This window comes from Falco biarmicus, chromosome 1 (assembly GCF_023638135.1).
Source record: "Falco biarmicus isolate bFalBia1 chromosome 1, bFalBia1.pri, whole genome shotgun sequence".
NCBI lineage: Eukaryota > Metazoa > Chordata > Aves > Falconiformes > Falconidae > Falco > Falco biarmicus.
In genome coordinates this window covers 69433180-69494449 of record NC_079288.1, presented here as the reverse complement: position 1 = coordinate 69494449, position 61270 = coordinate 69433180, and the positions used below count along the sequence as shown (strand labels likewise).

Genomic DNA, 61270 nt, shown 5'->3' with positions numbered 1-61270 from the left:
AATTTAACTAAAAACAAAGAAAGAAGAGGAAAAGGACCTCAGAAAGTACTCACACTGCATAAGTAAACAAACTTTTTCTCTAGGTAAAAGTAATCAGGAGTGATGGACAGGAAGAATGTTTGGAAGTGAATGAGATGCTGCCTTTTTTTTTTTTTTTTTTTCCTTCCACTTGCAGGCACGGTGAATCTGTAGTCTTTAGCTGGTTTGTAAACATTTATCTTCATAAAATAAACCACAAATTCAATTACAGCTAGTAGACAACTTTACTGACATTTATAGAGAACGAACGGACTGAGATGGACCTGTATGGCTTGATAAGCTTCCCTGTGCTATCCATCCTTCTGTTTTTGCTATATGTGCTGATAAAGCAGAGGATCCTAATGTTGCCATTTCTTGTATTGTGGAGAAATTACCTCTAATTTTTAATTAATTGTGGAAACTTTACTAAGCTACTCAGCTTGCGTTGTATTTAGTACAAGTTTGGTGTTTGCTTTTTTGTTTGTTATGCATCATATAGTTGATGTAGGGCTTTGTTTTGTTTTTCGTTTTGAAAAGTAATACATGGAATACTGCTGACTTCTTGGACAAGACACTGAGAGGTCACTGTGGAAGAAGCGTCACAGGTCTTACATTAATCTTTCTGGTGTACTATTGCTGTCCTTACGGCAGGAACTTGATGATCTGTGTGCAATTCATGCTTGGTATTTGGGAGATGTAAAGTGGAAAGCCAGTTAGTGGAAGGAAAACAGTGTCCAGATACTATAGCAGTGGACACTTTCTAAGTTGATAGATGACAAACATTGGAGCTCTTTGGACTTGATGATCTTGAAGGTCTTTTTCTATCCTAAATGATTCTGTGATTCTATGAATATTAGTAACCAAAACATTCCACAAATTAAATTTCATTCTACAGCAAAATAATATTAGGTGCTTAAAACACCACTATAATTCTGCGTTACTGTTGTTTTTTCACCTTTTCAAGGAAAGCAAGCTGAAGAGGATGGAAATTACGGGAATACTTTATGTTCTTTGAGTTACCGTATCATAGGATATGAGTAACACTTCATGAGTTTTCAGTTAACCTGTTCAAGGTTTTCTTTCAGGTACAATAAATATTTGGGTTACTTTGTGTAGCAGTTTCTAACATTTGTAGAGGACTGGAGGCTTCTTCCATTTCCCCACAAATATGTGACTTACATTTAATCACAAATATGCTCACACGAGCAAAACTTGTTACAGCTCATTAGTACTTGATTAATGTTCCCAGCTTTCTTGAAGGGCAAGAAATGGACATCAGTTGTGTTAAGGTTTTTCCAGATTTCTGTTGACCCTTGGTCACAAGTCTAACAAATTGTTTAATACTCTTGGAATTCATATAGACAGCTTTAAAAGTTAGCTTGTGCCCTGGTTTTAATTATAACTGCTAAAATACCTCTTTCTAGGCCTTAGATTTTGTCCTTTCATATTGCTGTGGAAGTCTTTAGAGTCTAGCCAAACTATTTAGTTTGTTGTCTGTAACTGAGACCAAAACCTGGCTTTATACTTTGTTTTTATTTTTTAAATTCCCATCCCCCCACCCCCCACCCCGTGTGTGTACATACATTGTCACAAAATAGTACCTACTGACACTGCTGTTGCAGGAACAGCAGCTAACTTATAACTGTGAATGCTCTATGTCTTAGTAATTTGGATATTACATAAATAAGGTGTGCTAAACTCCTGTGACTCACGACCTGACAAAAGTACTGTTATGCCACCTAACATGAGCTCATCTGTTTAATTTTTAGGTCTTTTGCTGGTGTTGATGTAAAATGGCATCCCACAAATAAACAGTATTTGTGTTGGTTTCAGCAACTGACTTCAGATTTTTCTGTGGCTCATACTTCAGAAATTCTCATCTGAACTCACACCATGTCAGCTGGCAACCTTTATCATTTAGTAGCAGAGAACTTTATGTACAATCTTGTCATCCTTATTTCTAATAGTAAGGTAAATCAGTATTTAAAACTTGGTTGGAAAAAGGTATGTTTCAAATGGAGTGTGTAGATGTAAAACAGTATTGTAAATACAAATGTTTTCAATGAGAAGAGTCCATTTGAGCGGGAATGTCCCACTCATCTCAGCCCACACTTTTTGGCCCTTGAGGTCCTCGTAGCAAAGCTGTTGATGTATAGGCTGGATGAACAGACAGTGAAGCAGACTGAAAACTGGCTGAATGGCAGGGCCCAGAAGGCGGTGGTCAGCAGTGCTAAGTCTAGTTTGAGGCAAGTAACAAGTGCTGTACCCCAGGGGTCAATGCAGGGATCCAGTCCTGCTTTTTCATTTATGACCTGGATGAGGGGCTAGAATGCACTCTCAGCAAGTTATCTGATGACCGCAAACTGGAAGGAGTGGCTCATACACCAGAGGGTCATGCTGCTGTCCAGAGGGACCTCAACAAGCTGGAGAAATGGGCTGAGAGGAACTTCGCAAATTTTAACAAGGAGAAGTGCAAAGGCCTGTGCCTGGGGAGGAGCAACCCTATGTACCAACATATGCTGGGGCAGAAAAGGGACTGGGTTCCTGATGGACACCAAGTTGGAAGATGAGCCAGCAATGTGCCCATGCCACAACGATGGCAAATGGTATCCTGGGCTGCATTAGAGAAAGTATTGCCAGCAGGCTGAGGGAGATGATACTTCCCCTTGCTCAGCACTGGTGAGGCCACACATGAAGTACTGCGTCTTCTTCTGGGCTCTGCAATACCAGAGAGACACTGACACCTTGGAGAGAGTCCAGCAAAGGGCCACGAAGATGATGAAGGGGCTGGAGCTTCTCTCCTATGAGGAAACGCTGAGAGAGCTGGGACTGTTTAGCCTCCAGAAGAGAAGATGCCGGGGGTGGGGGTGGGGGGGTGGGTTCTTGCTAATGTATGTAAATATCTGAAAGGAGGCTGTAAAGAAGATAGAGCCAGACTTTTTCAGCAGAGCCCAGTGATGGAACCAGACAGTAATGGACACAAACGGAAACACCGAAGGCTCAGTTTGAAACGTCAGGAAACACTTTTTGGCTGTGAGGGTGACTGAGCACTGGCACAGGTTGCCCAAGGAGGTTGTGGAGTCTCCGTCCTTGGAGATACCCAAAAAGCCATCTGGACATGGCCTGGGCAACTGGCTGTAGGTGACCCTGTTTGAGAAGAGGGATTGGACTAGCTAAACTCCAGAGGTCCCTTCCAACTTCAGCTAGTCTGTGATTCTGTGCTTTCTAAAGGCATATGCTAAAGGCAGTTCTCTAAGTTACTCAAATGTAATGCTGGAAGAGAAGGGTGGTCTTAGTAGTATTTAAATGGGGTGATATTTTGAGTTGAGGGTCTGTTCATGACCTTAAATGCTTGTGTTTTTCTTACTTTTTAGAAGAGATTTTATTTATTTGACTTGTCATGAGCTGTTGCATTGATCTTTTTAAAGCAAAAGTGATAGTACCTAAGCAGAGCAGTAGAAAAGCTGCTAGCAATGACATGAAGACTACAGCCTAAATGTCCATAATACTTCCACAAATGTAGTCATTGAAGGAGCCATGATTTGAGCTACTAGTCCTGAGGTTCTTGGCTTAAAATAATATTTTAAATTGAATATATATTACAATTAGAATATTGTGATGTAGAGCCCCTTTCTAGAGAAGCAGCTCTTCATTACTTTCATACTGGTGGTGAAGGCTGGGATTGCCTTCACCAGTTTTCAGAATGTAGCCTGCTGCTTGTATTTATCAGATTCCGTACCATGAAATCTTCAATATTAATACCCAAATATTTTCCGATGTTAATTTTATGTAGGTTAAATGTGAATGTCTTGTCTTTACATTCAAGGGTGGTTTTCCAGGCCACTTATCAGCGTGCTCTGGAAAGACTGAAATGCTTTGTACCTGCAGCAAACAACTTGGTAATTACACAAGTATCATAAATACGTGTTTGAAAATGAGAGCTTTGTCTCATTCTGATTACAATATCTGAAGTTCTCAATCTACTCTTAAGACTTCAGTATTTTTTCATGTGCTGATTCACTGTATGAGGGATACTGTGTCCTGTCAACCTTGGGGTTCAGGGTGCCATTGCCCTGTGAGAAGGGTTTCCTCCACTAGTACCAGCATCGTCTTGGCTGCTTCCTCATGCTTCATTTACGAATTCATACAACATATGCTCAGCCACCTTTTTTCTTGAGTAGTCTGTTTACCCACTATCAACTGTGATAGTAACGTAAGTCTTAGCTGAACATTAGTTTTGCTACCTGAAGTTACTGATGAAGCTAAAGAAGTTTCAACATCCCTAGGGCAGGAGCAGTTGCAGTTACGTCTCTCTGTAACTTCTATGCAGGGAAAAAAAAGGAAGGCAGTGTCTGTATGATGTATACTTATACCCCATAACAGCAACTGGTTTTGTACTAGTGTAGGTGTTCTAGACTATTCTTGGTGACCAAACCAGCTAAACTATTGGCATTTTCAGTGTGAACAAGATATAGTAGATTGATAGTTGCCGAAAGGTAAAGAAAAGTGAGGGGGTAAAATCTTAGAGGGAGTCAGTGAGTAGGGGACTGTGTAGCTATTGTATAGAGAACACATGGCAAAATAGGATGGACGGAGAGGAGCCAAGTATGAAGAGTACTGCTTGGAAGCCACAGAAAATATAAAAGGGTTTAAGACCAATTTCTAATGAAGTGAGGAACTAATATGAAGGAGAAGCAGCTGAGTGTTTGGGTTTGAATGAACAGGTAATAAGAGTGTCTGGAGAGATCAGTAGGAAAGGAAAGGTGCAAGATCAGGCAGAAATCTCAAGGTAAGTTTGAGGCAGAACATCAACAATATTCTGACAGTAAATTAAATACTTTGTCACGTTAAAAAATCCTGTGATGAAGGAGCCGATATTTTTTCTGTGATGAGAACAGCAGATAACCTTTTTCTGTAACTTTATGGCATGAAGAGAGGCTTAGAAAACTTGCAGCTTCTCACAAGTAGTGTACTGTCTGCCACCACCGCAGCCTTCCTGTGATCAGTATAAAGATGAGAAAATTATTTGCCAATATATATTTTGAAAGTATGCTGAACCGTAGCAGAAGCAAATGACAAAACATTGCTGTGTATGAGACATCAATAGAACCGCTCAGGGTTTTTTGCTTTTTTGCTTTCCCCCCATGATCCACAAAATTGGCTTGCTTATGTAGTTGCATTTCTTAACTTGTTAGCAGCTAGTACAGCCGAAAGGCAACAGGCTTTGGAGAGGTCTGTCAACACAGTGTGTGAAGATTCACATACCATAAAGAGGGATCTGAAGTTTTATGTATTCCGGTTGTAAAGTTGCTTTGGCTGCAAGTAACTTCTGTGTATAATGAGCTTTACTGAAAGTTGGTTATGGGCTCTAAGGAGAGCACTGGTGGTGAGGAAATACTGTTCTGTTTTCTGCTCCTAGTGGCTATATAGCTGTTCCTATGAGGAATCGTGCTCTGATTACCCAGTCCTAGACAGACTCTAAAAACACAGTTGTGTTTTGTGTCACATACTGTTCTCTGAGAAGAGCAGCCTTAAATTCAATAGAAGCCAGGGCATTACGTGAATATTGAGATTGTGTGGGGATTAGGGGAGAAAAATTGCAGTAGAACAGGATGTAACATTTACAGACATTTGTGTAATCAAGTAATGAGTTGTATTGGGAAACATACCTTATTTTAGAGTTACTGTATTTTTAACACTTCTGGGAATGCTATGATTTTTGCAGATTTGAGTGTTTTGTCATTTACTACTTGTCTAGTCAGACTGTATGAACAATTCTGGACAGTTAAATGTGTAAAGCTTTTTCTTGTGTTTGAAAAACAGAAAACAAAATCAGACCCTTAAACTCATGAATAATTTGATGGCAAATTATCAGTTTCTTTAGAAGGTGATTTCATCCTTGGTTCCTGAGCTGACTCCTACCGAAGAAATTAAGCCAGTACCCGCTCTTAAAAAATTTTCTTAGTTATCAATTTAGATATCACTGATTACTGGTGCAAAAATAATAGAAATCTTCTAAGAACTAATTGAAAAGCAAGAACAGTAGATTCATTGCTTGTAATTTGATTACAGATGTTATTGACTGCAATTACTTGCAGATACTGTGGTGCCCTAAATCAAATCCGTGCAACACCTGCCTGAAACTGCCATATAATCTCTTCTGAGTTAGTTATGTTAGAGGTTTTGAGAAAATAAACTAGAAAAAGTCCCCAAAGAAGCCAGCAGGAGATCTGAATGTAGGTGACTTGGCTTAGAAAATACATAATTGATAATTGTGATGTTAGATATGTAGAACAATTATTTAACAGAAACTCAAGGTGCTAAAGAAAATATTTTTCCAAAGATCAAATAATATCTGTACTGGTCTCCTTACTTGCCTGTTAAATTTTTTTGCAGTACTTGATTTTCTTTTTCTTTAGTTCCAAATATGCAAAGCTAACAAATTATTAGCTTCTGTCAGCATCTCTTTGTTCTTTTCTAGCTTTCTCTTTAAAGGCAGTTTCAAAGATGTACTGTGCCGTTGGACTTGCTCCTCATCTGGTGGAATTGAAATGCGTTCCTTCTGTTCAGAGTTTTTAGTGAATTAATTGTGTCTTGGTAAGAGTTTTCCCAGAGTTGCTGCCCAGCCTCCTACGTTTTCTGGGAACACAGGCTTGTTCGCCTTTGTAATGACTTTCCCTTTCAAGGACTACATTGATGATACTGTGTATGTGAAAAGGGCCTTGGGCCCTGTTCAGAGAAAATTTTACCTTAATTTGTTATCTTTTGGCTTAGAAAAGGTTGCTGTATATCAAGCTAGTGTTATTTTAACACACAGTTTTGAGCTGCTCTTGATTTGCCTCTCAGTAAAATTTTGAAGTGGGTATAGGATCCTTTTTTATAGAGAATTAGAGTTTAGCAATAGCAGATTATTTTTTTTTTTTAATTACCCTGCCTGTGTCATCACATCTACAAACTACAGGCGGTGTCCCATCAGTAGCTAGATCTCCATGACTGACTTTTCTGCAAGGCTTGAGGTCTATTCAGTTTCTTTGAGAAAGAAGGGTTTCATTCTATGTCTTGCCAAGTTAAAAAGTAATTTTTTAAAATGTAATTGAATACTGCTTGGACTTGACCTATCTTTGCAAAACTGTGGGAATTCAGAGACACTTAATCTACAAATTTGGTTCAAAAAGCAGAAGACAGTAATACGTATAATTTCACTGTGAAGGGTGAGTCCCACAGGAAAACACAATAATAATAAATAATGTAATGATAATTTCAGTTACATTTATTTTAGACAAAGAGAAACAGAACGGCACATATCAGAGGCAAATTCTAAGGAAATCTAATATCTTGGTACCAATAATAATGAGAAAGTAACTCAGCAAAAGCATTATTATCAGTTAGAACTACTGAGTAGTTTACTCATTTGAGTATCCTAGAGCTGTTTTTCATAGAAATTATTCTTGGTTTTTTTAAAAAGTACCCTTTAAACAAAAGTCCATGGCTTCTGGCCTGAATTACCCTTTGGAATGACGGTGTTTTTTAAATGGGATGGATCCAGGCTTTAACCTCTCATGGTTAAGTCTAGTTCCATAACTTGGATTTCTGAAGTTAATGGCAGATAGAAAGTTGTATTGGGGGATGGGGGACGGGGGATGGGGACACAAAAAACCGCATCCCATGGTATTTAACAGTTATTAAAAGCTAGATACTTCATTTTAAGACAATCATTTTTGCATCTTACTGGATGACAAAAATTCTCTGGGAGTTCTGCATCTCAGCTGTTGAAGTTTGTTCTCCTGCTTTGCAAAACATTAGCAAATCCATCAAATGCTCTTTTCTTTTTAACAAAAAACTGGTCCTGTCTTAAATTGGTCTGACCTTTTGGATCGAGTTTTTCACTTGAATTTTGGAGACTGACAGCTGGAGAACTGTTCTCCAGTCCTGTCAAAGTAGTGTCATCCTCCATCTTGCTGGAATCTGTGCTTTTGGACATTGTATTTTCTGTAATTTTTAGTGGGAATGAACATGAACTGCATTGTGTGCTTTCATTGAAAAATCCTTGTGGGACTGAGAAGGAATATGCATCCTTGTCTCTCTGATCCAGTTGGAAATGATCTTCTGTGTTGAAGGCTGATTGTGTTTTCCCAGGAGAGTGAAGATGCAGCAAATCTGCTGTCAGATTGCAAGACTGGGTTTCTTCGGGCAAACTACAGTTGCTGGTATCCTATAATTCCCTGTATTTATCACAGCTTTTCTCGTTAAAACCTCTTTCCATTTTATCTGCACAAGCCTTAGTTGTGTTCACCTGTTTCCCCTGTGGTAGCGAGTCGTCCTTCTCTGTAATGACTGTAAAATGTTTTTCAGCTGTGTGTTCAGGCAGAGATTGGAGATGTGACTCATTGCTGGAATGCAGTAGTGATGTGTTTTTAACAATTTCACTCAAACCGGTATCATTAGGAGCAAAAGTAAAATGTTTGTCCTCAGATGTACTTGTGTTTCTTCTTAATGTAGTGCCCCCTTCACGGTGATTCCTTTCAGCCTCTTCAGGAGTGTTCTCTGTGGCTGTGTCATGCACGGGAAAATGTAACGAAAGTAACGTGTTACCAAAATCTGTACTTTGGGGAGAGAATCAGAGATAGGGCTTTGTACTGTTGACTCTGCATTAGTAAAATGATGAAACTTATCAGAAACTTCTTGACTTGAAGAACTAATTGTGACTGACATGCTTATGTGGTCACTACATGTATCAACGTAAGGTGATGCTGTTGCAAGCTTAATAGTGGTTTCGAAATACATGCTGTTCTCATCCCCATTTTTCCCAGTATGCTGAAGTTCAGCAGCAGTTTTTGGGGGCTCTGGCAGTGTTGAGAACTTCCCAGTTCCACTGTTCATATTGGCTTCCTCTAGTGAAGGTTGACAGAACAGCAGGTTGTTGCTAACTTCAGGGTGTTCCAGTTCAGAGTCTGCTAAAGAACTACAGTTGCTCATTGTGAATGGAGTCCCTTCATCTGAAGAGCTATCACTAAATATATCTGCTGAAGCATTTTTTTCATTTGTACGTTCCATTTTACAGTCGTACTTTGTAGGAGGAGAGTTGTTTGGTAGACACTTAAATTCTCCATATTTGTATCTCTCTTGCAGCTACAGGGTAAAATATAATTTCCCACATCGCTGGTTATATTTATGTTGCGGTTTAGACCCAGTTGTTCATCACAGCTTCGCCTTCCAGGCATATATTTTGTAGGGCTCATGGGTTCATTATGTTAAACGATACCTTCTTCTTTCAGAAGAATCTGGTGTAGCCTTTGTGATTTCAGACTGGAGCAGGCCAGAGTTGTTTATGTCACTGTTCCTACAATCTTGTGCAACTGTATGTGTTTGTATTGTGAAAAATGGAAAGCCAGTTTCCCCCATGAAGGATAAATCCAAATCTGAAGAGTCGGTGTGGTGCAACTGCTAGCATTCAATCTCCTGGATATGGGAGGGAACCTGCTCTTCTCTGAGTCTTCATTATTTGCATATTTTGAATCTTTCCATAATGAAATGTCATTAGTCATTAATTTTCTTGGTGTTACTTCATTGCTGTTCTTGTAATTTACCCTTACAGAAAATAGTCTGTTATCATCAACATCTATATTTTCATCACTGCTGGTACTAGTTTTGATGTCTGAAAACACTGGGTTATTTTATTCACATTGATCCCATTATTGCTTTGTTTCTGGTACTCTTCTTCAGTATTTTGTGCGTGTACACTGCTACCGATGACATTTTCATGCAAAGTAGAAGTTTCCCCAGGAAAAATACGTGTGTTTCTTGAAGAATTCTTATCACAAATGAACAAATCGTGCTGCGCATTTGTTGGTTTGCTTGCAGAGCATGCTCTGCACAATGTTTCACCTGAAAAAGCTTGATTAGAATAAGTGTGTTCTGAACCCCTGAATCGTTGCTCCTGCACATGAATTTTCACAGGCTCACAAGGTAGGGTCTAGCAAAAGCACCCAGACAAAAAGCACAAAGCTTTTGAGCACCGAGAGGCAGGCAGCCAGTGCAAGGTCTTGCTCTGTTCTTCCTTGTCTGGAAACAGTGTTGGTGTCCCGGGCTTTTCTAACCAACAATGTTGAAACCCTTTCTTTCACCTTTGTATTGTAGATGAGATATTTCTTTGCTGTATTAAAAATACACAAATATAACCCTTCAGCAGTTTTCTCAGCATTGTGTATCACTAAATTATTCATTTTATCCAGTGTCATGCAAGGAATGCTATTACCTTTTGAAATTCTGCCTTTAGGTGCCTACCAAGTGACTCCATTACCTGAAACAAAAGAAAATACAAACTAAATCTTTCTTAAAAGTATAGGATGCTTGGTTTGCAGGGTCAAGTTATTTCTGTAAAAACATACTCTGACCTATCTTTGATAATTTTAACTTTTTATTATAAAATATTTTTTTTTAATCCATCTACAGTCATTTTACATGGTACCAAGTATCTGTTAAACCATCATATATTTCCACCCCCCATTTAAAACATAGTACGTACGGGGTCTTAATAGCAGACTTTATGGGAAAAATGGTGTGGGTGAGGGAGGAGGTGACTGAAACTATCTCTGTTCTGGGTCGTACTAGAACCACCTGCTGATCTGCCTCATGGAAGATCCGTATTTCTAGCCAGCCATTCTCCAGCATGACCATGGTCACTGTGTGCAGCTGTGAGAGGAGATGTCACTAGGTTAACTGTCAGCTTGTCAACCACTACGATTTTCTTACAGGTACTGCTTTGAGTGCAGCAAAAAGGTTTGAAAACGGAGGACTGTACCTACCAAGCAATTGTTCCAAACTTCCACTAGCGTAGGCCATGGCTGGTTGTTGGCTTTTGCAATCCGTTTCAAGGTTGTATGTAGATCTTCGCCTTTGGATCTGCTTGCGTTCCCAGTTGAGTTTTGGTGCGATCCAGCATGTTGATTTTAATTCCATAATCAGTTTCTATGACTTATTAATAGACAAAGCAGGTGGCCTTTCTGATAGATCCTACATATTTTCATTTGGGGATAAAGTGTTCCAAGGGGAAAGCCTTATCCACTCAAAGTGGTATTCGTCCATTAGAGTTAAAACTTTTTGCCTTAATAAACCTTTAAGTCTGGTCTTAGTTTTCCTTCTGCATGGGAAGTCTTCGCTCTGCATATTTTGTCACTCGTACTTCAAGTGCTCTATTGTAAATGCTGGATTCATTTCCTAAGTGAACTGTATGCTACAGTAGCTGTACTTTTTTTAGAAGAAATATAAATCCTTTCCCTTGCAAATAAACTTCCATTTCATTTTGCTGTAACTAAATACTAGAAGCACTATTGTATCCTTCTCGGTTTCCTACATGTCCCAGAACTGCCACCCCACTATTTGGTCCTTTGCTTACTTTCGAAAATTAACTGAGATTTGCAATTTATTTGTGTATAATTTGGCATCACTTACTACTTTAATGTAAGGAAGGAGATGAAGACTCTTTTTTGGGAAACTTGACTTTCAAATGTTCTAATATACTACTTTCCAATGAAATAATTTGCATGTTAAATTGTTGTTCAGTTATTTTCAAACAGTGTCTTTTGAAACACACTTTTTAAACTGGATTTCTTTGATCATTCTTGCACGCATCTGGATTTTAGCAACGTATGGATGGAGTCCCTGTTTTACATACCCCTTGTGTTGTCCAAGTTACAGTTTAGCACTGATGTCTTCCCTGCTGGGATTACAGCCCTTTTGAGCAAAACATGGTTGCTGCAGTTTAAATGGAAACCTGGCAGATACAGCAGAGGTTTCTGTGTGCTGTTGGCAGATTCATTGTATGAAATACTCTATTCTTTCTTTGAGGAGTCAAAAAGGAAACTAAATGACTGTTTGAAAGCATTTAGTCTGCAGTTAAATATCCAGGCATTGTATGACAAATCCACTTCAAGTTGAAAGAAGTTCAAACTGATTACTATCTGTGGTAGAGGGGTTGTCAGAGCATTTCCACGGAGGTCCATGACCTATTTGGAAATAATCCAGAATGAATTTGACAAGCCTTACAATAGAATCCTAACTGCAGTATCAACAATATCATTCATTTTAGTATACAAGCACTTTTGTGGTTATGGAAACAGTACACCTGGTTAAGATTTCAATAATACTGTTCTAAGCTTTTGAATTTTAATGAGAATTTTAAATTGTGATGTATATAGAATTCTCCCGTTGTAAACTACCTCTGTGTGAGTGGGAAGCTGCAGGGCTCTTGCTGTGGAAGGGATGTGGGTAGAAAAGGATGTGTGTGTGTAAGTCAATTATGGATTGGTTTGGGACATACATAAATGGTAAATTTATAGTTTTACTTTGTGTATTTACAAGTGTGGTGGGCTTTCATATAAATGAAACACAAATATATAAACATAATTACTTTCACCATTTGCTTTTGTTTTTATAATTGTATACTAACATAATAATCGAAGGCCAATGTAATCATGCTGAATAGTTGATAATTAATATATTTAATGGTGATTAACACAAAACACTGAAATAGTTGTAATACTGCTTTACAACCTGTAGTTTGTTGAGATCCCTGAAGGCATCCGGATGAATTTTAGTTACCTTGTTTTGCAAGTCAATGTCCTTCAGCTGTGAACAGATTTGAAAATCATTCACATCAATCTGCCATATGTCATTGGATGACATATGGACAGTTTGTAAAGATTGCAGCAGGCCTAGTCCTAGGAAGAACAAAACTATTTTACATTTCAGGTTCTTGTTTTCCCAGTTGTGTCAAGTGGCTTTTTAACGTTCTTTGCAACAAAATTGCTGCCATTCCTGTCTATTGCAATGAGGGGCTGCAGGCTTTGAGTTACTGTGTCTTTCCTATTCAGTGGTTGCCCATTCTAAAAGTTGCATAGCATCAACAGCAAGCACGTTAATACATTCACAATTGATGCATGTTTTAAAACCTCACATCTCCATAACAGCAGTAACGATCCATTGTCCTGTCAAAATTAATTAAAAAAAAAAATAAAATCACAAAACTGTGATCTCTGTGCTTTGAGCACGCTTCTCTGGAGAACTGGGGCTAGGGAAGGAGGTGTATGAAAAGGGTGGAATATACTCAGTTTATAAAATCCAGATGTGTTAATTGTACGTAAAAGATGGATATGCAAAAGGTGGTACAGTATCTCCTAGTCATTGCCATCTGCACGTTCACAGGTGTTTTTCATATGTGGAATCGTTTGAACCGTATTCACAGGATGTAAACCTGACTGGAAACAAAACCATGGTGTTGCTTATTCCTGCCTGCCTGTCAGTTACCGAGCATGATGGTATTTTCCTCAGCATATCCTAGTTACGACAGCATCTGTCTCGCATAAGTAGCCCTTTTGAATACTGGAGATACCTCATTTTTCTCAGGTGCTGTGCAGGCAGCCCCCAGAGCTCCAGCCTGCAATCCAGCGGGAAGGCAGGCACTTGGACACTCAGCGTCTCCACACTGGGTAACGCCCGAATGGCACTCTGAAGTGACTTTTGATGATAGAGCATTGTTCAGAAGCTACTAGTTCTTAAAAATTTTGCTCTTGTCATCTGGTTCACTGGAAATCTCTTATTCCAGTTTGCCATTCTGTTTGCTGAGTAATTAATCTTTGGGTTTCGTGAAAAGTGGAGGAAATGATTCATGCCTGCTGTAAAACTGGAGGTAGCTGATAGGAACGGTGTGCAGAAGTTCTGGCAGTGCATAAATCCTTCTTGCACCTGCATGAAGCTAAATTTGTGGCCAAAATACAGAGTGGTATAGCAGCAGTGGGCAGCAGCCTGACGCCTGGAGTGGTGGCTGTGAGAAGGGATTCTCTGTGGCCAAACCCCTCTGCCTTAGAGCTTCAGTTCATGTTTTCTTATCAGAGCTTTAAAACTAGAGTCTTAGTGAAGTATTTTGGAGGAGGAAAATAAACTTATGAACGTGTACGTAAATTAATAGGGGATTTAAGTATAACTTGAAGTATGGTGGTACAATGCATAGCAATTTGACTTTTAACATCTAAAATTGAGTCTCTTAGATCAACCCTTTTCTATGTCTGACCCACTGTGGCATTATCGATCAAAACAGATCAAATCTGTATCAATTTTATAATGTAAGCTTTTCTATACTGTCTTTATGGGAACCTTACAGACACTACAAAGTAATTGGGCAAAATGGTTTCCTGCATGCCAGACAATTACTTAGTTTCAAGAAAGGAGAAAAATAGAATGTCAAGGACCTTGTGTAGGTGCAAAATTATCCCCTTTGTCTGCCTTTGTGAGATAAGCCTGCCCCAGGCTTAGTATTTTTACAAAACCTCGAGCTAATGAATCTGATGATGTTACCAGAGATCAATTAAAATCAGCAAAAAATATATAGGATAGTGTTGCTGTTACTGCAGCTTCTGCTTCCTTTAGGCACTGTTAGGACAATATGAGTCATCTGTTTATGAGGACAGAGGCTGTCGTAAAGGCTATGATGCCTAGCGTAGTTCAGTGACTAGCAAACGTTTTTCTAAAAGTCTGTCAAAACTCTACAGCCCTCTCGTTAATATGTGTCACTTTGGGTGTCAGATGGCACGGAGCAAAATTGTTTTGACTGAACAAAATACATTTTCCTGTCTTTGTGAAATACTAAAATCAGAGCAAGTTTTATTCAAGAGTATTGACTTTCTGCTTGAAGAGTAGTATGAAACTCATTAACTGTAATTTTCTTGATGTTAAGGTTCATGACTGGGTGGTGGAGGCTGGTGTTTTGCCAAAGATCCTTACTTCCCTTTCTATACAGCAAGCAGATACTGCTCGAGCTCTCAGAGGATATATTTGGTGATACTTGACTGATGTTAAGGCACGGTGATTGCTAAGACTGTGCAAAAAACCCCACCCAACCTATCTGAAACAACCTCTTTGCTTCAGTCTCTGCATGCAGGCGAAACTTTCCCTTACCTTAACTAAATGAGACAGTCACATTCGGAGTTCACAAGGATGTAGTGAATCATATCCAAAACCAACTTACCCCTTGGGAGTGAGGTCCCTTGAAATGGACTTTGAAATGCTTACCTCTTGGAATCATGTTAAGTTTATTTCTTTCAACTGATAATACTTTCAAAGCAGGCAGAAGATGGTTGACTTTTCCATACTTTTTAGACCCACATGCAGGTGTAGGTGTGTCCAGTGTGAGGGTGTGGATGGCATTACCACCGAGGCCTAGAATTTCTAAAATGGGTAAATTTAGGAGTTAAGGAGAGCTCAGAAATCAGGTTGTTACTGAGGTTCAGGTGTTTTAGCATCCATTCTTCATTTTTTCCACCAGTGCACAGAAAAGTTTTAATATTATTGTAGCTAAAATCAGCCATTATTGCTGTTTGTGATATATCTTCTGTAATAATGACATTCTGGTAAAAGAACAGTTCAGTAAGAACTCCCCATCCCGTCGGCACTCTGAATGGTGATGCATATGAAGAACAACCTGCTATGACTTGGTTCCCACTGATCCAGGAAGATTAAAGAAAAGGACCACAGCTATAATACTCAAGTGAAGGTTATCCATAGTATCTGTATGTAAAATGTAAAATTCTGGTAAGTTCAGCATAACAAGAGTTAAATAGAAAGCGGAAATACTTTCTATTTAAAAAAAAAAAAAAAAAAAATCAATGCCAAACAAATAACCAAAGCATTACCGATGTTCTGCCTTAAACATCCAGTTTTGGAGTCTTGAATCTTTTTCAAAAAATTATTCATAAACTGGTAACCTTCCTCCTCCCAAAAAACAATCCAAACCTTTCTTTTCCAGCCCTTCGGTTGAGAAATGCAGCTTCTCAGGAACTTGTGAACTAAGAACAGTGGAGACTTTTGAACTCTACTTCAGGTATCCTACACAATTACCACTGAGTGAAGTCCACCAGATACAATCCATGATCAGTAGGTATGGAATGACTTTCATACTTACAGTTAATAAAATACTAGTTTCCCTGTCAATAACACAACAGTGTATTTTTAATGAAAAACTATATTCTTACAAATAACACTTCTGAACCACAGCTGCATCTTAGAATTTATTGTTTCATTTCAAAACAAAGACTAGAAATTCAATTGTATTTCACCTATTGAAACAACCCCCACCTTTACACAGGCCGAGAACTCTTCACATCTGTGTTGTTTCAATGTGCCCAGTACGGTATTTTACAGAGGCATACAGAATGTACTTTAAACACACAGAATCTTAAGTGCATCCGTGGGACTGAAATAAATAATGTGCCACACAATGTTAAATATGCATAGAAAAATGTACCTTAGGCTGTTAGAAGATAAACAACAAATACATGCACCACACAAGGCATGCGTGGTGCCAACATTTCTCAAACTCTTTACTAAAGGCAACAAGATTATCTTAGCAATATATAAATAGTGGCTAACAAATTGATCGTTTATTTTAGTATGATTGGTTTGCTACGTTTTGACAAGAAGTCCACGCTTCAAAACCAATCCTCCAGACCATGATTTAAGAGTACCTTTGTGACAAATCTTTCAGCTATGTTGCATACAGTGTTTTAAAAAGAACTCTTGAGAATATCAAGAATCCAATACTAGCATACAGGCATGCCAGTATTAACCAGAGAAGAGCCTCAATATGCTCTTCGCCTGTAGTCCACTTGACCAAGGCAGTATCTGTCATTTTCAGTCTATTTCAGCTTTGAGGATACTGCTCCTTATATTTTTATGTGTGTGTATATATATATACACAGATATATATAAAAATGAAGTGACAAACTGCCATTAGCATGAGTGTCCTCCTCTTAACTGTAACAGATACTAATTGAGGCGCTACTTAGCAGCAAAGATGTGTGCATGTTTTCAGCAAAATGTGTGTTGGAGTGGTTAATACACATTAGCTCTACTATAACTAGGAAGTTCATGAAGGTAGTATGCAAAATATTAGTACTTTCCCGTAATCTAAGTAATTCAGTGGCTTTTGCTACATTTTATTGTTTATTCTGGTTTTGTTGGAACAGCTCCACTGATGTCCAACCCCCAAAACCCCAACAACTACGGAACATCAAAACCTGGCTTTGCCTTTGAGCAACGAGGGAAATGTGACCCTTCTGAGCTCCTGTGTGGCATACTGCCTGACCTAAGGATCCCCCTCTAGGAATCGATTCCACCCATACACATCCTACACGAGGACTTACTGGCTTCTAGTAAATACAGGAATTGGGACCTTAGATAGGAACTTTTTGTTGCAGAAGCTGATTTGCATTTTGTGGAATTCTATGTACTTTTGAGAACTACAGAACAAGGGTAGATAGTTTATCTTCCCCTAACAAACAACCAATTCTTAAGTTAATGTGCAATATTAGCACAGCTTTTAGGAAGTGTGTGCTTATCTAGAAAGAACTTGTCAAAAAGCTACTTGCAAAGTCACCTTTGTGGCCTCCATTATTAAGGTTACTTGATGCTACTGCAAAACTACTTTATATGGATGAAATACATGGGGTGGGGAAAGGAGGATTATAATGAGCTGTTCTATTTTTAGTACCGAACACCTTACCTCTTCAAAAGCAGTTACAAGGCTATAGTAGTTTCTATAAGCCGATAAACCTTACAGCTCACCATAGACACGGTTTCACTGTTGACAAATTCAAATACACATGTATTTACTCTGCTGACATAGGATCCAGGACCATCCCATGTAGAATTACAGGCCAGCAATTTAACTTCAGAATTTAATTCTGAGGTTTCAGTAACGCATCAGTACTGACATTTATGAGGAAAAAAGTCTGATCTCGACACTGCTGCAACAAGTCATGCTTTAGATTATTACCTGTTGAATAATGGATTCACACACGGTTCACGTTAAAGCACCCAAGAAAACACCTTTCTGGGGTAGTGAGCAAGTTGTAAGTACATCTTTAAAAATGTACTTCTAATATAAACAAGTTTTATAAATACTTCACATAAATTAAGCAACTGTAGAATGCCTAAACTGCACAGATAAAATGGGAGCTCAAGCGACACTTCCAGTAATGGCAACACTATTTCAAAATTGAAGTTACATTTCCACACTCCATATTACTTTGCAAAATTACTTACGCTAGTACAATGGCTTTTCTAACTACATGAGAATATATGGCAGAAATAATGCAATATTTTAAAGTGAATCTGCCATTACCCCTCTCTTAGGAAACATATGGTATACCACGTAATTTTTGGGAAAATCATTATATCAACCTTTGGCAAGAAATGAAGACAAAAATCAGCCACTTCAGCCATCCTAGGCAAAACCACTTCCAACAACAAATTGACGTTCCTGTTGAAGTACTTCAGATTGCAGTTGTGTTCTCAGCAGCCTTTAAGGTCTTGGGATGCAGGACAAAACCCTCCTCTATTGGCAACTGAAGGCAGTCAAGATGGTTGCTAAGATCACATTCTTTATATATATTCTACTGATCCCAATTCAGGAAGGTACTTCAGTATGCATGTAGACTGAAAGCTTACTAAATCAGTGCCGCTGTTACAGCTAACGGGATGATGACATAATACTGCTGACTCTAACAGCCTTTGCTTAAAAATATGTAATAAATGTTAGTATAAACTGCTGTAGAAACAGAAATCCTTGAAGGCATGCAGTTACTTCATACAAATATATATAAGCACAAAAGAGAACTCCCCTAGCAGTGGTTTCTGTTTTAGTGTGTGGCTGCACATGGATTGACAGAAGTCTGACAACCTATATTATAACCTGTCACCTGAACCTTGAACAGCGTCCCATCCGCACACATACAGAGCTTGAAACGCAGCCAGTTCCCGTTACTAAACTGCTCCCCGTAGGAAGAGCTTGGCAGTCGCGATGGGCTGACCATCACAGTTCCGTTCAGGATAATGCTGTTTTCCTATTAAGAGGGAGAAAAAAAAATTACAACTTCTAATTTAAACAAGGCAGGTTGTTTTTGAAAGAGACAAGCTGGTTTAACAAATAAATGGCATCTTTAGGATGGCTGTAGAAGTAAACAGAATAAAAAAAGAACGTATGACAAGGTTTCATTTTTTAATTAAATTTGTGAATAATGCCCATGAATTTCTCAATTATAGTCAGCAATGTACTTTGCTGTTCCAGGAGACAGCAGTAGTGCGGCTTTTCCCTTTACAGACCTATTAGCAAATACAGTAAATCTAAAAAACACGGACATGAAATGGGAATTGGTGTTTGAATTCATACATGAAATTCATTCACATGAAATAAAAGTGCATATACCTCTATTTTTTTATCCTTTTAACCTTTTCCATCATTCCGTATGCCCTGCAATCTTAACAGTCTCCAGAAATTTTAAACGTATGCTGGCAAGTCTTACTACGGCAGCACAGGAGACAGTGCTCCTGTGTGCTCTGCGCCTCTGTCAAAGGTGGCTGACCCCAGTAAAGCCTCCAGAAGAAAAGATGAATTCGCCTTAGTATTCGTTTGAGGCCAATAGCTTAGCTTTAATGGCATTATGGGTTTTTAGTGTCTTCTCAGTAGTAAATCTTTGTTACCTAAAAACTGTCGAACCACTAATTAACAGCAAAGCAATAAACCACCTTTTAAAATCCTACTTGGTACAATGACGGCAACTAAACTTTTATGCGTGACTACTTTATATAAAACTGGAAACCATATAAAGCTACATCAGTTTGTTACCAGTCTAAATTTGAAACTAAGCTGTTCAAAAAATGTTCATTTGAAATACTTACTGCTTTAAGTTCCATGTTCCCCCCCATTCGAAACTCAATGGTCTTGCCTGTGATGAAAACACCTTCATTTCCACGGACAATAGCACGGCCATCAACCTTTATATTTAGATCACTGGTTGCATTGCTGGTAATCTAAGAACATACACAAAACCCAGCATATTACAGATCAGTGGAAATGTGTCAGTTGGGTTTCTCTGAGTAACTTTAATTACTATAAAAATATTGCTCCACAATTTAATAAAAAACTTCCATGTACTTTTTGCCCTTCTGCCATTATGCCTATGAAGCTTCTGTCCATTTGTTATTTTCCACATTCACATTTAAAAATAAGGATTACTTAATTTTGGAAGGTATGTGAAGTATTTATTTTTACAATAAAAATAGCAATTCATATGACAATTTTATGGGATACACATTTAACACCTGTAGCAAATACAGGCTTCCTGTTAGGACCAATTATGTAAACTTACTCCTCTGTTTTCATTTAATGCCTTCCTCCTATGTATTTATAGGTTTGTGGTTTTGGCTTTTTTTTTCCTGGAACATACTATTTAAGTGTTAGTCTGGCAGAGAAAACATGAAGAAGAGCAAACTAAACTTCTCTCCATCCCTAAAAGGATTGCTCAACGATTCCTAAGGCACACTCAGCCCTCTGTAAAACCACTGATAAATAAAGTATATTTAATGTAGAAACCCAAATAAGAACTTGTTTAACCTAGAAGCCATGAACTGACACACCTCCTATGTTGCTGTGATTGTTCTCTACCCCTTTACTCAGACTCCTGAAATTCTGACTGTATTAACGCTTATCTCCAATAGAAGGAAAATGAAACATTAAGTTCTAGTAATTATTTTTGTAAGATCTTACTTGGAAAAGAGAAACTTTTCCTAGAAATTTTATTCCTGAAAGTTACCCATGCACAAATGGATAAATACTTAATAAAAAGACACACAAACCTAGTTGGCACAGTATTCTGGGTACTATGCTCAATTAACGATGTCAGTTTTCATTTCTGTTCTAATTTTTAGGGTGATATACATTTTCAGAGCTGCATTTTTAGCTACATTTAGTCAAATTTCTAAATATGCTTGAAAGAGCAGATTAGTAAACTTTTTTCTTAGTCTGCAACTAAGGCGATTCTGTAATGAGCTTTTACAAAAAGTAAGTGGTAGTTAAAACGGACATACCCTCTCTGTAGAGGCCTTTTGTACATTCAATATTTTAACTCCATTTGGCAGATGAAACTCATGAGTTTCATAGTCTGTACTGAACAAGGTATTCTGTGTCCGTGGGTCAACAAATTCCATGCCAATATCGCTGGTAATAGAAGTTTTGTCTTTTTCCACACTAAGCTTGGTTGTTCCTTGCTGAAATACAATCTTCAGAAACAAAGTCATGAAGTTAGTGATGTTTCAAGTATGTTTATTAATAATGTGAGTGCAATTCCATAGTGTTGCTCACAAGCTTCCAATTAATGATATAACTTACAGGCTGATTATTTCCAGTGATCACCAAATCTTCATTACGTCTGCCTCCTACCGTGCTTTTATATAATGGATGTATAACACCCATGTCAGAAACTTGCTTAAACCGCAACAAGCCACTCTCATGGAACTCCATACTGTCACAGCCATTGGGACCAATTCGAATTACTGCCCAGATGACTAGTGTAATCTGAAAGAGAAGCACACATTCTCAAAGACTGTATTAACTAGAGGTTTTATTTGAAATAATTAATGCCAGTGCTTAAGTGAGCTTTAGATGTGAATTTACTTTAGTCTGTGTAATTCCTATTGGAAACATCAGAACACATTTGATTATGAAAAGTATTTTACATGATTTTTAGACTCATCTGAAATGGTAACTAAAATAATTTGTGTATATATATATATATATATATGGAATTAAATCATGGCCATTATTAGATCTTTTTCCTGTTTAAGGGTAACCATTAGCTAAACAAATTTCCTGAACAAAGCAGCTCAGCTCAGGATATACTTACCCTTGAACTACAAGAAAGCACCTTCACAGGTGGATGTCCAATTGTGAAAAATAATTCATTAGTACTTAGCGATCAAGCAATAAAAAGGTGGCAGTTGTAACAACGAAGGTTTAAAGTACAGTGGCTGATGAATTCTGAATGCTCACACGCAGCTCTGTTGTTATATGTAAAATGTTCCTGGTGTAACAGTTTACCATGAATGCATCTGTACTGCACTAATGACACTTTGCCCATTTGCTGTTACTGAGTTCTGGGAATTAAGAAACACTTTCGAGGTTCCTAATTCTGTGTTGCATAAATGGCAGGTTCCTTGCTGGGGACCATGATAACTAAAATAATCATGACTGGACTTATAAGATTGTTTCATATAATTTCGCTTAGACTACAAAAGAACAAAAAAGGAAAGGAGAAAAAATGAGAAATCTCCTTCAGTACATTTTAAGTCCTTCTCAGCCATACTGGAGTAAGTTCTATTTCTCTAATAAATCAAAATGAAATATGCCCTAATGTTGCTTACAGCCTAAGTATTATACTCACAATCAGATTGATGACAGCCAAAATAAAGAGAAGAACAATCACACAAATGGCCAAGTTGCCTTTCCTGCCACGTAACCCTGTCTTATGGAGACGGTCTTCATCAATTGGAATGTATCCTGCTTTAAAGTTACTGTTGTGCTCCTTATTAATGTTCCTGCGTTCCACAGCCTTCTCCCGCATAGACTTCTTCACTGGGCCATTAGAACTTTGCTATAATAATACAAAGCGTGGATTAGCTGTTACAAGAAATGTAAATCCACCAAAATGACACACATGTATACATGCAAAAAATATAAATTTGTACTGACTAGTAGAATATATTAGACATTATGTTCAGCGGTATGTTTCAGTTTGCCGCCCTGTACTTACCAACATTTACACCCATTGCAATCTCTACTAACACAATGAATAAATTAAAATCCAGATATTTTCAGATAATGTATGCTTTTATACCTCACTTTTATCATGGCAAATAGGAACAATTAATGACATTCTTGCAGTAAAAAAACCCACAACAGCTGTAAAGAATTCCATCAAGTTTTAACTCTTGGGGATGATACAGGACATAATCCTGCAGGTCATTTACCAATACACAGGATTTTAGTTCCCTCCATGCTAATGCAGGATAGACTCTCAGTAAGTCTATCCAAAAGGAGTGTGGCAGATCCAGTTTTTAAGCTCAGTCTGATAGCACAGGGTTTGAATTCAACTTCTACTGCCTGCATGCAGCATTAAGCAAAATACCACAAGGCTTCAAACTCGGCACGGAGAAGCTGGCCAGCCTAGCCTTAGTTTTGTCATTTGAAGATGCTAGATTGGAAGGGATATCCCATCAATGTAACAAATTAACACATAGAGGAAACTTGTAGGGAAAACGAACCTTAGCTGTCGTTTTCTACGTTTGCCCAAAATTTTGCTCCACCTCCCTCGAATGGAACACGTTGCTATTTAAGGGTTCAATACTTCAAAGAAGCAGCTTGATCCTTTTGATAGGATTAAGTTTGTTCATCTACTGATGAACCTTAAGCAAACTATGTTTGCATGTGTCTATACTGATGGAGCGGGTAAAACCGTCTTGTTTTCTTCTGTTGCCAAAGAACAAGGAAACGGTGTCGAGCAAGGTGCCTGACCTGAACAGCTCTACGGAGGGCTTCCTCAGAGATGTTCGGGAAGTCACTCTAACCCTGCACAAACTCAGAACTGGCTAGACAGGGAAACAGAAGAGGTCTGTGCCCTGGGGAAAAGGAGATGGAAATCTTGTACAACGGGACAGTGAGGTGTCCTCAGGACAGCCTGTTCGTGGAAGGAGGCGATGGTACCACGAAACTCCAAAGCGGTTTTTTCACCTGGCAAGGCAGCACGACGGAAGACGGCGCCAGGACTAGGAGAACGCGGCTGAAATGGTGACCGCTGGAACAGGCGCTGGAGCGTCCCTGCGGCCCTGGGCAGCGCTTCGGGCGGCAGGCACCGGCGGGGGCGGCACCGGGCCCCCCGGGCCTCCCACCCACCGCCGCCGAGGCTCCTGCACAGGCTCCCTCCGAACGCGTGTCCCGTGGAGAATGGGGAGCTCCCGGAAAAGGGGCCCTTCGCCCCGGCCCGCCCCCCCGGCGGTGGCAGCGACACCCCTCCCGACGGGTTTGGCTGCGCTGCCGTGACAGCTCGGACACCGAGCCCGAGCCGCGGCCGTGCCCACAGGCCGCCCCGCCGCACAGCTGCTGCCCGCGTCGCTCAGCGCGGCCCGCGCCTACCTACGCACGACAGTCACGTTCCTCTGCCGAAACGCCACGACACTTTATTTCGGAAACAGCAAGTGCTCCTGTGTCACAGACCCCGCGGCTGCGGGCTGGCCCGCCGGGCTGCACCGCGTCCCGCCCCGGCCGCGGGCTGCCTCTCCCCCGCCGAGGCGGCTGCCCCGCAAGGCACAGGCTGTCCTGGCCCCGCGGCGCCGGGCGCCGCTCGGAAACGCCGTGCGGGTGCCGCTGCCCCCTGGCCGGCTGCTGCGGGCGCGGGGGAGCTGGGCGGCCGGGGCGGCCCCGCACGCCCGCCGCGCCGGAGCGCTCTGGCACCAGCCCAGCCCCGGCAACGGCCGCGAAAACGGCACCCCCTCCGCAAGCAGCGGCCTCCGGCCGGGGCGGCGGCGCGGGCCTCACTCCCGCCTCGCTCCCGCCTCGCCCCGGGGCACGCCCCCGCCGCCTCCCCGTGCCTGCGCCCCTGCGGGGACAGACCTGCTCGGAGGCGCCCGCCGCCATCTTCCTCCGCTGCTGCCGCCGCCGCCGCCGCGCAGGGGCCTGCGGGCGCCCTCTGGCGGCGCGGGGAGGGCGGCGGCCGGGCCCAGCCGGGTGCCGCTCCGCAGCGCTGCGAGACCGGCTCTTGCCGCCGGCTCGCGAAACGCGGGACCCGGCGGCGCCACCTGCCGGCTGAGGGGGTACTGCCCCCGCGCACCCCGCCGGGCCCGAGGCGCGCCTGCCTGCGTTGCCGTGGCACCCGGCGCCCGGCCTACGTTTCAATCGCGTTCCAGTCGCGACTATAAAAGGCGGCGCGCACGGAACGCCGCCCAGAGCAGCGGGCCAGGCCGGCGTTGCCATCTCCTCAGCCGCGCCGCTCGCCCGCTGAGGGCTCCAGGAGGGACGGGAGAGGGGAACCAGCCCAGCCCCATCCCACCCGCGGGGCGAGCTGACGGCCGGCCATGGCCGAGGGCTTGAGGAAGCTTGTCGGCGCGGAGAGCGGCCGGTTGCTGCAAGAGAAGCTGGAGAGCTGGTACCGGGACTACGAGGTGGGCCGCGGGCGCTGCGCGGCTGCTGGGGGGGCCGCCCGGCGAGCGGGCCCTCGGGGGGGGGGGGGGGCGGCCGGCCGGCAGGCAGCGGCGCCGTTGCCGCGGTGCCCGGGCCGCGGGCGGTTGCCGCGGTGACGGTCGGACGCGGAGCGGCGGCCCCCGCCGCCTTCCGGGGGTGCGCTCAGCCCGGGGCACCCGGCCCCCGCCGCCGGCCGCGGGGGGCAGGCAGCGGCCCCGGTTGGGGCTCAGCGGCCGCGTTGGGACGCTGACCCGCACGTGTGCCCGGTGCCTGCAGCACTCGCAGCTTCAGCGGTGCTCCTCTGTGCCGGTGCCTAGGCTCGCCGAGAGCGAGGGCTGGAGGCTAAAAGGGGCGTTTGAGCCGTAGTGACCGAGTCTGGATCAGAGGAGAGTTTTGCGGTAAGAGATCGGCAGGTGGAAGGGCCGCAGGTGAGGGCGTGCTCGGGGGGAATCGCCTGTGGCCGGGGGCAGTCAGGAAGAGGTGAGGGGAAAGGCTGCTGGAAGTGAGGAGGGGGCTATCCAGCTTCCCAGCTCTTCGGGGGGGGCGGGGGGAGCTGTTGGCGCTGAGCAGCTGCTGCAAGACGGGACAGCTGCAGGAGGGCTTTGGGGGGGCAGTTCTAAGGGAGGTTTGGGTAGGGGCAGGAGAAGGCTGCAGGTGGATGCCGTGGGATGCACGGAGGAGCAAGAGGTAACAGGAGACTGAGGAGGCGAAGTGGTGGAAGCAGTAGTGAATGTGTGAAATCAGGGCAAGATGAGATGAAGTGACCTCTGATTTGACAACTGTCCGTTTTCTCAGTGGAAAATCTTGACAGAGTGCTCGCTCCTGTGTCCCCAGGTGTCATTAGCTTTGGGATACTGATGGTTGGTTTGGTCATGAGCCTGTAGCCATCTACTGTGTGCTGGGGTTGGTGAGGAAGGGTGCTGAGCAGATGCAGCCTTTTCAAGGGAAGTCAGTTTGGTTTTTGGTGGTTTTTTACGTGGTATGTAGGAGTTACGGTATATTAATAGCTAGTTTAACTCTCTGCAGGACTCTTGGCAAAGGACTGTTTTAAGGAGGCATTTGAGGGTAGCTAGTATAGTTGCCATGGAGTGCAGGACACCAGAGGAGCAAGAACAGAGGCGTGCATTTTAAGATCTTCCACTTGGATGGTGGAGGTAGACCTTGGGAAGGCTGAGCAATGGTGGGAGCTGAACTCTCCATTATAACTGAGGTGGGGGTAGTCTCTGTGGTCTTGGAAAACAAAGACTAGCAGTTTCAGGCTATCTTGCAGAAAAGGAGGATCTGGCAGGTGGAAGCACCATGGGTGTTATGTCAGTGTAACGAGCTGGAAAAATGCATTTTGGAGTAGTGTTCGGGTGGAGGTTAGCAGGGTGAGGCTGGGCTTCTTGAGGCCAGAGGAAAGCATGTGTTACAGCAATCAGAAGACAAGCTGGCAGGGGCATGGGTGGGAGTTACAGCTGTTTTGGAAGCTTGTGAAAACCGTATGGAGCCTTTAAAGCCTGAAGATGTAGAGGGTGATCCATGCTGAAGACGATACGCAGGTTACAGATAAAGATTAAAGAAGCAGGTACAAAGTGTGTGTTCCCCTGGCAGGTGCAGCAGCATCCTGGACAAATTAACCCCATCAACTCCTTTTTGGGAATTGCATTTGCTGAAAGTGGTGTAGTTCTGCTGTTTGGTTTTTTTTTCTTAGGCTAACGCTGGATTTTGCCCGTTCTTCAGGAGTATTGGTTTCAGTTGGCAACTCTTAAAAATCAGATGAAATTGCATGGAGGCCTCCTGTGGATGTTGACAAAGCAAGATAATAGCCTTATATGTATTAGTTAAGCTAATATGGAAAACCAGAGTTTAGACTAATGTTTTTTCATCCAATGATCTCCCATCTTATTGTAAAAACTGTGAAAGATTTTAACACAGATCTATAATTATGATCCTTCTTTTAGGGATATTTATGGTTGCCTCTCCTTTATGAATGGGAAAGGAGTAAGTTTTCTCAAGCAATGAATTAACTGGGTAACAGAGGTCCTGATGTCTTGTTTGTTTGCCTATTAACAGTGTGAACCTTTTACAGATTAGTATTCTAGCGGATGCAGTAAGAAAAGGTTGTGAAGATGTAAGGGGGGGGGAAGTTGTGATATAACAGGAATGATCTTAAGTAAGAAAGCCCACGCAGAGGTATTAATACAGATTAATTTACAGACTAATTCCTGTGATCAGAATCTGAACCGATGCTGTGAAATAATACAACTGAACTCTGAGATTCAAGGGCAGCTCTTCACAATCCTCAATGAAACATCTCGAGAAGGTAAATCAGTGCCTTGTCTTATTACTAACACATTTCACAGGTGTCATCTTTTCAAGCTCTGGCTCTTTCTATGAGTGTTCTCACAACTTCTTAATGTATTTATTTCCTTAGGCGGGCATTATGCAGGTGTGGAAACAATAAAAACTCGTCCCCTGCCATGGCTAGGGACTTGTTTTTCCTGTGCTACTTCAGGAAGGCTCTTTGAAACCAACCTTTCTCTCACTCAGGTATGTAGGAAATTTAGGTTAAGGGAATAGAATGGTGTGAATTTATACCTGCAGGAGAACTTTAATGACTTTCCGTTAATAATAGCCTCCTTCCCTGATGGTGGTTTTTTTTTTTAATGAAATATGTCATGGAGACAACTGTGCTATTTGTCAGTCTCATCTTATGTTTCCTTTGAAAGGGAAATCAAAGAGGTCATTAAAGTTACTTTTGGCCTTCTAGGGCTTATGGTGTTTCACAACAAATGACAATATGAAGGAATGTGCTCTGTAAGACAAACTATGTTCTTGTATCACTGTCCTTTTCTAGGAAAGAATTATGCTACACTTACATTTGCAAAGATGTCATAGAATATGTTATCTCTATTAGTAAAAACCTAACACTATGTAAAAGTACATGCGTAAGCTGAATGTGTGGGTGAACTCCATGCATTCAACTGAGCTTTTTTTAAAGAAAAAAATATCTTTGTTTTGTAGCTGAGCATTAGAATATCTCCGGGGCAGGGGCAGCAAGGGGAGTAAGTGCTCATGTCCATCATGATACCACCACACTGAAGGGGTTGCAGGACTAACAGTTTAGCAGAAGACGTCTGCTGTGGCTTTGTGCTTTGCAGGGAAAAAAAAAAGCGTTGGTTGATGCAGTCTAGGGGAAGATACTGAGATTTGACAGTGATGTCTCCATGTTCTCTGACTTCTCTTTTTTTTTTTACACTTCTGTCAAAATCTTTCACAATTAAAATAAGGGATATCACTTTTCATTTGTCCTTAAGAGTCAGATTCTGTTGTATTGGAGGAGGGTTCTGCCAAAAAACCCACAAAATGTAAAATAATGATGTTATGAAATGACAGTACACCAGTTACAGACTTGTCGTTGCATGTGACATTAAAATTTTCAAGAAAAGTCTGTTGCACAGTTACTTATTTAATTCCAGTAGTATCAGGCAAATCTACAGGTTGTTAAAGACAGAGCTGCATGTGTAGTGGTGTGCTTTCTGAAATGACGATAGTTGCTGCCTCTGTTCTGATAAATTTATCTGTTACTTCGTGTACATGAATTCCCAAAACCTTGAGTTGGTGGTATAGCCAGTTGTGATTGACTGGACGCCCCCCTCCCCCCCGCAACACATCTGCATGAACACTTTGTTCAGGTGATGTGTATACAAGTAGTAAATCTGCGTATGCAGACCTTCCATATTCTCTGTCATGGCATATAAAAAGTGAGTATTTTTCCTAATATAACTGAGTCTTTGTTTTGTGTGCCTGGAAGGTATTGCTTATGTCTCTAGAAGGTATGCAATTGCTTTTGTTTTCAGTTACTTTAGAAATAGTGTTTACTGAAATGTTTAGAAATGTATCTGCTAATAAAGGTATACTACATTCTTGAAGGATTCTGTAAGGCAGAATGTTTGAGCAGCGTGATTTTGTGTTTTGCTGTAGGATTCAATTGAGAAAGACAGGCAGCTGAGAGAGCTGGCCAGCAATCAGGCTTTTCAACTGCAAAAGCTTCAGGAAGAACTGACTTCAACTCATCTACAGCTCGACCATATAGAAGAAGAGTAAGGGAATTAACTGTGATTGTTCTTGTTTGTTTTGTGGTTGTTTCTTGGTTTTTTGTTAACAAGCCATATTTTTCTCTTGATATCTAAACAGTGATGGAGACTTGTAAAATGTTTCATTTCTGGCTTAAAATCAGAGCTTCAAAATACATCTAGGCTCTGGATTGTCCATGTGTGTTCAAAGCTGGGTACAAATGATAGTCATACCCACATTCATAAATTGACTTGGTAGGTTTTGCTTCTGGCAGAGGAGTTTGAAAACATGCCAGTATTCCAGATAAAAGGGTTTTGTATAAGTGCATGACCATCCCAGTGGAATTATAGTCAGTGAAATATTACATGCTGAGTAAACCCTGATAAAAATAGAGTAGCTATGGTGCAACACTTACTGAAGGACTACAACATATCATAATGAGTTATGGTATGTAATTGGTGCATGAACATCCAAGAAGTTCAAAATTCAGTGTGGTAAGATGGTGGAAGAAAGGCAGGTTTTCAGATAAGTGACTAGGTCTGAACAGTTTTTGTCCTGGTGTATAAAACATGTTTTGTGGAGCACTGTGGTCTCAAAATGACTTAATTGTGTCAGAAACAAATTTGTGCAGTTGATGCCAGTTCCAGGGCCACTTCAGAGGTAGCTCCAAGTGACAGACACTTTCTCATGCATTCTGTTATCGTGAGAACACTGGATGTTCACAGTCCTTCAGTTGGTACAATAAGTGTTATAACCTAATGCTCTTGCTAAGTCATTCTAAGAATATCAGGTTCTCAGAACTGCAAACTGTATTAACTAGACTAAAGAGGTTCAATAGAGTATTTCAACCTGTATCCTAATCTTGCAGATGCCGCCTGCTTTCATAGAACTGTAGAATCGCAGAATGGTTGAGGGTTGGAACCCCTCTGCTGTTGGCAGAAACATCTTCCACTGGATCAGGTTGCTCAAAGCCCCATCCAACCTGACCTTGAACGCTTCCAGGGATGGGTCACCCACAACTTCTCAGGGCAACCTGTTCCAGTGTCTCACCACCCTCATGGGAAAGAATTTCTTTCTTGTATCCAGTCTGTCCTCCCTCTTTTAGTTTAAAACCACTATCCCTTGTCCTAGTGATAGGACAGGGGTATAAAAAAATAAGGTCTCTCTACCTTTCTAAGAAGTCCCCTTTAGGTACTGGAAGGCTGCAACAGGGTCTGCCTGAAGCCTTCTCTTCATCAAGCTGAACAATCCCAACTCTCTCAGCCTTTCCTCATAGGAGAGGCTGATCAGATCAGATCTCTGATTGTTTTTGTGGCCCTTTTCTGGACCTGCTCTAACAGGTCCCTACTGGGAACCCCAGAGCCTGATGCAGTACAGCCAGTGAGGTCTCATGAAAGGGGAGTAGAGGGGGAGAATCCCCTCCCTTGACCTGCTGGCTGTGCTGCTGTTTATGCAGCTGAGGATATGGTTGGCTTTTTGGGCTATGAACCCACATTGCCAGCTCGGTTTCAGCTTTTCATCTACCACTATCTCCAAGTCCTTCTCCACAGGGCTCCTTTTAAGCAATTTTTCCCCACCAGTCTGTATTGATGCTGATGAGTACCCTGATCCAGGGGTATTACCTTGCACTTGGCCTTGTTGAACTTCATGAAACTGACATGGGCCCACTCTGCAAGCATGTCAAAGTCCCTGTGGATGGCATCCATTCCATCAAGAGTATCAGCTGCACCATTCAGCTTGGTATTGTCCACAAACTTGCTGAGTAGGCACTCAGTCCTGCTGTCAATGTCATTAAAAAAAGATATTGAACAATACCGGTCCCAATACAGACCCCTGACACGCACCACTTGTTGCTGTTTTTTTGGACATTGAGCTGTTGACTGCAACTCTTTGGGCATAGCCATCCAGCCCATTTCTTATCCATCAACTGGTCCATCTGTCCAACACCAACATCCATGTGTCTTCAATTTGGAGACAAGGATGTTGTGTGGAGCCATGTCAAAGGCCTTACAGAAGGCAAGGGAGATGACATCAGTTGCTCTTCCCTTATTAACCAGTGCATATTGTTATCTGTTATGTCTCGAATAAGCACAGCCGTTCTTGTTTTTCACTATTGAAAAAGTCTGTCAGTCAACTCAGAGTGAGTTAATGATCAGTGCATCGCCCTGAAAAGCAGATGAAGACAAAAAAATTTTGTGATCTCACAGTATAAATTAAACATCAAAAGTGGCAAGGTTAGACAGAGATGGACCCCATAACATTTGGAAAAAGAGAGGGTTTTGTTTGTTCTTGGCGTTTCAACTGGTTTGAAAGAATTGGGTAATCTTACAAAATAATTTCAGCCTGGGAGGTTTAATAAACAAAGGAATTACTTTATAGAGAAGAGCGATGGGAGATTGGTGGATCTTATTCAAATCTATACTTGAAGGGAGGATGTAAAGTAGACGGAGCCAGGCTATTTCCAGTGGTGTCCAGCGACAGGACCAGAGGCACAAACGGAAACACAGGAGGTTCCCTCTGAACATCCGGAAACACTATTTTATTGTGATGCTGACTGAGCATTGGCACAGGTTGCCCAGAGAGGTTGTAAAGTCTCCATCCTTGGAGATATTTAAAAGCCATCTGGACATGGTCCTGGGCAACTGGATCTAAGTGGCACAGCTTGGGCAGGGGTATTGGACAAGGTGGCCTCCAGAGGTGACCCCAGCCTCAGCCATTCTGTGGTTCAGGTGGATGTAAATGTTGGTTTAGTGGTGAGGCATTTCATCTTAAGCTCCTGTGTGGATAGAAAGAGATTATCTGATGAGCTGAGGAAAAGCGTTTGATGGTCAAGGTGAGAAGTACGAGGAAAGTTATTCACTAATACAGACAGGAGTGAGTGTGTGGCAATTTGCAGTACAAAAGTCATTTTGGGTTAGCCCCTATGAGAAGTGGGGAAATTAGTGATAAAGCTTTTGTGCAGTTTTGTGGGTTGCATTTCTGTGTGCAGTCAGGTCAGAGAGGTGTTGGCTGTGATCTGCGAAGGTAGTACTCTAGAAGGTGGATGGTTGGGAAGGGGTAATTCAAGCAGAGATGAAGTCGCACATGAAAGTTTCAGAACTGATCCTTTCAAGGCGGTGCAGTATGAAGCAGTGATTATGTAATTATTGGCAGGCAGGGGATAGATGCAGAAGAAAAAATTCATGTCACAGGATACCCGGTCTATGGATGGTGAAGCGAAGAGGGTCCCCCATGGAGTCGGCCAAGTCATGACAATCACACCAATACGGCTACACGCCGTGCTCGCTTTATTAAGCAAACAGGTCATATTTATAACTTAAACCAACCGCTCACACGACTCGACACACAGGTGATTGGATAAAAGCTTCCGCTCACGTGGGTGTCCGTGTTGCTGACTGGTGAGCGTGCTGCAGGTGCCTGATCACAGTGTGCCGGTTTCGCGGTTCCCAGGACTTGTTCTGCACCTGGCTCCTTGTTTGTGCACAGCTTGTTTTCTTTCTCACCCTGCTTGTTCCAAGGACAAATTAAAGTTGCTCTGCAGCTTCAACTAACAGGCCTGGGTTGTCCAACCCGGACAATGGTAACATATGTCCTCGGTCCTTTAAAAATCCCTCTACAGTGAAGTCATTCTGAATGCTGTAAATTGTTGAAACTGATGATGAAACTGGAATTGTCTTAATGAAAAATAATGGGTGATAGCTAAATAATTCTGCTATGGCATAGTCAGATTTATAAGTTGTGTGCTGTGCTGATAGTCTGCACAAAGCCCACTGTGATTGTTTTCATATGTTAAGTTGGTATGGGCTTGATCTGCTTAAACAGTCAGTTTGTCATATTAAATTCTCTGGTAGAATCTCTGCCTTTACCATGAAGGTTATTAATTTTTCTTGCAGTCTGGCAAAAACCCAGTTGGCTCTTGAAGACACAAAGACCAAATCAGCCACTACTCTTTTGGCAGCAGAAGACGAAATTGTTCAGCTAAAAGCAGCGTAAGAAAAATTGAATCTTGGGTTATTTGTGGCAGAAAGTCAGCAAGTGGGTTCTGTTTATTCTACACTGTCCTATGCTGTAGCAAAAAATAGGACCTTAACATCCTGTAGCTTTGTTTCTTGATGTTATATGGAGAGAATTAGCCTACGTAGATCTACACGAGAAGAACCCCTATTTCTGAACTTCTACCCTGTATTCTTTAGGCTAGAGAAAGGATTACTTTGAAACCAGCAGCCTGATAGCATTTGAATCTTGTAGATGAAGTTAAATAGGAGAGAACCGTATTCTGAATATAGCTGGAAACCATCGTTTGCAACTTGCTACAATGCTTTTGGAAGTACCGTGCGTGTCAAATAACAGACACTTCAGTCTGTCTATCTTCAGATAAAGTTCTTTATACAGTTTTTTCTTTTAGGCCGTTTTTGCTAAATGCTTTTGCCTGTCTGAATGGAAGTAATGGCTATTGGTGATATTGATGTCTCTGGTTTAAAAATGTTTTTTGAGTTTTTAAGTGTGTTTGTCACATTGGGAAGTTAATCTGGATCGGTAAGGATGCAGCTGGGGGAACTACCTTTCCATTTCAATACAGGGGTCCTTAAAACTAATTTCCTTTTGTTGCTTGACCTTCAGTAATAATAATTCACTGTTATGAGTTGTAGCGCACATCTTTTTGTGGTTTTTTTGTTGGCTTCGTTTTGGGGGTTTTTGTGTGTTGTATTATCAGAAAAGAATACAAAGGTGGTTGAAATGAATTCCAATTATAGTTACATATAATTAATAACAAGTCATACTTATTAAATAAATACTTGCAGCTTTTCAGTTAAATAAGTGCCACGCTTAAAAATGGAAGAAACTTGACTTTTCTGCTCACACTGTAGGAAAGGATATAACTGTCCATGAGTTTATCTTTTCATTTTAGGGCAACTGAGAGGATGAGCTACTCCTCATAAACATAAGTAGACAAAAAAACCCTCAGGCTATTAGAGTTTCTACTTACAGTATCAAGTTAAATATCACTTGTTCATCTCTGGATGTTTATCATTGCTTCTAGATTAATGTTAATTGTTGGATTTAATCCATGGACTTTTCCTAGCAAGTGTTGATCACTTTGGATTTTAATTTTTTGGGTGGCTATCTGGGGTATAAACTCATATTCCCATAAAATGGGCTTTTTGATTCGTTGGGTGAAAAGTAGCTCATGTAACTCCTTGATTCTTAGATATAACCTGACTGCTGTCTTCCCGATTAAAATTAATAGTAGGGAATAAAACATCTCACAAGCCCCATGTGTAGGTCTTAATGTAGACTGGACAGAAGTTCATGTTGCCATTTGTATTACTGACAGAAAAACAGAACATTCACATCTTCTGTGAATCCAGGAATTCCGTCTTCTCCGCATGCTTATGGTTCATTTTGGCTTTCTACATTTGCATCTTCTGTCTGGGAGTTCAATCTTTGATTAAAGCAAAGGTGCTATTTTTCATGTTTTGTGCATCATCTTTTCAAAAACTGAACCATTTTAGTTGGGTGAAATTGGATTTGCCTAGTCTTTGCCTACCTGTCAAAAGCAGAGTCCTTCTAAAAGTAGAGAAAGTGAAACCAGGACTGATCTGTGACACCTAGGGCAGGATTTTTTTTTTTTTTTTTTTACACAAGGAACAGTTTACTAGCAGTATCCTTTGCATCTTTGTAAACCTGTGTTTTAAAACTTTTGGAATAAGCTGATGATCTCATTCCCCTTGTCTATAGTCTGCCTGTCTCTTATATTTAAATCAAATAATTTTTTGCAAGGCATCTTGGTCTCCTGGGCTGTTAGAGCAAATGTGGTCTAGACTCAATCCTATAGCCAGTGTAAGCGTTTGTTATATCAAGATATTAATTATAACAGGATTTAGCTATTTGCTGCAGAATTATGAAGGAAAATACAGATTTTTTAGATGAATAAAGATCAACATTTAAGAGCAATTGGAAGTTCTTCAGGGGAAGGCAATAAATAGTGTAATTAAAAAATGTTGTTACATGCAGACTTAACAAAATCCTATTAGTACTATTATAAATGGAAGCTTACTACTAGGGTGCTTAGACTCATGCTAAAAGGTCTAATCAAACTTAACAAAGCCAAGTGACACCCTGTGAAGTAAACACCTATCTCTAGAACTTGTCTTCCCGAATCTACTTTCCTTTTCTGGTTGTTCTTTAAATTAGAATTATTTATCCCTCTTTTACTACTACTATGCTAGCAGTCCTTGCTGGAGGAGCTGACTAAGGATGGCCATGGGACTCTAAGGGTATCTGCAGCTTTTCCTACCCAGGTTAGAAGGACAGTCTTTTAGCAGATGTGCTGGCCTTACTACCTGTGTTGGAACAGGAAGCTTGTTAATTGATAGGTGTTGTTTTCATTGTTTTGGATCCTGAAAAATCTCACCATGGTCCTTCAGTAAAAAAAAAAGGAGGGACAGACTGAATGCCTCCAAAGTGAAAAGAAAGCAAGCATCTTTCTTTTTCTGTTTCTTTTGGGGTTGTGTGTTTTGGTTTGGGTTTTTGTTTTTGTTGGTTTTTTTTTTTTTTCTTTTCCTTTTGGAGTAAGGAAAACAACAGTAACACCAGTGTTAGGAGGGAAAGTAGAGATGTTAGGATACTTTCTAACATTAAGCATAAAGGGCAAGACAAATTTGCTTAACTGGTTGGTTGACAATGATTAAAAAGCACTGCTTCTCTTCTGGAGAGCAAGAGAGGAAACATTAGCTTTTGATACTTCTTCAGTAACATCATTGGTGATATCCTTTGACTGACTAATATATTCTAGCAAAGAAAGGAACCTGAGGACCTGATATAAGAAAATACCTAGTCTTAAACTGTAGGAAAGAAAACTGAGCTGGTTTAGTTAACATCTTAAATACAAGAAAGAAACAGATTTCTTTCTTAGATTTCATCATCTGAGGTAGTGCAAGAACACAGTGTCAACCAGTGATCTCCCTGTAACACAAGTGTAGTGTATCCAGTCTCTTGCCACAGTAACGCTTTTACATTAAGACTATGCTTTTTAAAAAATTCTTGATTTCCCTGTGTTTCAGCATAAGGAGCTTTCTCAATATTTCTCCTCTTTCTGTTCTTTCTGTTTGATGGTGAGGATTAATTAATAGATGGTTTGCATTGGTAGAAGAACATCTTGTGACTGACTTTATTCTGTGTGTTTAAGTCTGAAGACTTCCCATGCCCAAGAGAAGGATGCCCTGAGGAAGTTAGCTCGTCTGAATGACTATGAGCGGCAGATTCAAATACTGCGGGATGAGATTTCTATCCTGGATGCCCAAAAGTCTGTTCTCCAGAGCAGGTAGAGACATTATTCAGAGAAGTCACTGAATCGGAGAAATTGTTCATGTTGGGTAGCATGAATTTCCTCCTCATTTGAGACTGAAGTATAAACAAAAGCTAAGCTTTTGTACTTTGTCACGAAGGAACATATACTCTTTGTTTTCTTCTAGTGCCCAAATGTTTTAATTTCAGACATCTATGTTAAGTTTCTGTCAAAACAACAAAGAGAGCAGCTTTACAAAATACATCAAGAGCAACTGTACGAGATAAGAGATTAGATTTGTTTGTAAGTCCTCTTTGAATACTATATCATTACAGGGCAGAAACTGTTACATTCTCACTTGTTTGACTTTACAACTCTTCAGTAGTACTGAAAGAGGAACAAATCTCCCAAGTATTCCAAGTTTAAAGTGTGTTTCCCCAAAGCAAAGTGCTTGGCTATACACACTTTAGGAATTACTTTGTTATTCAGGCTGTAGCCCATAAAATGGATTGACACAAATGCCTTCATATTAGACTAACCATCTGCAACTTTGTCTTTCATTATGTTGGCTCAAAATCTCGGCTTACCCTGGTAATAATTAAATTGACACAAAACTCTGTGCACTAGGCAAAAGCATCTGAGGATGGTGAAGTGACCACATGTGCTGCGATGAGAGACAGGACGCTGTTTGATGCAAACAAATGTCAATTTATTGTACAGAAGCACGAGTTTATATATACTTTCAGAAGCTGTGCGTTTTAAACAGATTGGTTCTTTAAGCTAAGCATTGCATACTAGGCAATCCCTGATTGGTGGTTAACTACCAGCAATTAACCGCAAGGTGTTACCTTTCCTTGGCGCCATCCTTGGCGCCATGCGTCCCCCACTCCCTTATCCTCTCTCAGCATGACTCATCATGTTAATTGTTGTGTCTATTCACGCTCCTTGTCCTCCCATAAAAGCTCGAGCACATTCCCCTCAGCTAAGTGATTGCCACGCATGGTCCTAATTTCCAGCCCGCTCCTGCACACATGCTCTTTACATGTCTGTCATAGGCTTGCACGGAGCCGTTCTCCTTCCCCAAGGCACAGAGTGAGCAGGTCACCTGGTTCATTTCCGCTGAGGAGCTGTTCACCTGGCCAAGCCAGGCGTAAAAACGCTTCACGTCGTGCCTGCCTGGTAGCTCGCTTTGGTGACATTTATGCTCAGGAACGCTTGGATGCAGAGACCCTTTTGAGGACGTACATCAGTGATGTGGAGATGGTACAGAGGATAATATACATTGCAGCTGTGGTAAGAAAAAAATATTTCTTATTTTACAGGCCAGCAGTGTTTTATAAGATATTATGGCTAGATTGGATGAACATCCAAATATCGGCCAATATACATAATCGGATTGAATTTCCTTTTCAAATTTTGACTCCTGTTGGCCCATTTTGTTAGGAATTTTGCGGCAATTCCTATAGCCCTTAGCAACCAATAAGTGTCTTGCATATATATAGGGTTCTGCATATATATATATGCATATAATGCATATGCATATAATAAGGGTTCTGCGCCCCCTACGATACCCAGGAGTTCACACCCTTGGTTCGATACCAATGTCTGCATGGGGTTTTGGACCTACCACCCACCCGTGAATCCTAGGACTTTTACAGTGGTGTCTTATCGCCCTTAGTTACTGGTAAGATTGTCCTGCAGGGGGCTGAACCCTTCACCCACCTACATACCCTATAGGAGTTGAGATCCCACCCACAAATCCTATAGGAACCGCTTTGGTCCTTCACCAGCCAAGTCCCTCATGGGAGTTTGGAACCGTGGTTAGAAGACCTCCACACTTGCCTCGGAACTCAAATCCTGGCTCCAAACCTAGAGACCGTTTCCAGAAGTAGGTTCCGTCTCAATCACACTCTTACACACAAGTAACCGATCCCACCCAACCAAACGGTGTCCCTTATACTCACGACTCCATCGTCTTCATTCGGATCTTCATGCACCAGAATTACGGGTCCTTTATACTGCAGTTTTTCCCTAGGAGCTCCAATCCCTTTTGGTTATTGTTTCTCTTTTGTTTGTTGATCTCCGGAGACTGACCTAGACTGCTATCCCGAGCCACAATCTGTGGGGCGCCCCTCAAAAAGTCACAGTTCAGGAAAGCACAGCGAGATCACATCGGGGTCACCGACTTGTTATAAACAATAACAATTAAAACAATTTTATTTTGGATTCAATCAATTTAAGTTGAGAAACAATAAGCTAAAACAGTGCTGGGTGCACGGAGAACTCAAATAGTTCCACCACACGCACACCTGAGTCCTAAAAGCAGCGTGTTTTATCCCCGGCTCTTGACCAATCTCCTCTTGCCGGATGTTCGTCCTGCGCTTTCCCCATTGGGCCGTTAGGGTACGCCTTCTCCTCCTACTGGCTCTCCTTTGGCGCGCTTTTTCAAATCTCAAGGTCTTTGTCTCCTTCGGCGGGCCTTCTCTGGCGTGGTTTCCTTACCTCCTTCGGCGGGCTTTTCCAAGCAGCGATTGCCTCAGGGGAAGGGGAAGCCATCACATTGTCTCAAAGGAGAACCACACGCACCCACTCACCACAACTGCCATACAGGTCCCAGATTTACACAGGTTACAACAATTACACTTAGCACAGCACACTCAATTTTTGACATGAATCATGACTGCGTTTATCACACTACGAGCTCAGTCTAAAGGAATTTGTTTTCATTTTTCTGTATTTAATCTTCTTTTCTATAAAATTGACGTAGTACATACCTGTGTTGGAGCGGCAGCGTGTCTCTTAACGTGTGTGATTCCAAGAACGTTTAACTTATGGAAGTTTTTTTTCTCACAACTGTCATTCAGTTTACATTCTCCAGTTTGACCTTTCTTCCTAACAGACAAGAGGTGCTCCTGTCTGACATGTTAGTCTGTGCCACATAAGATGCTTGTTAGTGAATTCTGCTCTTGATATCTTTAAGTGTGATTCTACTGATCATGGGCGTGTGATGGAATGCTACATAAAAATAGAAGGTTAGGTGGGAAGCTTTTCACTCCTGTCTTCTGCAAATAGATCACACTTTAATCGGAGAAGTCTTCCTAGATGAGTACTATTTTTAGCTTTCACTTTTACAGCAGCATTTTCTATTCCTTCTTACAATGATGATACTGGATTAAGTTCATTCTCTCAGATAATAGATAAAAAAAATAATCTCAGTCTCCTGGATTTGGCTAGATGTTCTTTAATTTTGCAGGAGTCTTTTCGTGCTGCAAAGATGGCCTACAGACAGTTCAAAATACGTGTAAGAGAGACTCTGTCTCTAGGTCACTCAGGGCCAGAGTCACTTGAAGACACTGTCCTGGATTATATAGTTCGCCATGAGGATCTGTATGACGTTCAAGCCAGTGTCAATGTAAGTCAAGGGCAGTGGGTGGGGAAGTGATGTGCTGATCTATTTCAGTAGCTAATAAATTGGAAGTGTGTAAACTAGAAATGTACTGTAACCTGAAGAAGGAAAAAAGTTTATTGCATGGATTTTATGTCTTGTAGCAGTTTATTTTCCAAAACAGTATGGTGGTGTGACCCAGTAATTACTTGTTTCGTTTGCCTTGATTAGAATGTTTGTCTGCCAGAGTAATATTTTTGGTAAGATACAGTGTAATGATCGATCAAATAAATGTAAGCTAAATTGCATAGTTCCTTAAATTCTGTGTTATACTGAAAAGCTGCATCTCCCGCTTAAGATTGTTGTCAATGATGTAGCTCATACTTTATTTCTAAAATAATAGCACATTCTTTCTGAAGCTAATATTTTCTGCAATAGCATAAGACAACATTGCTGGGAGCTTTTTATACTGTTTTTTAAATGTAGAAAACTGAGAGGCATATTTAGCAGGGATTTCCATACTGCCCATGAGTAAAAGTGTTAGTGAGCTCAAATTACTCAATTGTATTTATTTTCAGGAAGTAATTCGCTCCATGAACATCAGCCCAAAGATTTCATTGCCACCAGAAATCGATTTCATTGTGATCAGCTCTTTGATTCGAGAGTTGTGCCGTGTGGCTTTTTCAATGCAGACACTTGTTCCTCCTCTTGATATTGCCTTTGGTACTGATGGAGAGCTTTTCAGTGAGACCAAGTAAGAACTCTTTTCTTTTCAGTCAGATTCTTACTATTAAAAAACATTAATCAGATTTTATAGTATACTTCTTTCCTAATTAATATAAAGGTTTAAGATTGATGCTAAACACTAATTTGGGACACATATTCCTGGCCTGGGGTGAATTTGGTATGCCTTTAAGGTTTCTGATAGTGTATAAATGCTAGGATGTAGACCAGTGTTAACAGCTCTTTTTAATGAACAGCAGAGCTTTCTGGATAAACTTCAGTGTCTAGAGCATATTTAATTTATCCTTGAAGAGGAAAATTATCATCAGCCTTTCTTTCTCTGTCTGCCACCAGTGTTTACAAAATGTGTGCAACTTTGTTCCTCTTTTCTGGCCCATTTTGTCAAAGTCATGTTTGCTGAGATCTGGCAGTTGGTATCTGATACCAGGATCATCAGCGTGTGTGCTGCAACCTCCAGGCTGTGGCTGATGTACAACATATGGACCATAATACACTTCTATCTCTTCTGGTGTAAAGTTGAGCAAGAAGAAAAATTACTTTTAAAAATGGGAATTTTGTTTAATGAATGCACACCATATTGTAGTTTTTCTTTTTTCCATTGAGTCAGGGCTGGCTGTTTTGTTAGCTGGCAGAGAGCTGTAGGATACTTGCATGCCTTCAAGAAAACTGAGGGGATTGGTATCTCCAAAACAATTACTCTCACAAGCAAGAAAAGCCACACCAATAAGGATATTTCTAATAATAGAATCATAGAATGGTTTGCGGCGGAAGGGACCTTAAAGATCATCTCATTCCAACCCCCCGGCCATGGGCAGGGACACCTTCCACCAGACCAGGCTGCTCAAAGCCCCGTCCAGCCTGGCCTTGAACACTGCCAGGGATGGGGCACCCGCAGCTTCTCTGGGCAACCTGTTCCAGTGCCTCACCACCCGCACAGTAAAGAATTTCTTCATAATATCTAATCAAAATCTTTTCTCTTTCAGTTTAAAACCATTACCCCTTGTCCTATCGCTACATGGCCTTGTAAACAAGTCCCTCTGCAGCTTTCTTTTAGGCCACTTCTAGGTACTGGAAAGTTGCAATAAGGTGTCTCTGGAGCCTTCTCTTCTCCAGGCTGCTCTCAGCCTGTCCTCATGGGAGAGGTGCTCTGGCCCTTTGATCATCTTCATGGCCCACCTCTGGGCTCACTCCAACAGCGAGTTGTCCTTTTATGTTGGGGGGCTCCCCCAACTGAATGCAGTACTCCAGGTGGGGTCTCACGAGAGCAGAGGGGGAGAATCACTGCACTTGACTTGCTTCCCATGTATCATGCAGCCCAGGATATGGCTGGCTTTCTAAGCTACAAGCGTACATTGCTGGGTCATGTTGAGCTTCTCATACACCAACACCCCCAAGCCCTTCTCCTCAGGGCTGCTCTCAATCCATTCTCCACCCAGCCTGTATTTGTGCTTGGGATGGCCCTGACCCCTGTGCAGGACCTTGCACCTGGCCTTGTTGAACTTCATGAGGTTCTCAACAAGCTCTCAAGCTTGTTGAGGTCCCTCTGGATGGCATCTCTTCCCTCCAGTGTGTCAACTGCACCACTCAGCTTGGTGTCATCAGCAAACTTGCTGAGGGTGCACACAATCCCACTGTCCATGTCACCAACAAAGATGTTAAGGCTGGTCCCAATATCGACTCCTGAGGAACACCACTTGTCTTCACTTGGACATTGAGCCGTTGACTGCGACTCTGAGTGCAACCATCCAGCCAATTCCTTATCCACCGAGTGGTCCATCTGTCAAATCCATGTCTCTCCAGTTTAGAGACAAGGATGTTGTGTGGAATGGTGTCAGATGCTTTGCACAAGTCCAGGTTCATGACATCAGTTGCTCTTCCCTCGTCCACCAACACTGTAACTCCATTATAGAAGGCACCAAATTTGTCAGGCATGGTTTGCTCTTAGTGAAGCCATGTTGGCTGTCACACAGTCAACTCCTTATTTTCCGTGTGCCTAATCATTTAAAGCAGAGTACAGACCAGATGGGGAAAAGAGCTTGAGACGCCAAGGAGAGAAACAGAGAAAATAAAAATAGCCCTTAGGAGAGTGCAGAGTCATACATGACTACTTAACAATCCTGTTCAAGTACTGGGCAGTTAGCTATTTGATACCCAAAGCTGTTGGCTGAGCTGAGAAGGCTGCAATGCTATGGTATAGTCTTGGGATGCTTTCTCCACCTACCTGATGTCTGTGGCCTTCAAAAACAGGTGTTTATACATGCTGCTGTGGGAGGCATATACGTGCATCTGTCCATCTACATAGTGAAATATATGGCATATATATGTGGTACACAGAGATGGAGCAAAACTTGTAGAAATTAAAATATCTCTGGTAGTTACGTGTGATACCATTCTATAAAAGGGCTGGTTAAACCTTATTGTACCCTATATCTTCCTCTATGCAGAGCTTCACGCCTCTGCAGCGTTGCTTTGTGAAAATTGCTATTGTATATGCATTACTAATGTATAGATGCATCGCTATTTTGTATTTCAGTTATTTGGTATTTGGTTTGAGTTTTAATCCACAAAACCAGACGTGTATTATTCAGCCAGTGTTGCAGACTTAGGGAGGTAATATATATCTGGTATGATAATACAGGCCTTCAAAATAATTTTTCTTAGCTAAAATGTGCTGTTTCATTATCATCGTTTGAGGATCTTGCTAATAAAATTGCCTTTTATGTCTCATAAGATGCTAGGATATAACTTTACAGTTGAGATAGAGTATTTCTGTAATATGCTCTACAGGGGTCTTGTTTTAGCAAGGTATTTCAGGGAGATGGGATGACTGTGTCTGCCAAAATGCTCAGAAGATTTAATCTGTCAGTGGACCCAAGGACCCTGGCATGTGTGGGGCTTATGTAAGAATATGGTCTAGTGGTCTTCTAAAGTGGGAGATGAATTTATTGGAGCGTCTCTCAGTATAAGTAGATAGTATGTTCTGTTTAGTCTGTCTTACAAATACATTCATTTTCTAGGTTCACTTAATGAATACTTATTTTTGTGATGTGGAAATATTGTCAAGATAGATATTTATGAGCTGTAGCTAGTATTCTGCTTTTTATCAGCACTGATGAGTTGAAGCACCATATTCATCTTCTGGCACTGATGTGCAGACCCTTCTCGTCCTCTGTGTTTCAATAGGTACCGTCATAGTTTTGGCTCTGATTTCACAGCTGCCTTGGTGGCCTATCATGTGTGGCCTGCTCTGATGGAAAATGACGTTGTAATTGTGAAAGGAGAGGCAGTCACAAAAAGAGGAGCTCTGGTATGTGTTTTTTTTTAAGGAACGTTAAAAAAGTAACTGGATTTAAACACTTTCAAAATTTAAAAAGACAAATTCTTAATTGTTTCCTATTTGGCTGGAGTTGTGTATAACTAGTATCAGTTAGGTTTTGGTGCCTCATCCTGTATGTAGGATGAATGGTTCTGTTTGCCTTAATGTGTTCATTATGCAGATGTATGGTTGTTGGCAGAGGCTGTTCTAAGGAGAAAGTCTGAGGTGTTTACGCTCTGTCCTCAAGCCTTGTCTCCAGCATGGCAAGTCTGCTTGCTGAGTTCATCTTTATTAAATGCCCTCTCTCAAAACAGGTTTGTCAAACTCTTCTCTTACAGTGGTCTCGCAGAAGTAGAAGCCGCAGCCGTAGCACCAGTCCTCTTCTATCTCATCACGTAAGCCCCAGCTGAATGCTTGTAGTATAAACAGCACCAAGTATTTTAAACTCAGAATGTTGGCAACCTTTTAAAAATGCTGATGTGCTGCATGTAGATGTTAGCGTTGGGAGTAAATGCCTTTGCTAGGTCTGGAACGAGGTGAAGCTGAAATGACAGATGGTTATTGCCTGGTATAATTTTCAGTGGAGATACTGTATGAGAAGTAGATCATAGTTACATTCTCAGAAGTATCAACTGTGGATCTCGGAATGCTTTCCCCCTACTCCCCCTTGCTTCAGTACCCTTCTGAATAACTAATTGCATCATCTGGAAGTGTTTTAGTCATCTTGCAGTACATATAGAGCACGTGGTCCCTGCCTCCTGGAATTAGTAATCTGAATTTACCCTATAATGCCTTAAAGGAGCAGAAAATCAGTGTAAGGTGGGCAGGAGTGGAAGAACGGAGGTGGTACTAGTAAGATGTGTGAAACCTTAGCAGAGTTCTACTTATGGTATAGTTACACAGTATCTAATTATTTTTATAAAACTCATGTCTATTTTTCTAATTGTTAGCCTGTCTTATTAAATTAACATAGATGCCCTCAACTTAAAATGTGACTATTGAAAATGTGAGAGGCTTTGGGTAAGACTCAAGTTTTTGTGTGCGTGCAGGGTGTGGAAGAAAAACTAGAAATTTGTTGAATTTGACTTTTCACGTGTGGAGCTGCCCTAATAGACACATGCAAACTTTTTGAATGTTGATGAGTCCCCACGTGCCTTTCTTTCAGTTCTTTAGCACACCTGAGTTTCCTTTTCTGTTTGTCTTGCAGGTGTCTCAAAGCCACAGTCCTTCACCAGTGAGGAGCGGAAGCCCAAGTAAGTGGGCATATTAGTTCATTATGACTCATGTTTTCACATTAAGCCCTTGAACGACTGAGCAAAGAGACAGAAAAATGTGGTAAAGGTCCTCAACTCTAAAACACTTGTCCAAATTTTATTTTTAGAATGGGTAGCTCCTTTTCTTTCTGTGTGTGGAAAAAAGCTGAAATTTCTGACTTGGAGAGCTTGTTTTTCACTGTACTCGGAGCACAGTCATGAGTTCTCCCTGCTGGTTGCCTTTATTGTGGCCAGTTCTGTAGTAAGTAAAATGTTCTCTTCCCTAAACAAGAAACAGCTGCAAGTTTGCTGGCTCCATGCTTTTACAAATCCAAAGTAGTGATGGTGAAGTGAGGGATTTCCAGTAGTGTGAATGTGTGCCCATTCTCAAGCCCAGCCGATGTAGAGATTTATTTAAAAAAAAAGTTGTACTGAAATGTGTCTTTTTCTTCAATAGGACGTTAACTGAATGTGTTCCTGTGAATCAGTACATCTGGATCCAATGACTTCACTGGTGCCTTTTCTCTTCAAGAATACCTCAAATCTCGCAATAATGTGAATGAATGGCAATTGTCACTCCAAATGAAATTTGTGTTCAGTGTGGTCTATAGAAATATAGAAGACTTATTTATAATTTTAGAAACTAATTCAGCCCTTCTAATTTAAGGAAAAAAAAAAAGGTGCTTGCAATACTTGCAAAAAAAGGATTATACTTATTTGGCAAAATTTGCAGAGCACTGAGGAACCCATGATGTAATCCTGCAGATGGAGATAGAATTATTCAATCTAGAATGTTTTCCACAGATACCAAACAATGCAATTATCTTGATAGGATGCTTAATATAACCTAAATGGTGAATGTTGCAGAATGTTGAGGTTAGCTGTTACTTGAAAACAGTTTCATTAATTGGTGCTTATTTACAATTTTAGAAAATAGCAATAATCTTAGTATGTGCCAGACTCACACAGCATCCTTTTAAATACTCCTTGCAGTTAACTGAATTTTCTAACTACAGTGCAAAAGTTGCACAGAACAGTCATAAACTACCAATACTCCAGAAATCTACAGGACTTCATTGACGTATAGTTCTGAAAGCATGGGTATATGCTTTAGCAAGGCAGTAACAGTCCTTGTTAAATTCATTGTTACTTAGAAATTAATATCATAAAAAACCCTTGCAGTTTGGAACTTAAAAGTATTTTGAATCTGTGCCACCGACTATTTGTAAGCTTGAAATATTTGCTTCAGATGGTCTAATCCAGGGGTCCTCAAACTACGGCCCGCGGGCTGGATACAGCCCCCCAGGGTCCTCAATCCGGGCCCTGCTATTTACAGAACCCCCCCGCCGGGGGTTGGGGGGGGAACCAAGCAGCCGCAGATGGCTGCCTGCCACTGCATCCGTGCGCCGGCCCCCTGGTTAAAAAGTTTGAGGACCCCTGGTCTAATCAGTATCACTTTTAATGGGCTTTCATACCAGACTGATAGATTACTAATTCTTGAGAACACGGTGAAAAAACCTTGTCAAATTATCTCTCACTGTGGGTGTTTATTACATGTTAAATGTAAAGATTAGAGACATGGAGAGATTTTATTCTGGCACTTTAAATAGTTTGTTCCCCTTGTAAATGTTTATTTTGATGTCAGCATTCTTGGTTTTGAGAGAACGGATTCTGTTTTTCTCCAGAACCTAATCCGTAGGGCCAGCCATGAACACAAGCCACACAAATGACTGCTTGGGGCCTTGTACTTTTACACAGAAACATAGGATTTGTCATAATGGAGCTGATGTGTAATTCACCAACTCCACTGTCTTATTCCAGTCAATACTCGATGTTTCAAAGGTATGTGGAGCTTTCCCCAGATTCATCTCAACAATTTTGCAATATAAAAATTGCTTTCTGCCTCCTCTTTATCAGCCTATACCCAGGACCGTGACATTTCATTAGTACTACTGTAATAACATGAGCAAAAATATTCTTAAGTCTGAAACTGTTGAGTTCTTGAAAATAAGTTACAGGAGCAGATTTTGTGATCCCTTTTCAGGGATTCTATGCAGATTTACACACCATGTTCTTTATCTCTACTTCTTGTGTGGCTTAAGACTTTGGTGCAAGGCTATTTGGCAGAGGACCAGACTTCAGGCAGACTCATTGGTCCCCATGAGCCATGGATTGGCTGTGACTCTAGTTCTACAGACTTATTTTCATTGGAATTAGGCCCATAAGTAACCAGGGAGAGCAAAATGAGGTCTTGTACATAGTTGTTCGCAGAGCCACTCTGAATGAACTAAGGGGACACAAAGGCACACGCACGTATGCAGTGTACTTCTTGTTATCTAAGCAAGTCACGAGAGAAAATGCTAAAGCAATACATTTCCTCTTCAAAGAGCCTGATTGTTGGTCACAGCTATGGATCTGAGCTTAAAGTAAACCTGCATATTTCTGTGCTGATCTCATGACTAAAACCACCACAGCTCTGGAAAAACTAAGCACCTGCAACCTGTGTGGCAATAGAAGACAATTAGCTATCCTGAGTATGGTTTTGAGCAGAAAAATGAAGATTTTTTTAATTCTTGGTTGTTTTTTAAAGGTAGGTGTTACATGTTTGTCTTCTGCATGTAATTACCAAGACATGTCTGTGTTACGATTTTGAGTTGAAATAAGTTTCTGTAACAACTCTGAGAAAACTGACTACATCAAGGAAGTGTTTTTCTTGACAAGCATGAGAGGCAGGGTGGTTCCAGACTTGCGCACACTTGTGATGCCACTAAGAACTAGTATTCACAAAGATCTAAATTTGCCATAAAATTGTCAAAAAGACAAATTTGCAGTGCATGGTTGACCACCTCATCTTACTCTCCCAGCAGGTACTTAGAGAACTAGTTAGTCTCAGAGTAAAAGAGAAAACTAATGAAATGACAGCCAAAATGACAGCCATTGACTTGTTTTGGTAGTGAGAAAGCAGCTCTAGGATTTTTTTTTTCTTTCATAATGTTTGAGAGCAGAGCAAACTATTTTCATCAAAATAGGAAGTCAGTGCACAGCATGGTAATGCTCATTTAGTTAAACTTTACTCAGTTGTACTCCGCAGCCCATAGTAATGTTATAGGAATATACTGTTTTGTACTGGTTGCTTGTGCAGCTTATTTATAGCCAATTAAATCTATAGGTCAGATAGAAGATTGCTTTTGGTATCAAGTCAGACACTAATAGCTCCTGTTCTTTTTATCCACGTGCAGAGAATGCATACCAATAAAGATTATATGGAATTAACCAGCAAATGCAAAATAACTTATAAAAAGGGACTTCTGTAATTGCTTTTAAGATCCTATGGAAGAATGGATCATGAATGGGAAATTTACTTGGTATATGATGTGAAATTTACTTCGTATTTTAATAAGAGTTTTTAAAATCTTAGATAAGATTTTTTTTTTATTTTTATTTTTCTCTAAATGACCTGGATAATGCCACACTTGTAAATACTGCAAAGTAGAAACAGTAAGGGTGGATTCTAATAGGTGACTGAAAAAAAAAAAAAGAGCCAGTAAGGCTTCTATTATAAGATTGTTTTTGAACAGTATGATCATGATCAAAGTGTCAATAACAGGAAAATAAGACTAGATTTTGAGCTAATTTAAACTCTTTGTAGATGGACTGATGGAGGTGAGACTGCATGGGGTGTAAAAAAGCACCACATTTGGTCCAAGGTGTTTATGTAGAACACCTTTGTGAGAGGTTTTGAGATTGCTGGAGAATTGCTCCTGCCTGTCAGCTCTTTGAAGGCTGATTATGTCTGTCTTGATTCAGAGGCTGTCCTGGAGTCAGCCTTAAGATGTGGATGTTTTATCACATATTTCTGGGAAAATACAATGTCATCAAAGTATCTTCAGTCTTCATTCTTCAATGTTTGCAGCTCAATAACATGAAGTCGAGATTCATGCAGAGCTAGCAGATACTGAGGGGAAATTGCTCAGCTAAATTTGCTAATGCACAATTAAGATTAAAATTCAGAAATTACCTTGGATAGATCCTCCTGGCATCCTGATAGGAGAAAGTTGGGGTCAGGAGGCTGGTGGAGTCTTCCCATCTAATCTAGCCAGCAGTGAACTGTCATGCTGATTGTCTTGTAGGAGGTTCTGAAGATGAATGATAGGTTAAAGCAAAAATACAGCCTGAAGAAAGTAAATGTGAAGGCCAAAAATTATCAAAATGTTCCTTGGGAGACATATATGCCTGTACATCCTCCAGGATTTGAGCCTTTTAACTTTGCTTTTATATTGCATGTATCGCTACTGCAGAAGTTTATCATCCTGTACAAGTGCCATCGAGATTAAATGCTCTCTTTCAGCTTTATGTAACCTTTGTCAGCAATTTTTGATTGGTGTTAAACTACACAATGAATTTTTTACTGTAGCATTGAATAGTTTGTTATGGCTTGTGGCTACCTTAGCTTGGCTTTAGATTGAATGTTTGAAGTTTCAAGACTACTGTATTTCTTTTAGTCATGCAGCATACTAAGCAAGTATACTAAAGAATTGTACATTTCATTTTATGCAGGTTTTTGATAGTTTTAAACAGCACATATAGGCAAATCTCTCAGGCTTGTGCTGATATACAGGTGTATTGTTTGCAGCTGTACAGAAAAGCTGTACCTTTCACTCACAGAGTACAAATATAGAGCAATTGGTGTCAGTTTACTGTTAGCAGACAAAAGGCATGAACACACATGAAGTGGGTTGTGTATGTGTACTTTCTTATGGCTTTGAGAAGGAAGCGTTTATGCCTTGCAAGAACACAGTTCTCAAAGTACTGTTTGTTACCTGCTTGAAAGTAAAGTGTCAGCGTAAAGATGCTGTTTACCACTGTTAGTACTGCTTCCTCTGAAACTTTTTTGATAAAGGGCTTTGGCCTGCATTCAAAGTTCTTTGTTTTAAAAGAAAAAAATGTATATAATAGAGACATAATTTTAGGCTAATTTCTTCCCTTCACAGTAACTGGCATTTAGCCTTTTTCATTGGAGGAATATAATCTATCACAAGCAGGTATGATACTTACCTTTGTAAACTACATCCAGGACCTTCAGTAAAAACCTGTCTGTGTGTCGATACGTGCACCTCCAAGTGAGCATGGACAGGACAAACATTTATTATTTGGAAGCATCAACTTCTATTCACAGAAAACATTTTGCCCTATGGATTTTTATACACTATGCACTTTTTATGGCTGACTTACTGTAATTAATAAAAAATAAATGGAGTTTTAAAAGTGACAAGTATTTTTCAAGTCTATTTTCTGGTACAGTGTGATTCTCGGGTACTTTGTTAATGAAAAAAGTAAGGTGAAACTTTGCAGTTTAGAAAAATCACACAAAATTTATTGCATAAAATGACTATACAATTTTTTAAAATATTAGAATATGCAGTTATGTTAAATAGCTTACAACAAAGATTGATCAGAATCTCTTGTCACCTAAATGTAACATTCAGAAAATCTGAAGGACTATTTTATCAGCTTTCTTCTCTGTTTCTTAGGGCTAAGCTTTATGACTGCTTTCAGGGTAACATGTTCATATTCTAATACTGCGTGTAGCGCATGTTGGGTAGAAAGCCTTCCTTTTTGCAAACATTTACGCATGCCTTATGGTTTTATGTGTTGATCAGAAATTGAATGTTTTCTTCTTTACAAGCACTTCACATGCTGCAGGTAAGTGAGTGATTACTGTTCAGGCTGAGGTGAGTTGCTTACATCAGGCCATGCGAAGTACCAGCTGGTTCAGTGCAAAGTCCCCCCCAGGTGCACTGCTGCTGGCTTCAACTTGATTCTGAACATCGCACCTTTGCTCAGAAAAGAAAACTTGATTATTCTAAATGCTTGGCAGGAATCTGCCCAACTAAAACCAGACACAGACAGAGCTGTGCCAGCTCTTTTAATGTAGAAATACAATTAGGTGTTTTGTTTTTTTTCCAGTCAGTGTGTGGTGTCTTGCTCAACCTGAAGAGCTTGTGGTTTAAACGAAGTACTGTCTTCAAATTCATCAGCTAATAAATCAATGAAATGCATATGAAATTTTGAATTTAACCATTTTCAGTTGATTAATACTAGTTAGTACCATGTTTTTCTCACCCAGATTGGAATTTCAGGAATGACTAACTGCAATCTAAATAGTATGTCCATTTCAATTAGCCTGAATAAACAGCATGTTTTAAATCAGTACCTCAAAACTGTATTGTAAATTGGTTATTTTGTTAGGGAATTAATAAAATACCAAGCCCAAGGTCTTTATATCTTACACTAACAACACCTGATCTGCTTTGAATTTAGCTTAAACCACATTAAACCAGATCTCAGTTGCAGTTATTGCAAACAGGCGTCTGATGCCAAACCTCCACGTGATAACTGTTCTCTGTAAGCTTGAGGTCTTTTTTGTTGATAATGCTGTAACAATACTGGCGCAATTTATTGAAAATTGTGATATTGTTCATCACAGGAATTTTAAGCTTGGAAGTGTGTGTTTGTCTTACATGACATGTATAACAGTTCAGGGAAACAGTCTAGAACCTCATAGAGGAAGATCAGTGTGACAGTTTCTTCTCATTTTATAATACGGGTATTATAAAGTACAAATACCAATTTTGTAATACTGGCAAGAGCATACAAATGATAAATTAAGGTAATATTTTACTGTTTTTCTTGATGCTTGGCTTCACTGGCAATGCTGAACAGCACCACAGAAGCACCAGCCTGAGATTAATTCTTGAGCATGTCTTGAACCACTGAATGCAGGCTGTAAAAGGAAAGTTGCTGTGTACAGGGTCCTATTTAATTCCTTTTCCAGTTGATATATATGGGATGGCTCCAGAACTCACTGCTTTTATAAGAGATCTACAAAAAACCCACCTGTAGTGGGGTTTACCTTTATTTGCTTACTAAGAAGCTTACAAGAGCCCAGATGGGGTTACAGCCTGCTGCAATTTTGGTGGGAGAGCCCTTAAAACCTTTGAGGAGTCACAGCAGAGCAGCATGGCAATCGGAGAAGCAGCCTTGCAGAAAAGGCTGGAGTCTGAAGCAGGCAGCTAGCTTCTGGTTAACACCCGCTTTGTGGGAAAGGGAGCCGATTTGGGTTAATCTGTTCCCTTCTTCACCGGGGAGCCAGGCACGTGGAGCCTGCTGGAAGAAAGGGCCTTGTTCCTGGCACGCTTCTTCCGCTGCTCATGGAAGAAACTGATGAATCCACCTCTGCAAGGTGGACATCTTAAATGTAAAAAGGTTCCCAGTACTCCCTGGTATGTGAAGTGCTGGTTTTGGTTTGGCTTTGCAGAGGCCGAAGGAAAAAGGTAGAGAGGCACAAAGCCAGATAAAATGGACTGAAAATTGAGATGTGACTTGCAACTCTGTGTGTAGCATGTGTGCAGCAGACCTGAGGACTCATGGCACGTGCTTGCCCAGCGAGGCTGGTCTTGCTGGAGGACGTGGTGTAGCATCGCTCTGCTGGCAGGCAGCGTCAGGTGGAGCTCGGCGGGTGCCCTCCTGCCCAGGGTCTCCCCTGGGCTCTGCCCGAGCAGGGTGCTGGGGCTGTGGTTTATAGGAGAGCACCTCGGAGCAGAGCAAAAACCTTGCAAAACCTTACCACAGTGCCCAGAAAAGGCAAGTGGGTGTTTTAGATTAAAATTTACGTGCTAACCTGAGGGAGCCAACTTAAGAAAACCAAACCCAAACAAAAATAATATCTATTTTTCTTGAGATATTTGTGTGGAGAAGGGCTCCAAGCTCCTTTGCCCACCATAAGGCACGAAGCAGAGTATTTCCCAGAAGATGGCACTATTGCCTTATGCACAGAAAAAGCAGGTTTGGCTTCAACTGCAGTTTCGAAAGCTCATTGCCAAAGTGAGGTTTGCAAATAAATGTTACAGATCTGAGCAGTATCAACTGGTGTCAAATGGAAAATTAGCTTGCCGATTGATTTGTGAGAGGTTGCTGCCTGATAGGGATGTGAAAAGTCTTGACGTCTGGGTGATGAGGTGAGCATCGCTGTCAAGCCATTACTGGAGAAACTGTTGTGGATTTAGGGTTTTTTGGAGTCAGTTTTTCAAAATTAATATGGTGCTCTAAAGTGAATGGTATTTACCTGGTCATATTCTTCTCAGAGAACTTTGACTTAAAAAACCCTAAACAAACCCCAAGCTGAAAATCACATTGAAAATTAACTACTTTTAACATTTGTCCATAATTTATTATTTCTAGTTCTTATCTAGTTAAAAAAAATGTCAGCCTGCAAATTGTTATATTTTGAGCAATTGTTTAGTTGTCATGGCTGGCTAGCAAGTTGCTCCACTACTCCCTCTGTCTATGACTGAAAGAAGTATTTTCCTGATAAACTTTGCAAAGTCCCTGAACCAGAAGCATACTCCCTGCATTTAGCTGCACCTTCTGTTGATTTTCTAATCAAAGATGGGGACAATCACATTTCCTGAACCATCAGGATGGAGCTGGAAGGAGCCCTGCTGTCACAGCAACTGCTTTGCATAATCACGTTCTTAATCTTATTAATTGCCGTTTAAAAAACAAGTTTGTTTTGCACCACCCTCTACCTCTTGTTGCAGCGTTGTTCTAGAATTTCACTTTTCCAATACTTGGAAATTTTCTTCTGATTCCCAGCCCAAAGTTATTCACTTCCAGGCTATGTGTCTGTTCTTCTGCCAGAATCATTCTTTATCTTCAGAAGTCCTTGTTCCCTCCTTTGGTATTTGCTCTACTGATGAGAGCAATCATCTCTTCTCTTCTCTAGGTTTTGTTTCTCTAGGCTAAAATTGCTAAATCTCTCTATCTCCTCTGAAGAAAGAGTCTCTTCATTCCTTTGATTATCCTATTTGGGTGGCCCTGGGTATATTGCTGTTCCAATCCATCTTTCTTGAGCACAGATGACTAGAAATGGTGTGCAGTATTCAGGATGAGTCCTGACAGGAGCTTTGTGCTGTATATCTATCCATTTCACTGTGCCATTGTATCATCTCTGTGGGAAGTGGCTCAGCATCCGTGATCAATTAATAAGCTTTATTATCCTCAGTTGTTTCAAACTGATGAGTCTTTTTTTTCTCCTAGAACATCATTTCATCCACACACTTTTTTGTGGGCTTTTGATTTTCCATCTCTGAATGCTTTTCATATGGGTGGCATTATTTTAGATTCTGAACTTTGGATACCCGTTTGCACACATATCGTGGCAGTGGTATCTGCAGATGCCATAATGCATCATGGTGTGTTCCTCTATTACTAAAAACTACTACAGGGTGATGCCTTGCTCTGCTTATATGGACTTTGTCAAGAGAAGAAATCAATGCAGAGCGTCACTACAAACTTGTGAAATATAGGGTACCATTCAACAGACAGAAGGTCTCTGTCAGTATTAACAGAATGAAATACTAGGAATTCCTCATGAAAAGAATGTAATGTGTGTACCTGATGGTTTGCAGCAAGAGCTTAAAATAAGATTGCAGTATTTTATGTCACCTAACTCCTTGCCTTTTGATTGATCAATGTTGTGGTGCTCACATCTTAAGAAACGCTTTTTTTTTCTCAGTCATGTTTGTCCATCTTTTAAATTTACCGAGGGCCATCATGGCCATCTCCACAATATGCGTATGGCACTTGTCACAGATTCAGATATCCTTGTGAAAGTATTTTCTGTGATGCTTCTGGATTTGTGCTCTTTCTCTGCAAGTCCTGGACCATCTAGAGCTTTGAAGTCTGTTTCTTTGTTGGATGGGACTTTCCCCAGGCTGGGGATGACTGATGCCACCACTTCATGTCTGAACCGTGCAACCGGTAATAGCCAAGCAGGCAGCGTCTACAGGGCTCCCATTCTTACTGCAATATCCTGTTAATGTAGCTAAGTCTCTGCCTACCCACAGGAGGTAGTTATTGTCCCCGTGGTTCTTCCTCCACATTTCACCTACTGTACAGCTCCTTGCCTCTTGTGGACTAAAATCTTTGGGGCAGGGACAGTTCCTTACCTCTGCTTGTGCAGCAAGCAGGTAATGTGATTTTGCAGGTAATTTTGCAGGTGATGTGTCTGCGAATGCAGATGAGCAGATGCAATTTTACTGTTACCATTGTGAGGTGGCTGTGGACCCGTCCACCTTCCCATTGCACAGCATCAATTGCTATCTGTGCTTGAGCATTGTGCAGTTCAAACAGCTCTGCCACCTAGTATAAATAAAAACAACCTAGGCAGCTGGATGAGCGTTTACATGCACAAGTTCCTATGAGCAAGAAAGGCAGGCAGGGCGGGAGGATTAGAGGGAATAGCATCAAAAGGAAGATTGCCTCTACCTAGAGAGCCTCCCTAAGTCACCCCTGAAATGGGTGGGCCTTAAAGCGTTCCTGCAGGTAATCATTGACTTTTCCCGTATTTTTGAACAGGCTTAAAGGTAGCCTCCTCGTTCCCTCCATTACCATGGAGTGCATGCAGGGGCCAGAGCTGCTTGGGAGATTTGGTTGAGCCAAGGACAGGTTTTTCGCCAGGCAAGCTCTTCTCCCCAGCTGCTCTCTAGGAGACTTCTCAGAACCTGAATAGACAGGCTGTTCTTATAATTATTACAAGGCCAGGTTAAAAAAATATATATAATATCAGATAAATGAAGACTTCAACGAATGGTGAAAGTTGCCTGAGATAAATTGGTTTTGGCACCAGTTCCTTCTAATTGAAACAAAATTCTGAAAAGACTCCATCTTTGGCAACAATAAAATGCCAGCGCTGGATAAGATACAGGTAATTTTTTGTGCCTATTAACTGCTTCCTACAATTAGCACGTCTGTCTTCAGCCAAATGCAGCCTGACCCTGGTATGGTAGGAAGGAGAGGTTCTGATTAAAATGCAGGCAGCACCCATCGCTTGCCCTACTGGTCAGGTCAGTGCTTTACCACCTTCCTGTAGCTGCCATAAGAATAATTAATAGAAAGTTTCAATACCGAGAGACTTCCAAACTGTCCTCAGGATGCTGCGGTGGGCATCAAGGTGCTTTGTTCTGGTTGCTTAGATGCAGCAGCTACGACATCTCTATAAGCATCTGGGTGGATGAGCAGACAACTGAAGAGAAAGGAAAGAGAAAATCTCTTCCTCTGGGGTCCAAGGTACCAATTCTTTGCTGGGGGCTTAATTTGCTGATCCAGAGTAGTTGAAGACACATGTGTGCAGGGCCTTCAAGTCATGGTTAGAACTACTTATTTCTCGGCTTGTTCAGTAATTAGCAGTCATGATGCCAAAACCCCGAGGAAGTCTGTCCTTTCTGTCCCATGAAGCGCCAGCCTCAAGCCCAGGTTGTCTGTGCCAGCAGCGCGGGGACAGAGTGCACTTAACCTGAGAGCTGGGGACAGGCAGCTGGCTGAGGTCGCAGGGGCCCTTCGCCCAGGGACCGCAGAGGCTGGGGAGGCCAGAAGCATGTTGAGAAAGCAGTGAGAACAGCAGACAAGACCCACCTGTGCACATGCGTGCAGGGGGCAGGTGGATCCCCAAGGGAAAAAACATGCAGCCAGAGGCTTTGGGAAGCAGTGCTGGGCTTACAGTAGTCCAGCAGTAGAAGATGGGCCCCCAAAACCTGAGAGATGTGGCTGTGGGGGGAGGCATGCAGGCAGGCGCCTGGAGGAAGGCTCTGGAGAACACCCGTGGATCCACGCATGGGGAGGGGACGTGCTGGAACCTGCGGGACCCAGATGAGGCAGGCAGGCAAAGGAGGGGAATTTTGAGCCTATTATTTTCACAAGGAGAATGTGTGAGCCGGGGTGTGGGAGAGCGGAGGATGCACATGTGCGTGCACAGAAGGGAGAGGGGCCGGGAGCAGCCAGCCTGCTCGTCCCAGAAGCAGCAGAGGCGGGGGGTTCAGGTGATGCCTCCTAAGTAAACCAATTGTAAGCAGCATTTCAGACAGCATGGCGTGAGAGCTGGAGGTGACATCAATGTTATCATCCCAGCTGGGGGTGCAAGACCTCACCCCTTGACAGCTAAAGTGTGGATATTTAAGCCTTAAGAAAATAAAGGCACACTACAGGCTAAAGAGGCTGTTCAGCATACCCATTCTGAGCAGGGCGACATGCTACTGCACGTAGGGGCATCCGTGTGTGGGCCAGGGGCCGTACTCTGGGCATGGCAGCCCCGTGGGGAGACCTGAGCTAGTCCTGGAGGAGCTCAGGTGTCACAAGCCATCGTGCCCTGCCACCGGGATTGCAGCCCAGGAAGATTTCTTCAACTGAGGTTCACAGATGTGTAGGAAAACTGCAATTAAGCAAGCCGTGTACAGGAAAGTATTCTCAGAACTTGTTTAGCTGCTGCCACAACCTGGTGCTGTCAGAAATGACCGCAGAGTGGCTGTGCTCCTCCTCCGCTGCTGGGCTTTGGTTCAAGGGAAGGATTTCTTATGGCTATGCTATAGCTCAGGGTGCCTGCATAAGCCTGTTTTTCCTTTGCTTTGTGTGCAGGAGTGAGGGTCTGGGCCCAAGGCTGCTCTCTGACTAGGCTCATTCCCAGTACAACTCCTCTCCCAGCCTCCTCTGCCCCCCAAGAAAAAAAATTCTTAATCAAATATATAAACACTGGCAGCTTTCAGGTTTGTGTTTCTTTCTGAGTCTAATTTAAATGAACAGCAGACATTTTATGGGCTTTTCCAAGTGAACCTACAGGGGCTTATTTGCTTGAGTCTGACTTTCTGACAGCTCTCTGCAAGCCTAATCAGAACCAGACTTACTCTCATATGAAGCAGAATAATATATATTCACGCAGCTACAAAGAACCAATCTAAATGTAGTAAGTCATAAACCACTACTATGGCAGCAATCATTCAGTCACGTGCATTTACTACACTTGGATTTTAGAACAAGTGGTCCATTTGTTTTGTTCCCATTGTACGAGGAAAGTTGTGGTGGCAAGGAGCTGAGTAAACATGCCTTATGTCTAGAAAATGCAATACGTGTAACTTGGAGTTTGTAGCCACAACACAGAGGATGCCTCTTTGCTCCTCCACCCAGAGGCGGGGGCGCTGAGCTGATGTCTCTCAAGGTGAGGTGCACCAAGGTCCCTTAGGGGAAGCTTCTGGGGGCGAGGCACTTCTTTTGAGCTGGACAGGACAGACTCTAGGACCAAGCTGGATTTAAGGGAGATTTGTCTTTATCATTTTTGTAACTCATCATTATTCAATACATAGACCATCTTTCTGAAACGTTCTCAAGACTTACTTCCTTTAGACAGATTCTGGATGGCACAGTTAGAGTAAGGAATACTGTGGAGACATGAAATACTTAAAATGTCTTGTTGGAAGTTAAACACTGACCTCTAAAAGAAGACTTTTTTCCATTTTTAATTATCCCACAGTGTTCCCATCACATAATACCACCTCTCTGTACGAGGATGCGTTCATGTTCAGTTCCTGACATCTGGAAGAAATTTCTCCTTATCTGGCGTGTGCATTTTCAAGTGAAATGTGAAAAGAGGTGCTGAACTGATAAAGCAGAGATGTGCCTTTGGGCTGGACCAGATGCTGAGGTGCTGCAAAGGAGAAGGCATTCTGCTGAAAACAAGGAGGAAGGGCAAGGAAATTTGTAGGACTGGGCCAAGCTGGAGGAATGGTAAAATCCTGTGCCCATCCGGGAGGCGCTGGGCTGTTAGTCCTCCTTCACCTTCTAACAAAGGCATTAAGTTTGTCTGAAGCTGGAGAGACTTCAAAGAGCTTTAGATTGTGAGTTTTCCTGCCTAGTTTAGATTTCAGTGTTTCCAGTTTATCGGTTAAACTGTTGTGTGACTGAAAATCCTACCTGTTAGGTGACAGCCAGCACTGGCTGCAGTGCTTGTCATGTGGTCCACCCAGTTTTCTTAAAGCTTTTGCCTTTCAATAAAGATCAGCTATTCCATGCTGAAGCCACAATTTAGCACTTGCTGTATTGCCTTGGTGATTTTAGGTTTGATGACAATTGCTTTTGCCTAAAAATATCCACATTATTTGCAACTACCTGTTGCAATTCGTCTAGAGGAGACATTTCAGCTCATGGGCTGAGATTACTTCAGACATTGCGCTGGTCCAAAGGGCGATTATTGACATGGGGCATTGAGATCCCCTTTCTGCTGTCTCCCAGTGATTTGGAAGGAAATGTCTGATCCTAAAGAAAAGCTGTCTGGTCTAATTCTTTCAAAACCAGCCTGGGCTCGAGCAGACCAATCTTTTTGATTTCTTGTCCAATAAGCATGGGCCTGTTCATTACCATTGTGCAGAACACATCAAACTGGGCTGTTGGGATTTGGTGGTATTTGAGGTCCATCTGGCACAGGATGCAGGGGAACACCTCCCACAGAGAGCAGTAACAGGACCAAGATGCGGTCATACCATCTCCTACGTGGTCGTGTTTGACCACCATAGAGTGTTTTGGGTGGATGCAAAACTGATAAATGCATTTTGATTTGTTGCTTTTTCTAGTGACTTAAACTGAGTGGAAGGTGAAGATCAGCTTCATCTGTGTAGATTAGACTGGGATTTTTTGTCCCCCCTGGTCACTCTTTCAGAGTGTTCAGACCTGCAATTTTGATTCAGGGTCTGTTTAGACGGGAAATTTTAGGGGGTGTGTGTATTTTTTTGGTTTTATTCTTTTTTGCGCTTTTTACTTTGTCCAAAGCCAGCACACAGACAAATGTCATTAACTGCATGGGCCAGGTATTTTGTCTGAAGTCATTATTTTTCACTGCTCTCTGCAGAGCATTATCACCGAATATATATTTTTAACATGTAGTAACTGTTTGATATGTTTTCCAGGTTTGGTGTCTCTGAGTACAATGCATTACAGTATAACTTGCTTTTAGAAGGGTGGATGACTATAGATAAAACATTATCTTGCTTTAAAAGTATGGAAGTGCTTTTTATTCTTGTTTCTATGAGTAATATCTAGTTTTGGCACAAGAACACCCAACACAGTATAAATAAAATTCTTATAGATACTTAGACTTTTCATCATCATTTTTGAAAATGTAGATGTGTTGACATTTTACAAAACCACCTTTAAAGTCTTTTTGGATGGACCATTTATGCTGTATCTTTTTTTAGGCTTTCATTTTAATCTTCCAGCCTGTACAGTTTTATAGGTGTCATGATGACTCTCGGAAACAGGATTTTCTGTTTCTTTTTACTGCTGTTATAAACAAAGTGATAGTAATAGCTGACTGAAAAACATCCGAATTTGTTAGGGTTTTTTTTTTACCTCTCTGTGTAGAAGATGAAATAATTGGAACCTCCTGAATGGGTTTTTAGCAAGACTACTTTTCACTCTGGACAGGAAAAAAGACTTGGACAGAAGCAATAATATTACTTTTTTATTGCATAAACTTTAGGGTGTTTAATGGTGGCTGTTGCACTGGATTGGAATAAAATGCAAACTTTTTTCTAAAAAAAAAATTATTTAATAATTTGTGCTCAGTTATGTGTGAACTTGGTCAACATTTGAAGAGTCTCACCAGGGACCAATTTGCAGCCCAGATTCTGGTGCCTTCCCACCACTCGAGAGGCCAGGGCAGTACAGACAGCAGAAGGCATTTTTACAACTGTACACAGAATTTTGTGTCACGCAGGCTCATGGAGTGTAAAAAGCCTTGTTTAGCAAAAGAAAAGTAATTTTCCAGGAATACTTAGAGAGTGACACTCAATATATCAAGGGTTTCATTTGCAAAAAGTTGGCTGAGTAGGATATCCTTAAGAATGGGTGCACAGGAGAATATTCCGCTTGCATGTACACCGGGCTACAGAGAGGACCCCACTGCCTTGTGCCCTTCCTTAATATGAGAGGAAAGAGGAAGGTGCATATTAAGTATTTTTGTACAGAAGAACATCTAGTCACTCTTTAAATAACCTTTCAACAAAAAAATAAATAATTTTGCCCATGCACTTGTATTAATGATTAGTATTCATGTTCTGTGTACAGTTGGGGAAGTGGCATTTTTGGCAATCGAATGCCTTTTCTAATGGTGGCATAGAGGAACGTACAGTAATAATATTAAATTAGATTACATTGAAAAAGCAGATCTGCATCAGTTGGAGAGAGCAGGTTCATTAGTGAAAGAGGGAGGCATAATAATTCACGAGACCAAACTGATAAAACCAGCAACCCCCCAGACGAG

The 61270-nt window shown here is 41.3% G+C and overlaps 3 protein-coding genes across 6 annotated transcripts; 1 reads left to right on the top strand and 2 right to left on the bottom strand.

Moving 5' to 3' along the window:
• Positions 1-1958: 1958 nt before the first annotated feature.
• Positions 1959-15927, bottom strand: LRRC66 (leucine rich repeat containing 66). Its single transcript, XM_056322043.1, is given in 13 exon segments — positions 1959-8621; positions 8729-9104; positions 9107-9296; positions 9298-9452; positions 9455-9689; positions 9692-9949; positions 9952-10028; positions 10031-10318; positions 11693-12023; positions 12571-12737; positions 15085-15257; positions 15259-15415; positions 15418-15927. Coding segments are annotated over 13 exon segments (3447 nt in total). The 5' UTR covers positions 15617-15927; the 3' UTR covers positions 1959-7780.
• Positions 15928-16066: 139 nt separating this feature from the next.
• SGCB (sarcoglycan beta) lies at positions 16067-24680 on the bottom strand. 3 transcript variants are annotated; one of them, XM_056333300.1, is made up of 6 exons: positions 24515-24680; positions 22290-22499; positions 21239-21424; positions 20938-21129; positions 19750-19881; positions 16067-18914 (listed from the first exon to the last, which is right to left on the bottom strand). In XM_056333300.1, the coding sequence occupies exons 1-6, from the start codon at positions 24536-24538 to the stop codon at positions 18711-18713; spliced, it is 948 nt and encodes a 315-aa protein (XP_056189275.1). In that variant the 5' UTR covers positions 24539-24680; the 3' UTR covers positions 16067-18710. The 3 variants fall into 3 exon arrangements, with proteins under 3 accessions (XP_056189275.1, XP_056189284.1, XP_056189293.1); XM_056333309.1 differs by lacking the exon at positions 24515-24680 and adding an exon at positions 24038-24450; XM_056333318.1 differs by lacking the exon at positions 24515-24680 and adding an exon at positions 23170-23723.
• Positions 24681-24866: 186 nt separating this feature from the next.
• On the top strand, positions 24867-50397 carry SPATA18 (spermatogenesis associated 18). Of its 2 annotated transcripts, XM_056333287.1 has the most exons (13): positions 24867-25062; positions 27281-27386; positions 27498-27613; positions 29048-29166; positions 33034-33129; positions 36330-36464; positions 37484-37721; positions 39682-39840; positions 40392-40567; positions 43741-43864; positions 44212-44268; positions 45081-45126; positions 45584-50397. In XM_056333287.1, the coding sequence occupies exons 1-13, from the start codon at positions 24976-24978 to the stop codon at positions 45589-45591; spliced, it is 1467 nt and encodes a 488-aa protein (XP_056189262.1). In that variant the 5' UTR covers positions 24867-24975; the 3' UTR covers positions 45592-50397. The 2 variants fall into 2 exon arrangements, with proteins under 2 accessions (XP_056189262.1, XP_056189258.1); XM_056333283.1 differs by lacking the exon at positions 45584-50397 and having other exon boundaries at positions 45081-45143.
• The last annotated feature ends 10873 nt before the right edge of the window (positions 50398-61270 follow it).

What these genes read in the sequence shown, in the direction of transcription:
- SPATA18 (XM_056333283.1), top strand. Translation starts at nt 24,976, where the DNA reads ATGGCCGAGGGCTTGAGGAAGCTTGTCGGCGCGGAGAGCGGCCGGTTG. An exon ending in AAGTCTGTTCTCCAGAGCAG is followed by an intron (nt 36,465 to 37,483) that starts GTAGAGACATTA and finishes TGTCTGTCATAG; the next exon opens with GCTTGCACGGAGCCGTTCTC. An exon ending in GTCCTCTTCTATCTCATCAC is followed by an intron (nt 44,269 to 45,080) that starts GTAAGCCCCAGC and finishes TTTGTCTTGCAG; the next exon opens with GTGTCTCAAAGCCACAGTCC.
- SGCB (XM_056333300.1), bottom strand. Translation starts at nt 24,538, where the DNA reads ATGGCGGCGGGCGCCTCCGAGCAG. An exon ending in TCACTGGAAATAATCAGCCT is followed by an intron (nt 21,130 to 21,238) that starts GTAAGTTATATC and finishes TTGTTTCTGAAG; the next exon opens with ATTGTATTTCAGCAAGGAAC. An exon ending in AAAAGGCCTCTACAGAGAGG is followed by an intron (nt 19,882 to 20,937) that starts GTATGTCCGTTT and finishes GTATGTTCTTAG; the next exon opens with ATTACCAGCAATGCAACCAG.